The sequence below is a fragment of the Ceratotherium simum genome, chromosome 38 (genome assembly GCF_057802395.1).
Source record: "Ceratotherium simum simum isolate JZ-2026a chromosome 38, ASM5780239v1, whole genome shotgun sequence".
In the NCBI taxonomy this organism is placed as follows: Eukaryota; Metazoa; Chordata; class Mammalia; order Perissodactyla; family Rhinocerotidae; genus Ceratotherium; species Ceratotherium simum.
In genome coordinates, this window is record NC_141937.1 from 17,440,378 (window position 1) to 17,512,466 (window position 72,089).

The 72,089-nt window shown below is 42.3% G+C and overlaps 1 protein-coding gene across 2 annotated transcripts; it reads left to right on the plus strand.

Moving 5' to 3' along the window:
* Positions 1-8,746: 8,746 nt before the first annotated feature.
* On the plus strand, positions 8,747-29,155 carry ABRACL (ABRA C-terminal like). 2 transcript variants are annotated; one of them, XM_004442096.3, is made up of 3 exons: positions 8,747-8,894; positions 20,826-20,892; positions 28,564-29,155. In XM_004442096.3, the coding sequence occupies exons 2-3, from the start codon at positions 20,832-20,834 to the stop codon at positions 28,746-28,748; spliced, it is 246 nt and encodes an 81-aa protein (XP_004442153.1). In that variant the 5' UTR covers positions 8,747-8,894; positions 20,826-20,831; the 3' UTR covers positions 28,749-29,155. The 2 variants fall into 2 exon arrangements, with proteins under 2 accessions (XP_004442153.1, XP_087281289.1); XM_087425163.1 differs by having other exon boundaries at positions 8,777-8,898.
* Positions 29,156-72,089: the final 42,934 nt, after the last annotated feature.

Sequence of the window (72,089 nt, forward strand, 5' to 3'; positions counted from 1 at the left end):
CTGAAAGACCACATCCATTTGGTAACAATGAGCTAAACAAGTAGGGTTGGTACTAAAGACTGTGCCATAGAAAGCCAAAGCCATATGCAACCTGAAGTTATATTGGGGCGGAGACTAGAAACTGTGAAAGGAGGGCAGAGAGAGAGGGAGGAGGGGAAAGGAGAAAGGGAAAAGAAATTGTGTTGTCTCGTGAGTGATGGACATAACACCTGATTATACATAATACCTTTGTTGAAGACATTGTTTCTGATTTGGGTGTTAGAGAAGAGAAAAAAAGAAATAAAGATATGGAGGAAGAAAAAAAGAAAAGAAAGAAAAACACCTTAATGTAAATTCTAGAAATAATGGTGATATCCATTGTCTAATAAGCCAGTTTAGAAGAGATCTGTTCTTCAGTTGATAAAGAACAATTCTCTTTCACATGGGAAGGTGGTTCTCTTTGACCCCTCATTGAGAAAGAGACATATGAGGCTCGGCACATAATGGTTTTCAATAAATATTTGTTGAATGAATGAATAAATGAATGAATGAAGCAGCAATGGGGAAATGCGCACCTTCCTAGAGCAGTCAGATCAATCTTTTTGCTCAACAGGTTTTTTCAGCTAAATGATCTTTATTTGTTCTCTGATTTGGCTTTTAATTATTGTCTATTAGCCTTGTCTTTCCATTGTTTCTGTTTCAGAAGAATCTAAATTGACATATAATTCACATACCACAAAATTCACCATTTTAAAGTGTACAATTCAGTGGTTTTTAGTGTATTCACATGATTATGCAATCTTCACCACTGTCTCATTCCAGAATATTTTTCATCACCAGAAAAGGAATCCCATGCCCATTAGCCCTATTCCCTCCTCCCCTTAGTCTCTAGCAACCATGAATCCATCTGCTTTTCACTGTGAATTTGCCTACTTTAGACATATAACTCTTGGGTATAGAACTAGGAGTGGAATTGCTGAGTCTAAGAATGTAAAATATATGTTTAACTTTTTCAGGAACTGCCAAACTGTTTTCCACAGAGGCTGCACCATTTTACGTTCCCAACGGCACTGTATGAGGGGTCAGTTTTCTTCATATCCTCACTAACACTTGTTGTTTTCCATTATAGCCATCCTAGTGGGTGTAAATGTTATCTTTTTTTTTTTTTTTTGCTTGAAGAAGATTAGCCCTGATCTAACATCTGTGCCAATCTTCCTCTATTTTGTATGTGGGAGCCTCTACAGCATGGCTGATGAGTGGAGTAGGTCCATGCCCAGGATCCAAACCAGCAAACCTGGGCTGCTGAAGCAGAGCACGCAGAACGTTAACCATTTGGCCACAGGGCTGGCCCCTCGTATGTAGCTTTTTTGATTTACATTTCCCTGGTGACAAATGATGTCAAGCACCTTTTCATGTGCTTATTGGCCATTTGTATATCTTCTTTGGAGAAATAAATATTCAAATTCTTTGCTCATTTTTAAATTGGGTTATTTGTCTTTTTATTGTTAAGTTGTAAAAGCTCTTTACACATTCTGGATATGGGAACCTTATCAGATATACGATTTGCAAAAATTTTCTTCCATTCTGTGGGTTGTTTTTCACTCTCTTGATGGTATCTTTTGAAGCACAGACATTTTTAATTTTGAGGAAATCCAGTTTATTTTTTTCTTTAGTTGCTTGTGCTTTTGGTATCATATCTAAGAAAATGTTGCCTAATCCAAGGTCAGAAAGATGATATTTTCTCCTAAGAGTTTTATAGTTTTTGCTCTTAAATTTAGGTTTTTGATCTATTTTAAATTTTTGTATATGGTGTGAGATAGGGATCCAATTAATTCCTTTCCTTCTGGATATCCAGTGTCTCAGCACCATTTGTTGAACGTACCATTCTTTCCCCCATTGAACAGTCTTCGCACCCTTATCAAAAATCAACTGACCATAAATGAATGGGTTTATTACTGGACTGTCAATTTTATTTCATTTTCTATATCCCTATCCTTATGCCAGTAGCACTTACTGTAGCTTTGTAGTAAACTTTGAAATCAGGGAATATGAGTCCTCCAACTTTGTTCTTTTTCAAGATTGTTTTGACTATTCTGGATCCCTTTCATTTCCATATGAATTATAGAATCAGCTTGTGAATTTCTGCAAAAAAGGATGTTAGAATTTTGATAGGGATTGCATTGAACCTGTAGATCATTTGGAGAAGTATTGTCATCTTCACAATATTAAGTCTTCCAATCTATAAACACGGGATATCTTTCGATTTATTTACATTTTTAAAAAAATTTTCTTTCAACAATATTTTGTACAAGTTTACAAGTTTTGCTCTTCTTTAGTTAACCTTATTCCTAAGTATTTTATTCTACTGATGTTATTGTAAACAGAATTGGTTTCTTAGTTTCATTTTCAGATTGTTCATTGCTAGTGTGTAGAAATACAACTGATTTTTATACATTGATATTATATCCTGCAATGTTGCTCAATTGGTTTATTGTCTCTAATAGTTTTTTTGTGGATTCTTTAGCAGACATCCTTGTCTTGTTCCTGATCTTAGGGGAAAAGCCTTCAGTCTTTCTATTAAATATGATGTTAGCTGTGAAGTTTTTGTAGATGCCCTTTATTAGGTTGAGGAAATTCTCTTCTATGCCTAGTTTATTGAGTGTATTCATCAAGAAAGGGTATTGCATTTTGTCAAATGTTTTTTCTGCATCTATTTTGATGATCATGTGCATTTTCACCTTTATTCTATTAAAATACTGTATTATATTGCTTAATTTCCATTTATTGAACCAACTTTTCATTCCTGGAATAAATCCCACTTGCTCATGGTATATAATCCGTTTTCCATTATTTCTTGAGTGCACAGATTTTTTATTTTTTTTGTGAGGAAGATCAGTCCTGAGCTAACATCCATGCTAATCCTTCTCTTTTTGCTGAGGAAGACCAGCTCTGAGCTAACATCTATTGCCAATCCTCCTCCTTTTTTTTTTTCCCCAAAGCTCCAGTAGATAGTTGTATGTCATAGTTGCACATCCTTCTAGTTGCTGTATGTGGGACGCGGCCTTAGCATGGCCGGAGAAGCAGTGCATCGATGCGTGCCCAGGATCCGAACCCGGGCCGCCAGTAGCAGAGCGTTGAGTGCACAGATTTTACTTTTATTTCCTTGTGTCACCCAAAACGCTCAAACAGTGCTACAATTGGATCAAAAATTCATGCCCAAGACATGCCATCATCATTATTATGACTGTCATCATCAACATTAACATGAGCACAAGGTGATGGTAGTCTGAACTAGAATGACAGATCCAAATGAGAAATCTCATTTTAAGGAATAAGATAAAAATTAGAGATTATTGGCCATAGGGGATTATTAAATTTCCTAACGTTGTTGAATAATCCTTACATTCCTGGAATAAGCCTTGCTTGATCAAGATCTTCTGTTCTTTATTTTTCAAAAGATGTTTTATTAAAAAAGAACATAGCCACAGAAAAAAAGTTTATCTTAAGTGTACAGCTTGATGAATTCTCAAAACAAAACACCTGTTTAGCCAGTACACAGATCAAGAAGCATAACATTATCAGCATTCTATAAGTCCACACTTCATGCCCCATCTCAGTCACCACCCCCCACAACCCAACATGGATCAACAGTATCCTAACTTCTAACACCACTGATTAGTTTTGCGTGCTTTGAACATTTCACGTGAAAGGAATAATAGTCTCATTTCACTCAACACTGTCTTTGTGAGATTTACCTATATCATTGTATGTAGTTTGGGGTTGTTCCTTCTGCTTGGTGGATAATTTCCCATTACATAAAGATGCCACAATTTATTAACCATTCTAATGTTATTGGGCATTTGGGTAGCTCTAGTTTAGAAATATTATGAACACTGCTGCTGTGAATACTCCCATGCATGTCTCTGGGTGAATCTATGTATGTTTTGTGTTGAGTATACACTCAGGATAGAATTGCTGTTCTTGAGCTCCTTTACAAAGATTTTTTTCTATTCATTATAATAGAGATAATTATATTTTTAAAGGAATACTTCAATTTTCCATGAATCTCTAAATATACTGTTATAATTTTTCTCATTCCAGGAATATGTAATTTCTTAAGTAAAATTATTTGCATATACCTCATGCTTTATTCTGGAATTGTCTATAGCTACACTGACCATTATGGTAATCACTAGCCATATAAGGGTACGAAGCACCTGAAATGTGCTGTAAGTGTAAAATACTAAGAAGACTTCAAAGACATAGTACAAAACAAAGAATGTATAATATGTCATTAATAATTTTTAAATATCCATTATGGGTTGTAATGATAGTATTTTGGATGTACTGGGTTAAATAAAACATATTTTAAAATTAATATCATGTTTCATTTTTTAGCTGAGGAATTTTTTCCATGAGCTAACGTCCATTGTCAATCTTGCTTTTTTGGTACGTGAGCTGCTGCCACAGCATGGCCACTGACAGACGAATGGTGTAGGTCCGTTCCTGGGAACCAAACCCAGACGGCCGAAGCAGAGTGCACTGAACTTAACCACTAGGCCACCAGGGCTGGCTCTCATGTTTCTTTCTTTAATGCAGCTACTAGAAAATTTTAAATTACATATATGGCTCACAATTATATTTATATTGGACAGTGCTGGTCTATACTATGCAATTAAATCAATGGATAAAGATTGTCTTAATACTTTATATGTATATTACCAAAAGTTCTTTTTGACAAAGATCATGCAGTAGGCTACTTGGTACCCTACAGTACTGGCACATTGTTGCTCTTATTCACTTGATAGTATGAATACTTCTTAACTGTTTGATAAACTTTATTTTTGCTTTTTAGGTTAAGATTCCACATTGTTTAGCGACATGATGATAATATTCCTGCGATAACAAGAAAAGATGGCAAAAGTCTGTAAAGAAACAGAAAGAGTAGCAATTGGGCATGAAAAAATTTAATTGGTAAAATTTTAAATATTTCTTTCATCAAAAACAACTTTCTTGAGTTGTAATTCCTTATAGATTAATACGAAGTTTATCTTATGCTTTGTGCTGCATGATGTATGATAAGAGATTTGCACATATTGAGGTATATGGGGTAACTATTTGGGTTCAAAACTGATTCAGCTTGAACTAAAAAGCCTGACTCATGGCCTATCAAACATACATTGTACATCTGCTTTAACCATTAAAGAATACACTCTCTTAAAATAAGAATGCACACTTCCCCTCCTATGCCCTATTGGTAATGCCGCCTGTATTAGCCCCTTTCCCAACATCAGGGTCATGTTGACCTGCTAATTTGCAACTGAATATCTCTTTGAAACTTTGATGAATATGTGTCCTGGGCATGTTTAATGTATGTTCTTTGTTCTAAAACGGTATAAGACTGTACTGAAAACCATGCTTCTCCACAACACTTTCTTCCTTTTTGGAAAAGGCCTTCCCAGATTATAATCCTCACCTTGGCTCAAGTAAAACTCACCTCTCTCTCTTATCTATTGAATGGTTATTGGTTATTTTGCATCGACGTGTATAAACAAAGTATTTTTAAAGAGTGAATCCATTTTTATATTACAGGGACTTTTACTTCTTTAGGTAAAGTCATCTGTTTTTTTTTTGCCCGTGGTAGAGTACTGTGAAACACTAATTACTTAGTCATAACAGAAGTGGCCACTACAGATGGTTTATTATGTTATCATACCAGGTCCATTTTTGCCCGCCGCCCAGAAAGCCAATCTCCGAGATGACAAGATTGCAGAGAGAGAGTTTATTAATCACAGGGCAGCCAAGTGTGGAAACAGGAGAATGAATCTCAAATCCACTTCCCCGAAAATAGGGACTCAGGGATATCTATGGGGTAGGGGGCAAGGTGGTCTGAAATTATTGGAGGTATGGAGACATGAAGTAATTGATGATCTGCGCAAGCGTAGTCAGGCTTCCTGCCTCTTTGTAGGACGCGTTTTCACAGAATGGCATCGTCAGCTTGCCCTGAGGGTAGAGCTTTAACCTCCTGACATCAAAAGGTTGCTTATCAGACACATATCTGCACGGGCCCAGTTGATGGGTTGGTGGTCTCAATTTGGCCTGAAGTGGACAAGAGGTTCAATTCCTGAAAACAAATAGCTCAAACACCAATTACCGTGGTGACCCAGGCTCCAGGGAGATGTCACCTATAGGAACCTAGTGGGAGTCAGATAGCATATTGCTTAAACAGCACAGTTAACAATAGGCAAGTTTATCATGCAGATTTAAGCCCTCATCTTCTGTTGTGATAAGTTTCTAGGTAAGGCTATCCCCCCCCTTCTTCCTGGTACAAGGAGGAAGATACCTTTACAAATGGAGATTTCCTTTACAAATGTAAATGTCGCTTATAAAGGGCAACCAGAACTAAGAATGGGCTTACAAGGAGCCTCCAGGTACCCGGAGATGTCTATGGTGATAGCCTGTTCCGGGGGCAGGCCTCCCATCCCAAACTCCTTTGGTCAGTTAGTGGGGGTGGGGACCAAAGTGTCTTTCAGGCAGAGACCTATTTTGAGGTGGCCAATTCTGATCCCCCATAGTTACTAGCTGCTTAATCACCAGTGGCTGTTTGCTGGTTTCAATTCCTTTCACTGGTTATCATCTGAATGAAGAATTGTGATCACTGCCACAGGCCACAATGGCCAGGCCCTACTTGGAGGATTGCTAAACCTGATATTGTTCTTGAATTATATACAGTCTCTGCATTAAGTAGATTTTGAAAGACATAAAGAATAACTTCTCAGCTTTCTTTTAGTGAGAAAAAAATAGGCCTCAAAGGATGTTGGAGTCACGTTAAACCTCATCTGACATGAGAACCTACACCGAATCCCACCTTTGTTGAAGAGTCATCTTTTGGTAGTAGGGAACAGAGGCTCATTCAGAGTCACATCCAAAGTGATAGGTGTTTACTTTGAAAGGGTAACTAGAACACAGTTCAAGAAGCGGATGGATCCAGTGCGGCGCTAGGGCCCGGTACACCCATGTCCCCCTGGGGAGCAGGTCTTTGGCTGTTATTCCATCAGCTTCTCTTGGACTCTGCTTCTACCACTTCTGCCTGTGCCCATCTCCTACTTCACGCTCACCATGTCTGCTTACTGAAATGTTTTGCTTTCTGGAGGCCCATTTCTCCAGCTCTGCCTCAAGCCGTCTCTCAGCTTCAGCCTTTCTATCTGATAGCTCATTCTCTGTATTCTCCTCTTTCAATTTCCAAGCTGAGAATTTGATTGGTTTACCTAATTGTCAGAGGTTCTGGGTGGTGAGAACTGTTTGTTCTAGGTCACCTCCTCGGATGACGGCCGGTTTACAGTGTGGGAGATCAAGATTTGGCCACCCTGAAATCTATCACTTTACCTTGATTGTTTTCTCTGAGGGACATTTGACCTCCCCCACTAACTGCTTAAAGAATTTGACATGGTGGCTCCTTCCTAGAACAGATCTATCATGATGGCTGTAAAGATAATGTAAGATAGAGGTTACAATAGAAAAGGCACCAACAAGCCCATCTTATCAAAAGTTCTGTCTCTCTGGCCACATTCTCTGGATGGCCCTGCAAGGAGTTGCCAGACAATCATTTACATTTATAAGGGAAATCTCCATTTGTAAAGGTATCTCCCTCTCTGTTTTGGGAAGGGGGGGGATGGCCTCATTTCTAGAAGCTTATCAATGTGGAAGGTGAGGCCTTAAATCTTCATAATAACCTTACTCTTGTTTACTGTGCTTTAGTGGTAATCTCCTGTAACTGACTCCCCCCACCCCCAAAATCCTCCTTTGTCATTGGCTGAACATGGTATTTAAGACGAGAACTTCTGCTATTGTGTTGAGAAACGCAGTGTCCCTGCTTTCTCCCATGTATACATGTTATTCAACTTGGTATTATTTTCTCCTGCTAACCTGTCTTGTTAATTATTTGGCCAGCCATAAGAACCTTAAGGAAAAGGGCAGAGGGAGATTCTCCCTCTTCCCCCGACAACAGACTGTGTGCTCTTGGGTCACATGATCACTGGATCCAAACAGCTACCGGGGGAGGGGGGCTTTTTGAGTAGTTATTTGTGCAGCTTCTGCCCTGGGACTAGTTTCCGTCGCTTCTCTCCGGAGGTCCCGGGGGCCCTTTCCAAAGGGACTCCAGGTACAGCAAGACTATCACACACACAAACAAATGAAAACAACAGTGACTGAAATAAAAGGAGTATGAATAAATTGATTGAGTTATGCAGTTAAATGTAGGAAATCATGAATGAAAAAGGAAAGAAACCTATATTGACCCAAGATGAAAAACTAGCTTTGTCCAAGTAAAATTTCTCTGTAGTAGAACAAACCTGATGTTCAAGAACGCATTGTGCTTTGCAAATCGAACCATCCTGCTCTCATCGGTGGTGGTTTTCTCGAGACCCCTGCTCCTGGCATGCAGAACCCATGTCGGATTCCTCCTAGGAGACCTCAACATTCAGCACGTTGGGGGCGCTCTCTCTTGTTAGGAGAGAGATTCTGGCAATATATCAACGCCCAGGATCAGATGCGGGGTTGGGGATCCTTGGCTCTGAGGAGCGCCAAAGAAAGGTGGCCAATTGTAGTAGCTCTGGGTCGGTTTTCCTAGAAGCCTCGGGCGCCGCGACACCTGTCTGGAGTCGGCCCCCTGGTGGGGCGTCTCCTCCCCTGAGTCTCCTGCTCATAGGCTTTTCCCTGGAGAGTGGGCGGCCCCTTGCCTGAGCGCAGAAACTCTTCCTACGTCCGCCCCTCCTCCTCCCCCTGCTCACCAGCCCTTCTCTTTGCCTCAGTCACTTCCTTCCTCAGCCTCTTCCTCCCTAGTGCGCTGGAGAGGATAGCCGGGTTGGCACCGACGTGCACCAGTTTTTCATCGGAAAAGAAAAGGAGGCGGAGAAGTGAGTGAGTCCCCGGGGAAGATGTGGCCAGGTGTAAAGGATGGACCTGGGCAGCCGGCGGAGGCGCAGCAGCCGGGGGAATCGCGGGCGGGGGTTGAGGAGCCTCGGCCCGGAGCGCGCTCAGCTCAGCGGAGGTTATCGCCGGCCCGGGGCGGAGCCGGTGCCCGGGGAGCGGCGTGCGCCCCGCGGCCCCACCTCGCCCGCGGACTTCGGCGCTCGGCTCACGTGACCTTTGCCGGCCGGGGGCGGACCGGGAAGCGAGCGGGATGTCACGATTTTTCCCGCCGGGCAGCGTGTCTGCTTGGCACTTGGCTGGGGCTCGGGAGCCGATTCTGCAAACCTGTGCAGGGGAGGGCTGGGGTGAGGGGAGAGCCCCCCGAGGCACTGGGTGGCGCCCTCTCCGGCGCAGGCGGTGGGCGCGGCTCTGTGCGCTCCAGGGTGCATGTGGGGTGGGTGATGGGAGGGGACGGGAGGGGACCCTAGGGGCTCGTGGAGCCCCCGGCCGGGTGTGTTTCTGTGGCCGGTTGGGGCGCTCGTCTGGCGGCGCGGGCGCGGGACTTGTCCAGACAAAGGCTTCCTGGACGCGGGCCTTCCCGGGAGGTCGCCCCGGGCCCGCCGTGCCACCCGGAACGGGGGCCGAGCCCCGCGCTCCCCAGCTCTGCCCCGGGGCCTTGGTGACCCTGAGACGTGCAGGGGATCCGTTCCGGGAAAGCTCCCCAACTTGGAGCCAGAATGACCAAATATGGAGTGTGTGCGCGCCGGCGAGGAAGCAGGAAGGACCGGGCATCCTTTGACCCGCTCCAGCTGCTAGTCAGCGACACGAAGGAGGGCCGGGAAAGGTGGCCGCCCTGGTGGGAGAGCTGGCTCCTGCTCCCGAACGCCCCCACTCCAGTAGGCTTTGTTCTTTGAACATTAGGAACTCTCTATATAATGCCTCCAAACTTGAAAAAAATAACGATAGGGGCGTCCTTAAATCTGTTCTTCAGTGTCTATTGATGGTGGAGCATTTCAGCGCGTTCCGCTTCCTTCGTGCTTCCCACGCGCGGTGCCTAGTCCGTCACAGGCAGAGGGCCCCAGAAGCATCTGCCGGCCCCCCATCGAGCCTCCTGTGGACGAGCTCTTTCTTCCCCTTGGACTTGCTCTGCTTATGGTCTCTCCTCGTTGTTCGTGATGTTGCTGTCACTCCAGTCCCAGGCTTCTGTCCTTGTAAAATGTCCTGGGCCTTCCCATAACAATGAGTATTTTCCCCGTTGTCCCACTAAATAATAGATAAATCATGCCAAATGATCTGTACGTCAGCAATAGTTTCTAAGCCTGTTATTTTCCTACTTGTAGGGGCCTGGGCAGGGAGCCTTTTCGCTTTATAATTGTTCTGCCTTAGTATTCAGGATGTAATATTTCAAACAAACACAACTCACTATTATATTTAGTACAGTTTGTATAATAACCACCAAAAGAAAAAAGAAAAAACAAAGCCAGAATGATGTGGTAGAAACAGCATTTAATTGTGGGAGTCCCTCTGAAGCAGTTTCATAATCCATAGAATGGGGATAAATACTTCGCAAGGTGCTTAGGATTACATGAATTAACATAGATAAGGAATCTCATGTGAAATTAATTATAAAGAAATGCTGGTTGCCTTCCCTTCTTAAAATTGGATGAACATACATCTGCTTAATGTGATGAGGGTAGTCCCCCCTCCATAATAGTGGGATTTCCTATTTGAGTCTCCTTATTAAAGGAAAGCTGTGTCTCAAGTGTGCTGCCGGTGGTAGTTGGAAGGAGTGGAGAGTCATGTTAAAGAGATACATTTTCAGGGTAGGAGGAAATCGGAATCTGAGACTAGGCGAGACCGGAATCCCCTTGGATGTTTCATTCTCCTTCTATCCAGTGTGGGCTAATTTCCTCATCAGCCCTCAGGGATCCGTGCTACTTCTGCGTTAATGCTTCCAGTCACAGGGTGCAAACTTTAGTCATTGTTAGGCAGTTTTGATGGTTAGATAAATTTTTTATTATATGGCTCCCAAATCTGCCTTTCTGTTACGTCTATCCATCCTACCCAATCAAGCAACTCAAAAGGAGACTATTCACATAAGTACAGAAAAGGAGTTTTAATTTTTAAAAAATAGTGCCAGGTCTTCTCTAGGCTAATTATATGGGTCGAGATTCTTTGGAGTGCAGGTGACAGAAATTCAATCAATCCAGCACAAGCAGAGCCAGGAAAGATAGACTGATTCATGGAACTGGAAAGTCTGGGGTCATATACAGTCTCAATCATTGTTATGTGGCTGGACTTTTCTTTGTGTTAGCTTTATTCCTGGCAAGCTCTTTCCATGTGGTAGCCATTTACATCAGGGCTATAAACCTACATCTTAGAACCCAGTAGGAAAGTGTTGTTTTACTAGTAGTTCTGGCAGAATCCCTGGGCTGAACCCATTGTTCAGGATAGGATCACTTCCTTATGCCCCAAACGAGTTCTTCTGGCTCTAAACCATTCTTGGAGTCCAGGGTGAGCCTCTACTCCAGATACATGGGTTTAGAGTGAGGAAGGAAAGGCTGGTGCCAGAATGGGGAAAGGGCTCCGGGCAGGCAAAAATGACACCTGTCCCCCACCCTGCCATTAACAGGTTTTTTCTACCATTATTCTCATGGCATGTTTTTCAGTTGTGTCCTCTGGGTGTATTTTAGCTTTTCAGTGTCTCTTAAACAATGTCTTGAATTGAATATAATATTACAATTTCACCGACACAAGGTTCCTACTAAAAATTTTTTTTTTTTAATTTATTGCAGTAACATTGGTTTATACCATTGTATAAATTTCAGGTGTACATCATTATACTTCTATTTCTGCATAGATTACATCATGTTCACCACCCAAATACTAATTATAACCCATCACCACACACATGTGCTGAATTATCCCTTTCGCCCTCCCCCCTCCCCCCTTCCCCTCTGGTAACCACCAATCCAATCTCTGTCTCTATGTGTTTGTTTATTGTTGTTATTATCTACTACTTAATGAGGGAAATCATACGGTATTTGCCCTTCTCCCTCTGACTTATTTTGCTTTGCATAATACCCTCAATGTCCATCCATGTTGTCACAAATGGCTGGATTTCATCGTTTCTTATGGCTGAGTAGTATTCCATTGTGTATATATACCACATCTTTATCCATTCAGCCCTTGATGGGCACTTAGGTTGCTTCCAAGTCTTGGCTATTGTGAATAACGCTGCAATGAACACAGGGGTGCATGTATCTTTATGCAATGGTGTTTTCAAGTTTTTTGGATAAATACCCAGCAGTGGAATAGCTGGATCATATGGTAGTTCTATCCTTGATTTTTTGAGGAATTTCCATACTGTTTTCCATAGTGGCTGCACCAGTTTGCACTCACACCAGCAGTGTATGAGAGTTCCCTTCTCTCCACATCCTCTCCAACATATGTTGTTTCCTTTCTTGTTAATTATAGCCATTCTGACGGGCGTGAGGTGATATCTCATTGTAGTTTTGATTTGCATTTCCCTGATAGTTAATGATTTTGAACATCTTTTCATGTGTCTGTTGGCCATCTGTATATCTTCTTTGGAGAAATGTCTGTTAGGTCTTTTGCCCATTTTTTAATTGGGTTGTTAGTTTTTTTGGTGTTGCGATGCATGAGTTCTTTATATATTTTGGAGATTAAGCCCTTATCAGATGTATGGTTTGCAAATATCTTCTCCCAATTGTTAGGTTGTCTTTTCGTTTTGTTGATGGTTTCTTTTGCTGTGCAGAAGCTTTTTAGTTTGATGTAGTCCCATTTGTTTATTTTTTCTATTGTTTCTCTTGCCCGGTCAGACATGGTGCTTGAAAATATGTTGCTAAGACCGATGTCGAAGAGCGTACTGCCTATGTTTTCTTCTAGAAGTTTCATAGTTTCAGGTCTTACATTCAAGTCTTTAATCCATTTGGAGTTAATTTTTGTGTATGGTGTAAGGTAAGGGTCTACTTTCATTTTTTTGCATGTGGCTGTCCAGTTTTCCCAGCACCATTTGTTGAAGAGACTTTCTTTTCTCCATTGTATGTTCTTGGCTCGTTTGTCAAAGATTAGCTGTCCATAGATGTGTGGGTTTATTTCTGGGCTTTCGATTCTATTCCATTGATCTGTGTGTCTGTTTTTGTGCCAGTACCATGCTGTTTTGGTTACTATAGCTTTGTAGTATATTTTGAAATCAGGGAGTGTGATACCTCCAGCTTTGTTCTTTTTTCTCAGGATTCCTTTAGCTATTCGGGGTCTTTTGTTGTTCCATATAAATTTTAGGATTCTTTGTTCTATTTCTGTGAAAAATGTTGTTGGAACTTGGATAGGGATTGCATTGAATCTATAGATTGCTTTAGGAAGTATGGACATCTTAACTATGTTAATTCTTCCAATCCAAGAGCACGGAATATCTTTCCATTTCTTTGTGTCGTCTTCAATTTCTTTTAGCATTGTTTTATAGTTTTCGGTGTACACATCTTTCACCGCTTTGGTTAAGTTTATTCCTGGGTATTTTATTCTTTTTTTTGCAGTTGTAAATGGGATGGTATTCTTAATTTCTCTTTCTGCTACTTCATTGTTAGTGTATAGAAATGCAACTGATTTTTGTATGTTGGTTTTGCATCCTGCAACTTTACCATATTCATTTATTACTTCTAAAAGTTTTCTGGTGGATTCCTTAGGGTTTTCTATATATAAAATCATGTCTTCTGCAAATAGTGACAGTTTCACTTCTTCCTTTCCAATTTGGATCCCTTTTATTTCTTTCTCTTGCCTGATTGCTCTGGCTAGGACTTCCAGTACTATGTTAAATAGGAGTGGTGAGAGTGGGCATCCTTGTCTGCTTCCTGTTCTTAAAGGGATAGCTTTCAGTTTTTCACCATTGAGGATGATATTAGCTATGGGTTTCTCATATATGGTCTTTATTATGTTGAGGTACTTTCCTTCTATACCCATTTTATTCAGAGTTTTTATCATAAATGGATGCTGGATCTTGTCAGATGCTTTTTCTGCATCTATTGAGATGACCATGTGATTTTTATTCTTCATTTTATTAATGTGGTGTATCACGTTGATTGATTTGCGAATGTTAAACCATCCCTGCATACCTGGAATAAATCCCACTTGATCATGGTGTATAATCTTTTTAACGTATTGTTGTATGCGATTTGCTAGTATTTTGTTGAGGATATTTGCATCGATGTTCATCAGTGATATTGGCCTGTAGTTTTCTTTTTTTGTGTTGTCCTTGTCTCGTTTTGGTATCAGAGTAATGTTGGCTTCGTAGAATGAGTTAGGGAGCTTCCCCCCCTCCTCAATTTTTTGGAAGAGTTTGAAAAGGATAGGTATTCAGTCTTCTTTGAATGTTTGGTAGAATTCACCAGGGAAGCCGTCTGGTCCTGGACTTTTATTTTTGGGGAGGTTTTTGATTACTGTTTAGATTTCCTTACTGGTGATTGGTCTATTCAGATTCTCTACTTCTTCTTGATCCAGTTTTGGAAGGTTGTATGATTCTAAGAATTTATCCATTTCTTCCAGATTGTCGAATTGGTTGACATATAGCTTTTCATAGTATTCTCTTATAATCTTTTATATCTCTGAGGTGTCTGTTGTAATTTCTCCTCTTTCCTTTCTGATTTTACTTATTTGTGCCTTCTCTCTTTTTTTCTTGGTGAGTCTAGCTAAAGGTTTGTCAATTTTGTTGATCTTTTCAAAGAACCAGCTCTTGGTTTTATTAATTTTTTCTATTGTTTTTTTGGTCTCTATTTCATTTATTTCTGCTCTGATTTTTATGATTTCCCTTGTTCTACTGATTTTGGGCTTTGTTTGTTCTTCATTTTCCAGTTCCTTTAGGTGCATTGTTAGATTGTTTATTTGAGATTTTTCTTGTTTGTTGAGATAGGCCTGTATCGCTATAAACTTCCCTCTTAGAACCGCTTTTGCTGTATCCCATAAATTCTGGCATGTTGTATTTTCATTTTCATTTGTCTCCAGGTATTTTTTGATTTCTTCTTTGATTTCTTCGTTGACCCAGTCATTGTTCAGTAGCATTTTGTTTAATCTCCATGTATTTGTGGCTTTTCCAATTTTCTTCCTATAGTTGATTTCCAGTTTCATACCGTTGTGGTCCGAAAAGATGCTTGGTATTATTTCAGTCTTCTTAAATTTATGGAGACTTGTTTTGTGGCCTAATATGTGATCAATCCTGGAGAATGTTCCATGTGCATTTGAAAGGAACGTGTATTCTTCGGTTTTTGGATGGAATGCTCTGTATATATCTACTAGGTCCATCTGTTCTAGTGTGTCATTTAAGGCCAATGTTTCCTTATTAATCTTCTGTTTGGATGATCTATCCGTTGGTGTAAGTGGAGTGTTAAAGTCCCCTGCTATTACTGTGTTACTGTCTATTTCTGTTTTTATGTCTGTTAATAATTGCTTTATATATTTAGGTGCACCTACATTGGGTGCGTAGATATTTACAAGTGTTATATCCTCTTGTTGGATTGTTCCCTTGATTGTTATGTAATGCCCTTGTCTCTTTTTACAGTTTTTGTTTTAAAGTCTATTTTGTCTGATATGAGTACTGCTACCCCAGCTTTCTTTTCATTGTCATTTGTGTGGAGTATCTTTTTCCATCCCTTCACTTTCAGTTTGTGAGTGTCTTTAGGCCTGAAGTGTGTCTCTTGTATGCAGCATATATATGGGTCTTGGTTTTTTATCCAGTCAGCCACCCTATGCCTTTTAATTGGAGCATTTAGTCCATTGACGTTTAAAGTAGCTATTGATAAGTATGTACTCACTGCCATTTTTTAACTTTTGTTTTTTTTCTCAGTGTTTTAGTAGTCCTTCTCTGTTCCTTTCTCCTTCTATACAGAATTGATAGTCTCTTTAGTTTGACCTCTATCTGAAAGCTCTACTCTAACTCCCCTCCTCCCTCCTTTTATGTTTTTGATATCATATCTAACCTCATTTTTGTGCATTTGTATCCATTACATTCTTATCATGGAAATAGATAATTTTTCCTATTTCTGGTCTTCTCTTTTTCCCTTAAATCAGTCCCTTTAACATTTCTTATAGCACTGGTTTCTTGTTGACGAACTCCTTTAGTTTTTGCTTGTCTGGGAAATTTTTTATCTCTCCTTCCATGTTGAATGATAACCTTGCTGGGTAGAGTATTCTTGGCTGTAAGTTTTTCCCTTTTAGCACTTTAAATATATCATGCCACTCTCTTCTAGCCTGTAAGGTTTCTGCTGAGAAGTCAGCTGATAGCCTTATGGGGTTTCCTTTATATGTAACTTGTCTTTCTCTTGTGGCTTTTAGGATTCTCTCTTTATCTTTAATTCTGGACATTTTGATTATGATGTGTCTTGGTGTGGGCCTCTTTGGGTTTATCTTGTTTGGGGCTCTCTGTCCTTCCTGTACCTGGATATCAGTCTCCTTCCTTAGGTTAGGGAAGTTTTCATCTATTATTTCTTGAAATAGATTCTCTGCCCCTTTGTCTCGCTCTTCTCCTTCCGGGACACCTATAACACGGATGTTAGTGTGCTTGATGTTGTCCCAGAGGTCCCTTAGACTGTCCTCACTCTTTTTAATTCTTTTCTCTTTTACCTGTTCAGCTTGGGTAATTTCTTCTAGTCTTTCGTCCAGCTTGCAGATCCGTTCTTCTGTATCCTCTACTCTGCTTTTGAGTCCCTCTAGTGAATTTTTCATTTCCAGTATTGTATTCTTCATTTCTGATTGGTTCTTTTTTATATCTTCCATTTCTTTCTTGCCATTCTCACTGAGTTCATCTGTTCTTCTCCTCAGATCAGTGAGCATCCTTAACACTCTTTGTTTGAACTCTCTGTCAGGTAGGTTGCTCATTTCTGCTTCACTTAGTTCCTTTTCTGGGGTTTTGTCCTGTTCCCTTACTTGGAATGTATTCCTTTGCCTCCTCATTTTGCCTCTTTCCCTGTGCTTGTGTCTACGTATTAGGTAGGTCAGCTACGTCTCCTGCTCTTGGATAGGTGACCTTATGTAAGTGATGCCTTAGGAGGCTTCCAGTGTGCTTCCCTCAGTTCTCAATGTTCCAGGGGTGGCCCCTATGTGGGCTACGTGTGTCCTTCTATTGTGGCCTATTAGCTCTCCCTATAGGCACCCAGGGAGGCTGAGTTATGCTCCTGGCCAGCTGTTGTAATGCTCAGCTGCTTGTAGTTGTTGTGGGCCCTTCAGTCTCTTTATCAGGTGTGGGGAGCCCCAGCACAGTTGGCTGCAAGTTCTAATACCACATTTGTGTTGCAGTATTTCTTTTAAGTGAGTAGGCCCCCAGCGTGGCAGGTTGTTAGGCTCAGGGCCTTACAATTGCTATAAGTCTCCAGCCTTTAGGTCTCTTGTCAGTTCTCTGAGGATTGCAGCTGGGTGGGGCTGGCCTCAGGCACAGGAGCACCCAATTGTTTCAGGCTTTGGAAGGTGGGGCAAACCCCCTATGTGGGTCTTTGAGAAGCAAAGTCTTCTGCAGCTGACAAGCCTTGCCACTCACAGGTCCACACACACAGTCAACACAGTCCTGCCCCGTGTGCGTGCCCCGACCTCCCGAAGCAGACCCAGTCTCTCCACGGCGGGAGCCCCACACACTCCACCACCACCCCACACTCTCCACCCGCTTCTTGTGCACACCCTGCCCTGCTGAAGTTGGCTCAGTTGCCAGGCTGCAGAGAATCCAGTCACCAATCTATGCAGGCCCACGAGTTGCCCCAGGGCTTGTTGTTGGGTGGGGCCAGTCTCTAGGGTGGGCTGCCTGCCCTGGCTGAGCTGGATTAAATTGGTGCTCTAGCGGGTGGGGCAGACCCTGGGCTAGCAGGCCTCAGGGAGAACTCCTATGGCGTCTGTGTCAGCACGCCCACACCAGGCCACAACAATGGCTGCCACCAATGTCCCAGTCCCTGGAGAGGTCTCACCCCTCACCGAGATGCACTCAGGGCCTATTAGGTGAGTCTCTTTTCACCACAGCACTGTGCACTTTTCTTTCTGGTGATTTTAGGTTGCTTTCTGAAAGGGGTGAGTTTGCACGTGGGCCCTTTAAGAGCCAGTTTTAATTTCTTTGTGAACCAGCTTTTCTGGGGGTATTCCCCAATGTTTTAGTAGCAGGCAAAGTCAGATATTATGCCAATCGTCTCGATTGTGCTGGGTCCACAAAATGCCCCCAGCAGGGGCGCTCCCTGGCTCAGGGCCCCGCGCCTCCAGGGAGGCTGCGTACCTGTGGGCTGCTCCCTGGCGGCCGTGAAGCTGGCGGCTTGTGAAGGCAGCGTTTTTCCTCTCCAGAAGGGAGTTTCTGCCTCTTCCACTTCGATTAGGATTGTCCGTTGTTGCAGGAGTTCCTCTTATCCAGTTTTCAGTTCTGTCTCGGGTAATTTTTCCACCAGTAGTTGTAAATTGGCTGTGTCCACGGGAGGAGGTGAGTTCCGAGTCTGCCTATGCCGCCATCTTGACTTTAATCCCCTACTAAAATTTTTGATATTGTGTTTTATGTAGATGCATTAATCTAAGATGTTGCATTTTATTGCAATACAAGCTTCTTAAATTATAATATTCACACAAATCATGTAGCCGATGGCAGTGGTGGTATTAATTGTTAGCTGATAGAAAATCTGGGGTCCTAATCAATATCATTTAAACAGAGATGTCATTCTTATTTTTAAAAGCTACTAGGAATTAGTTAATATGTCTGAATAAAGTTGTCTCTTCCAAATCATTACCCGAAAGTAAACTGTATACACAACTTCACTTCTTTAGTCCCTTATAGGATTTGGAAAACTTATGATTTGAAAACCGACTGAATTGAAGCACATTCTGCCTAGTTGTTCGTATTTTCTGACCCCCCCCCCCGTTGTTTTCACTGTAAATTACTGCCTTCTTATGGAAATGCTTCTTCCTTTACTTCTTCCACCCAACATGGTTGGGGTTCTCTCATCCACCTCCCCCTGCGCTTTCCTGTTTCTGGCTGGTGTTTCTCTCCTCTCACTTCTGGTGAGTGATTGCCAGGCCCCTTTACCTTCCTTTTTCTGTCTCTGACTCCTCTCTACGCTCCAGTGGCATCAACAGCTCTGCAGCAACTCCCATGGGTGGACTGCACCCCTTCTCATGCCTCTGCTCGTTTTTCAGTCCGTGAAGCCAATATTTATTGAATCTCTATTCTTGGTGCCAGATGTAGTCCAGTAGTGAGAGCATTCCAGTCAGATTCCCGCATAGAAGAGCTCCCTATCTCATGGTGAAAGCTAAGAAATTGGTAATTCCAATCAAGGGAAATGAAGAGGGTGCGCAGTGCTCTGGGAGCCCACAGTGGGGGAGCTCTCCCACTCCAGCATGTCACAGAAGGCTTCCTGGAGGAACTTACATCTAAGCTGGGACTGGATGTGTGGGAATTAGTCTCAAGGAGGAATAGTGATAGTCTGGGTCGAAGACACAGTATGTGTGAAGGCTGGAGGTGAGAAAGCGAGGGGCATTTGAGGAATAAAATGAAGCCCCATGCAGCTGCAGCCTGGAGATCAAGCGGGTAGAGTGGAGGAGGCTGGAACGGTGGGCAGCACCCAGCCCGTGGAGGACCTAGTGAGCAGAGCCGGGTTGTACTGGACACTGTCCAGGGAAGGACACAGTGCCCCTGCAGGAGACCCAGAAGTCATCATTGCACTGACCTGGGGTATTAAAATTCCCTTTGTATGGATCTGCCTTCCCCCCTGGACTGCAGGCTTCCGGACGGGAGGGAGTGGGTCGGTTTATCTTGGTACCCCCAGCTCCTAACTTAGGCCTGCCCCAAGTGTGCTGCACTTGCTCATTTGCTTCTGCATCTGCTCTTCTCCGTGCATAGAACACCCTTTCCCAGCTGTCTCCCTGGTCCTCTCCTCCCCGCTGACCTCCATGAAACCTTCTGTGGCTTCCTCCTTTCTGCTCCCATAAAGCCTTGGACCCACCACTCACAGAGTGCTGTCACATAGCTGTTCATTCCAGGCCTTTCTCTCCTTCTGGACTGTGTGTTCCCTGAGGGCAGGTCCTGTGTCCCTCACCTTTGTATTTTTATTGGTGAGCAGAGCACCATGAAGAGGACAGGCTTAGAATTAAAAGTGGGTGCAAGGAAAAAATGGCTGCATTCTCCCCATTCTGAAACCAAACTCAGTGGGTTCATCTCTTGGTGAGTGCAGAGCGGAAAAGCACAACCAAGGCAGAAGTAGGTGAAGAAACAGGTTTATTGCTTGCTCAAGCAACGGAGAACACCTGGGATATTTCCCAGTGCAGTGTCTCCCTGAGCTCAGTGCAGGGCTCCCCCTCTCGATACACGACGGAGCAGAGGATAACAGGTTTCTTTGTAACAACTGGGCTCATTTCTAGCGCATGCTAGCAGGTAAATATACTACTACATACATCACATGATCTGAAAATGGCTGCTTTGACCCTTCCAGAGGAGGAGAATTTAAGATGCTAATGAGTTTAAGGTAACTTTAGGACGCTTGGAGCTGGAACATTTTGCAGGGGTTTTGCTGCAAATGTGTGAGTTTCTCTACAAAAGAGCAACATTTGCAAAACAGGGATATCAATTTCTGTAAAACAGAACACATAGTTTCTTCTTGTCTGAAAAACATTTGGCAGACCGTGTTAGTTATTGATCAGATCCTCAGTAACCCTTTCTTTGCCTGGCTCACTGGTTATCAATGGTCTCTGTATTGTAAGAGTGAGGTTAGCCCAGAGGGGCAGTTCTAAAGATAGAGGGAAAATAGAGGTACTCTAGTGCCTTGTGCATCACACAAGTATTTTTAGGAAGAGGGGCGTGGTCAATTAATAATGAAAAATGCTACATGAAATAAAGGATTTTGGATTTGTCAAGCTGTGCTTAATGGACTGTAGAAATTGTAATAATACAGACTTATTTTTTCCTCTCTCAGGCAGCAATGAATGTGGATCACGAGGTTAACCTCTTAGTGGAGGAAATTCATCGTCTGGGTTCAAAAAGTAAGTATTATAACACAGATACAGTATTTCTTCTGAGTTTAGCTCAGAGCAGGTAGGATCAACTTCTTTGGGAGAAGCCTGTGAATGGGGTCACCCAGGGCTTCAGGCCACAGTTATGGCAGCTCTGCCCTCGGTCCCAGTCATAACTGCCCTCACCCTTGAAGTGGTATCTGGGGACACAGAGCTATTGGGGTATAATGTTTGATGCAAAGAATGGTTTAGATATTTCATTACTCTTTGAAAGGAAAGAAATTGCTATGCTTCTGTAATCAGGCTGCATTGAAGTCTGGTAATTGAATCATGTTCTAATTTTTATTTGTCACACTATTAAAATTCATTTTTTCTGCTTTATTCTGCCACCATTTTGCAAACTTCCAAATAACTAAGGACTCAGATTGAAATTATACTAAATTGTCTTTATTTGCTCCAAATTTTTAAGTTTTGTATAATCAGGTATTTATGTACCTATAACTAAAAGAAACCATCTTTTAGGTAGTTTTTTTTTAAAGTCAGTTTTTTCTTCAGCAGTGTTTAAGCAGCTACCATGAGATCAGTGACTTGTAAAATTGGTAGTATTAGTGCCCTTTTCCGAAGCGTTCATGAAAGTAACTATTATGCTTGTAGCTTTAGGTGTCTGTACATCTCAGCAAGACATGCAAGAGTTTGGGGAGTATTTTGAAAATTGTAAGAGCAATAGACATATTCAGCAACGGCTAGGGTAATGGAACACAAAAGTTTAAAATTACATCATGTAAGTGAAAAACAGCTTTTAAAAGAACCTCATAAGAGTTGTTTTGTCATTGTAGCTTGATTCTTCTTACTTATAGCTCTGTCTGCTCGTGAATCGCAAATCATTTGAAATAACACTTGAAAATTCCATTAAGCGATTAGTATCAGATGTCCCGTCTATCAGTTTTCTATTGCTGCAGTAACGTTACCACAAACTTAGTGACATAAAACAACACATTTAACATCTTAACAGGATGTAGGGTTGGAGTCTGTCTTGGACCATTTGGACTGCTATAACAAAATACCACAGACTGGGTGGCTTACAGACAGCTGACATTTATTGCTCATAGTTCTGGAGGCTGGAAGCCTGAGATCTAGGTGCCAGCATGGGCAGGTTCAAGTCTTCTTCCGAGTGGCAGACTTTGTATCCTCACATGGTGGAAGGGGCTCTGGAGAGCTTTGCAGCCTCTTTTATAAGGCGTTAATCCTTATGACTCATGACTTTTATGTTCTTACACCTTCGTGACGTTAGCATTTCCCAAAGGCCCTACGTACTAATATTGATACCAAACCAAGTGGGCTCGCCTCTTGCTGAGTTAAATAAGACTCTATACCAGTGGAAGTTGTCTCACAAAGTAAAGTGTATTTGCAGCAAATAGGAGGCCATGAGGAATCACTTCGAAAGTCATGGTGTCCCCGAACAAAGCAGAACAGGGACTTTTATTTGTTTGGGTAATGAATATTCAAAAGGGAGAGGCAAGTATTCACTTGCACAGGCTCAGTTGGAGAACATGCTTCCACATAATGAGGCCTAAGCTCCTCCTGGAGAAATCTGTGCATTAAAAACAAGGCAAAGGTCATGGGCATAGCTCTTGGGGTGAGGCTTGGTCAGTTTCAGGATGGCTGGTGGTTACATCTCCTTAATATACAAAAGGAAAAGAAACAACTTGGAAAAACAGTTAATTACTTCCAAACCCGCCTTAGAGTTTCTCGAGGCCCCTAGTTGGTGACAATATCATCACCTTTCGTGGTTAGGATTTCAACATATGAAGTTGGGGAGGGATACAAACACTCAGACCATAGTAGAGTCTGCTAAGGGTCTCCCGAGGCTAAAATCAAGGTGATGGCAAGGTGCATTCCTTTCTGGAGGCTCTAGAGAATCTGTTTCCTAGCTTTTTTTCTAGCTTCTAGAGGCAACCTGCCTCCCTTGACTCCTGGCCCCTTTCTCCATCAAAGCTGGCGAGAGCTGGTTGAGTGCTCACATTGCATCCCCCTGACCTCCTCCTCTGCCTCCCTCTTCCACTTTTAAGGACACTTGTGATTACATTGGGCTCCCCCAGATAGTCCAGGATAATCTCCCTATTTCAGGGTCCTTAATTTAATCACACCTGCAGAGTCCCATTTGCCTTGTAAGGTAACGTATTCATGGGTCCTGGGGATTAGGACATGAATATCTTTGGGGCCATTATTCTTCCTATAACCTCCCCTTTTTGATTTTCTCTAGTCACTATTTCTACATCAGACTTGAGTCATCATTGCTGAAATATATCAAGAAAAGATAAACCAGGCATAGAAAAGTTGGTGTGGACTCAAGCACCAACTGAGTTTAATCATATGATCAGTTATTGTTTGTTGAGCATCTCTATATGCCAAGCACTATGTAGGGACAAGTGACATCGGGTGTTCCTGTTCCTCAAGGATCTTACTACTTAGTTGAGAAAAATAGATTAAAAATTTAGGAGGCAATTATCAGAAAAAATGTATGCTAAATTGTGAAGTGCTGACATTCAGTTCAGCATGGTCCCAGAGAGACAGATTACTGGAAGCTGTGGTAGTAAAGCCTTGACTATCAGGTAAAACTTGGAAGTGTAGGGCAGGTCAGTTTAGGAGGAAATGCATGAGCTGAATTTGGGAGGTTCGTTGAGAACCCTGAGGAGACAGTAGAGGATGTAATTTACTTAGTGCCCCAGTCAGACCAAGGATCAGTGTTTCCTAACCCCGTTTTTCTCCCACCCACCTCACCACACCCGCTAGATGGAAGTTTGGTGAGTCTTTTTTTTTTTTTTTTTTTGTGAGGAAGATCAGCCCTGAGCTAACATCCATGCCAATCCTCCTCTCTTTGCTGAGGAAGACCGGCTCTGAGCTAACATCTATTGCCAATCCTCCTCCTTTTTTTCCCTTTTTCTCCCCAAAGCCCCAGTAGATAGTTGCATGTCATAGTTGCACATCCTTCTAGTTGCTGTATGTGGGACACGGCCTCAGCATGGCTGGACAAGCAGTGCGTCGGTGCGCGCCCGGGATCCGAACCCCTGGCCACCAGTAGTTGAGGAGCACGAGCACTTAACTGCTAAGCCACGGGGCTGGCCCCCTAGTGAGTCTTGTTTTCAATAGCGCTGCCCCTCCCTGTGTTCATCGTTTCTACGTTCCCAATTTCTCCTGAGCCCTGTGAGGTCCTGTTACTCTTGGGAGTAGTACTCTTGTTTGCATTGTTAAAGGTATTAAAGATGTATTTCCAAAGATTTGTAGGATTTTCTTCTCTCGTAGATCTTTCTCCATGTTAGCTTAGTGTTTCTCGGTCAGATTCAATTGCATTTAAAAGCCTGCCTCTACATCCCCAGCAGTGTTATTATTCTACTAGGGCAGACTGAACCTGTGCTCCAAAATTAGCACCTTTACAAACTGGAAGACTACAAAGTAATGATGATAACTTCTTTAAAGATTTTTTTTTTTTTTTTTTTTTTAATTTATTTTATTTTTTCCCCCCAAAGCCCCAGTAGATAGTTGTATGTCATAGCTGCACATCCTTCTAGTTGCTGTATGTGGGACTCGGCCTCAGGATGGACGGAGAAGTGGTGCCTCGATGCGCACCCGGGATCCGAACCCGGGCCACCAGCATTGCAGCGCGTGCACTTAACCACCAAGCCACAGGGCCGGCCCGATAACTTCTTTAAGGATGAAAATATTCGAACACTGCCTCTTCACCAGGTCTCCCTGACTTACCTGTTTTTGATAATAGGTGACGTAGGAGTTGGAAAGTGTCTCTGGAGATATGTGATCTACTGACGTGTTATGGTTAATTATTTAAGTTGTGTCTGGAATAATTTTAACTAATCTAAGTTAAGATTTAGATTCATCATATTTAGACTAAATATGATGTATTAGCTGAAGTCAGAAATTGATGAATTTACTTTTATCTGTTTTTTTTAAATAAAACTCTTTCAAGTCTCTCATTTTTCATCCAGTGGAAAAAAATTAAGTGGATAAAGATTATTTGGAGACTTAAATTCTTTCATTCAACAAATATCTCTTGAGTGCTTCCTTTGTGCTTAAGAGCTGGAGATGTGAAAATAAACAAAACTCTGTCTCAGCCCTTGTGGGTCTCTCTAGATAGCGGGAAGACAGACAGACAAACTGGAAGCATGTATTGGGAAGTGGCTGAGAGCATGAATCCCAGCTCCTCCACATACTTGCTGTGTGACCTCGGGGACATCACTAAACTTTTCTGTGCCTTGGTTTTCTTATTTGTATAATAATAATACTCTATTTCAATGATTCAAAGACACTTTTTTCACACTTTGAAATCTCTAAAATAAAGATGTATCTCCTAATGATGTGCTGTAGTTAAATTGGCAGTTTAATTGGAACATAAAATAATTGTCCTTCTTGCAATCAATTGTATCTGCTCTTTGATGAAATGAGAATTGAGTTTTATGACTAGAAAGTGCATCGAACCATTCTAGCAACATAGCAAGTACTCAATAAATGTTAACTATTATGACTGTAACTGATGATGAGTGCTTTGATAGCTCTATCTTCAGTTTTATAAGAAGAGCTATTAACTTGACTGAGAGAATCATGGAGGACTTCTCAGAGAAGGTGACATTTGAGTCCATTCTTGAAGGAAAAGAATTTAGCTAGGGAGAGGGGTGTGGGATGCTGGGCAGATGGCTCAACGTGGGCAAAATTACCAAGGCAGGATCTCGTACGTCATCTTGGGACACAGGTTGTTCATTTTGAGTGGTTCAAAAGGTGCATGGAGCGACATGGCAGGAGACAGGTGAGAGATGAGTGCGAGGGCCAGAGGCTGAAGAGTCTTATCACTGAGGCCACAGCCTTCACTTTATTTTGAAGGTGACAATCCCATTGAAAGATTAAAGTAGAAGAATATCAATCAAGTTTGCATCTTAAAAGGTTTCATCCCCATTTTTTATTCTGCACCAACATGGAGGATGTATTGAGGGGTGAGAACGGAGAAAGGGAGGCTTGTACGGAGTCTTGAGAATCAACTCGGGCCTGGACCAAGCACTTAATTGTCCGTGGAGAGGAGAGGCCAGAGCTACAGAAGATACAAAGAAGGTGGGCTCACTCGTGAGACTGAGGGGTGAGTGGGCAGGAGAACTCCAGGAGTTCAAGGGTGCTCCAAATGTAGCGCTCAAGTTTCTGGCGTTGGTGCCTCTAAAGGATTTCACCTGAGCTCAGCATTTCCCATATGCCAGGCGCTCTCTAATTCCTTGACTTATATTCTATCTTTGAATCCTCACAACAACCCCATGAGGAGTGTTTTTACCTTCATTCTAGGGCTGAGGTCATGGCAGCTCAGAGAGCTTGGAGGACCTGCCCTGGGTAACCCAGCAGCTCCGTTTATTTCTGGAATCAGTGAAGGTTTCTTGTTGCAAACAGAGGGGCGTGCTGCTAGGAGTTTAAAAAGTGAAGAGGTCCATCTTTGCTTTCCAGGCCAAGCGTGGTCAGATTCTCTGTTTTCCTTTGCAAACTTATTTCCTTTTTCCTCTCATCTTAGATTGAAGTAAATTGGTCACTCTGGTCACTGCTCCCCCAGACACTGACTTGCTTCCCTGCGCATGAGGCTGGGCACACCCGCATTTCTCTCAGACTGAGCCCGTGATCACTGTGGGCGGGCTCGGCGTGTGCCGGGCACTGCGCCGTGTGCATTACAGCTGTGTCCGCCAACAGCCTTGTGCAGGAGCCATGAAGATCCCCATTTACAGATGAGGAAACTGAGGCTCAGGGAGCTTAAGCACATTGCCCAAGGCCAAACAGCTAGCAGGAGATTTCAGCGGAGGGTTGTCAGGTATTTAACAGGCCCCACGTTACACTCCCCTTGCAAGTCCAGAACAGGTGCCCTCCTTCACCAAGTCTTCCCTTACCCCTCTGGCCACAGTCAGTGCGCCCTACACACTGGAGGACAGGTTGAATTTCCACTCACTTGATGTCCACATACATGCAGCTTTGTGCTGTTGCTTTACTTGCTACGTGTTTATTTCTTATTTCTTCGTGGGGACCGAAGACATTTCTTCGACAGCTAGAAAATGGTTCTGTCATTCCTCTTGTCTTCCTCCAGGGCCAGCACAGTGCTGCCCTCACGTAAGGCTTCCCTCAGCCTCAAGGTGGACATTCTGGTAGGGGCGCACCAGAACTCAAGAACCCTTGGCCAAGGAGTGCTCCCCTCACCGCTGGAGCCCTCTTCTTGACAGTGGGCGCAGCTTTGGGAGGGAAGAACGTGGGGTTCTGCTGAGGACGGGGTCCGGGGCTCAGCCAGGTGGATCAAAGGAATCAGCCATCAATGGAGAGGTGTCCCAGATCACTCTTATCTCCTCATTTCCAGTTGATTGATTTTTAACCAAAGATCCATCTTTTGTTGACCTTACTTGTTTAAAAAACAGACTTTGTTTTTTTTGAGCAGTTTTAGATTTACAATAAAATCGAGAGGAAAGTGCAGAAATTTCCCATATACCTCCTACCGCCCCACATGCATAGCCTCCCCCATTATCAACTCCCCCACCAGAGTGGTACATTTTTTACAACTGACGAACCTACATGGACACATCATCATCACCCACAGTCCACAGTTCCCATTATCGTTCACTCTTGGTGTTGGACGAATTCAGAATGACATGTGTCTACCATTATAGTATCATACAGAGTATTTTCACTGCCCTAAAAATCTGTGCTCTGCCTGTTCATCTCTCTCCCCACCCCAACCACTGCAAGCCGCTGATCTTCTTACTTAGTTTTATCTTTTCCATAGGTTTGCCTTTTCCAGAATATTCTATAGTTGGAATCATACAGCATGTAGCTTTTTCAGTTTGCCTTCTTTCACTTAATATGTATTTAAGGTACCTTCATGTATTGTCGTGGCTCGATAGCTGGTTTCTTTTTAGTGTTTACCTCAGTTTTTATTTATTTATTTTTTTTTTAAGATTTTATTTATTCATTTTTTCCCCCCAAAGCCCCAGTAGATAGTTGTATGTCGTAGGTTCACATCCTTCTAGTTGCTGTACGCGGGACTCAGCCTCGGGTTGGACGGAGATGTGGTGCCTCGGGGCGCGCCCGGGATCCAAACCCGGGCTGCCAGCATCAGAGCGCACGCACTTAACCGCCAAGCCACGGAGCCGGCCCCTTACCTCAGTTTTTAACATCCATGTTAAAAACTTGCCTCCAAACTAGATAATCTAAGGATCTTGGTGAATACAGATTTCTCCATTTGTAAGGTCACCACTCCCTCCCTGGGGGTTCTGAGTGCATTCTGAACACACACTAGAGAAACGCTGCCCTTGACCCAGGGTTTCTCTTGCATTTGTTATTTTTGTTAATTCAACAACTAACATAACAATTAAAAAAGTCAAAATTCAGACAGAGAGGAACTGGTTCACAATGGTAGCACTGAAACACATTCACTTTTTGTAAATTTCTTGGTTCTCTTCCACACTTACTCCGGGTGATACTAAGGCTGGGAGGTGCATAATACATTGTATTTATTCCATCACTTTTTGGAGCTGGCAGGAGGTTACATTGAATTTATGACTATTAAATTGTAATCTTGGTTCACCTAGTTAGATGTTTATTGAAGATGATGTAAATCTGCCATACATGGGGGCGAGAAACAGACTTTGCATTGGCTAACATTGTATTTTCTCAAATTAGATGCTGATGGGAAGTTAAGTGTGAAATTTGGGGTCCTCTTCCAAGACGACAAATGTGCCAACCTCTTTGAAGCATTGGTAGGAACTCTCAAAGCTGCAAAACGAAGGAAGATTGTCACATACCCAGGAGAGCTACTTCTACAAGGTGTTCATGATGATGTTGACATTATATTGCTGCAAGATTAATGTGGTTTGCATATCTTTGTTTATTGTTATTTTTTGTTGCTGGTAAACTGGAATATTAAGTCAAAGGGCAAACATATGAACATACTTTATGTATTTTTATAGAACTTTGTAAACAAAAGGAGACTCATTTCAGAAGTCTGTCCTTTTTTATATCTTGAAAGAGAATTTATGTATGACACTGTAAAATAAATATAACCTATCATTTTTCTCAGGAATCTGGTTGGAAAATATAGGCACTGAGGCTTTTTTTAGTGTGGGTGCAAGAGTGCTTGTTTCATAAATCATTCTTAGACAATTTCTACACATACTTGACATTCTGTGAAAGCAAGAAGTAAACTGAAGACCAGCTCCCACAAGGAACGTTATAACGTTTACGTAATAAAAACATGTAACTGTCTTAAAATTGCCTTATTGCCTTATTTTGTCATTTAAGATTTATGTGCCTCTCAGAATCCAGTGTTTGCATCAAGATTAGGTAACTGCAGTAAAATTTATCACAATTTGAAGAAAAATTCTCTTCAAACTACAGAATCAAAAAGTCGGCCAGCTTAGTGGCATGGTGGTTAAGTTCGTGCGCTCTGCTTCGGTGGCCCAGGGTTCGCAGGTTTGAATCCCGGGCACAGACTGATGCATCACTCATCAAGCCATGCTGTGGCAGCATCCCACATACAAAATGGAGGAAGGTGGGCACAGATGTTAGCTCAGAACCAGTCTAACTCACACACAAAAAAAAGTAAGGATGGTTAGTGTTATGATTGGGCCCCATAAAAAGTGATGATTTTGATACCTATTATGTGCTTACCACTGAGTTAGGGGACATGCAAAAAAAGTAACCTAAAAACTTCACTTTGCAGTTGGATTGATTAGACCCACCTGAAATGGTACAGGATTGTCTCTAATTGCATGTTGCAGCCTACAGTACAGAACTGAAAATGGTACAGAATCTCAAGGAGGGTAAGATCCGGGAAAGCCATGATGGTTGGAAAAGGTACCATAGAGGCGACCGAATTTGCATGGCTGGAGCTGGTTACCCAGAGGGAAAAAGATGGGACCAGGGAGGGTGATGACAGATGATGGGACAGGTAATGGTAAGGCAGAGGGACATGGATTAGCAAGGCCTGACCTTGTGAAAGGGAGGGTGTCAGGTTGACGGGAATGTTAGAGAGAGCCAGGATTCTGATTGGATAGTTAAGGTAGAACCTGGGGAGCCAGGGAGAGGATTTGGAACAGAAATAGGAGCAGGGACGTTCCCTGAGGACAGTCATGTGGAGTGAAGGTAGCTCTAGCCCTAGTAACTAGGGTGGACCATAGAGAGTAAGCTGCAGTCAGACAAGCCAGCTGGAACGTTGCCCCAGAATCTCAGGGGTGGCGATAATGGAAAGGCACTCCAAGCATATGTTTAAGGAAACTGAATCTCTGTCATCTGTACCCTTTCTATTGTGACAGGACCCCTGTTCAAGCTAGACTAAACAACAGAATTCACTGGCACTTCCTAGTCATTGCTAAGAGGTATTGAGCACTTACTATGCTAATTGTCATATAACCCTGTGAGGTTGGTATTAATAATTATGTCCCATTTTGTAGATGAGGTAGGAGAGGCGCAGAAAAGCTGAGTAGCTTGTTCAGTTTCACCCAGCTAGAAAGTGGGCTAGTCAGGATTTTGAAGTCTGACTCATCTAACCGGCAGTTCCAGGGACGGGGTGGACTTCAGGCATGGCTGGCTCCAGAGACTCAAACAATGTTGTCAAAACTCTCTGCCTTTCCATATTGGCTCTGATGCCTTCTTTGGTTTAAACTCATTCTCTTTCTACACTAAATAGGTTTCCTGCGTATAGCTGGAAAGATACCTACGGGTAGTTGTAAACTCACCTACTCCTAGATTAGCAACCCTAGTGGAGAATTTATTATATCTAATTATGAAATCTAAGAAAGGAACTCTGATTGGCTCCACTTGCAGTGTAAACCTCCCTCTTTGATTAATAACATTTGCCAGAGGATGAGATACCTTGAGTTGACAGGCCCGGGTCATGTGTTCGTTTCTGAATGAGGACGGGGTGAGACACTGCTCCACAGCCTCACAGCAAATAGGAGAGGGAGAGTTCCCCAAAGGAGAGGATGCTGGGTACATGGGGACAACATAGGTTGACTATAGATACAAGAGACCTTGTGAAGGATGGTCCATAGGACTATGTATGTCTCAGGAAACAAGATAAATGAGGAGCAGCGATCAAATGCCACCCCCATGTGTGGCTCAGTGACAGAAAATAACTCGTTAACAGAGACGGAAATTGAGTGGAGCAGGAGGGCTAATCTTAGGGAGAGTTTCATTTGGGCACGGTGAACGTGAGGTGGTTGGAGTGGACATGTGTAGTAAGCAGGTGAAGATTTGGTTCTGGAACTCGGGATGGCTCAGGAGTATAGAGAGAGACTTGAGAATTACAGTTTGAGATTGATTTTCATCTCAATTTCGGTATATATGGATAATCATCATTTTGCCTCTTATTATCTTTAAGTTGAAATTTTAATTATCAGACACTTAGAAAACACAAAAGACACACAATCTACAGGCTCTGTAAAAGCCCGGGCTGAGAAACTGAAGCACCTTTAGAGGGAAGCAGTCAGGGAAACTCATATATATCTGATGGAATTTTTTTGAGACAAGACTGACCTAATCAGAGACTTCCTTAAGAAATCTACAGAAGTAAGTTGAAATGGTTACTCACTTTGTCACTTTGTTTAGTGTCGTCTTGGTGAGTATCAAATGAAGTTTCAAAGTTTCAAACCCATAATGATTCAGAATTTGAGAATTATCTTCCAGAAAAGATATATCCATGGGATTGTTGAGTTATTTTGAGAAAATTAACAGAATGGCATTCCTATGTACCATGACATCCATGATACAGTTTTAGATATTTTCCTTAAGATTCAAGATGGTCAATTCCTATGTAACAACTTAATGTATGAATAGTTCTTATTTGGATCATGATCTTAAAATTCAAAATCATAAATTTGACTACTTCTGAGCCAGACTCACAGTGAAAATAATCTTTCTTGGCCATAAACTGTATTCTAGTTAAGCATCTCAGTAATGGGTGCCATTGGCTAGCGGCAGGTGGGAATTAGAAATTATGAACAGTTGTACACAAACATGTCTTCATTCATGCCGCAAAAATGTATAGCATCTAATTTGCTCAAGTCACCACGCTAGGCATTAGGGATTATTAAAGCAAAGCAAAATAAGATTAAATAAAATCCAATTCCAGGCCTCAAAGAGAAACAATTTGCACAATATATGTTAAATATAGAAGCAGCTTTGGGTAAATGATGTTCCAGGGGGAGGACTGGGATGAAGTTTGTCTTAAAGAAACAGAGCAATTGGGAAGGACTTTACTGGTGGAGTCGTTACTGCCTACAAGGTAGAGAAAGCCTATTAACTTAAAGTAAGGAGGAAAGAGGAGTCTTGAGAGCTGAGGCTGGGGAAGGTCAGAACGTTATTTGAAGTCTTAAGATAGAAGAAACAATTCTAAGTGTAAGTCTTAATGGTGAATTACAAAGAACTGTAAAAAGCTTACATGAAATAGGGCTGGCCCGGTGGTGTTGGTTGGGTTCGCACGCTCTGCTTTCACAGCTTGGGGTTCACAGGTTCAGATCCCGGGTGCAGACTGATGCACCGCTTATCAAGCCATGCTGTGGCAGCGTCCCACATATAAAGTAGGGGAAGATGGGCACAGATGTTAGCCCAGAGCCAATCTTCCTCAGCAAAAAGGAGGATTGGCAACAGATGTCAGCACAGGGCTAATCCTCCTCACAAAAAAAAAAAAAAACAAACACACACTTACATGAAATAATTTGATAAGTACCACTAATTAGGAAGTAACTTTAATTTGTAAGTTCCATGACAGAGCTATTTTGTATATTAGGATGATATAAAACAAACTCTAAGTATAGTTTATCACCTTCATAGTGAATGACTGTTAATTGAAAAATTGATTAAAGTTACCACTTTGGCATACTCAAATATCCTTAAGTTCCCATCACAGAAAATCCAGGCACTCTTTTGTGTCCTGGAGGCACAATTTAAAAATAAATTACACAAATGTTGATTTGAGGAATTTATCTTAATTGAACACTAACATCCCAGATTTCCCTGGTGTCTGAGCTGCTTCCTACTGTTCCAGACAATAAAGAGAAAAAGGCCTCTGGGATGATAGACAAAACACAAAGTGATGACAAAGGAACAAGCCTGCCTTTCTGTGTGGCATGTGGCCTTGGACTCATTAATTTATAGCCTCATATCTAGAAAAAGTCAAGAGAAGGGCAAGTACCTTTAATTTATTTATAGTCAAATAATCTTGGCGTTTCCTCTTCCTTAACAAAAGATATAAATAAGTCTTCAAAGAAAACTTGCTCCTCAGGAGACTTTTATGATGAGAAATCAGACACAAGACTGTATTTTTCAGGAAGATGATTCCATATAAAAATCACTTTCTCGTAGTTTTTGTTCATCTCTAGCAGCCTCAACAAAAAGTTTCTTTAAAAATTTTTTTTTCTGTAATTCCCCTTTTAGTGAAGACATTTTTGGTTATGAAGGGCAGGAAGACTATCCTCTACCTACTCTGGGTCCTTTCTGGCTGGGCTACAAATTAAATTGACATGAGACCGAATAGCAGGAGAAAATCAAACAAAGCTTTATAATATGTATATAACATGTATATAACATGTGGGAGAAATAAGGGAAACTGAGTAACTCGACAAAATGGTGAAGGTTCTCATCTTAAACACCATCTTCAGCTAAAGACAAAGGAGGATGTTGGGGGTGGGGAGAGTCAGCTATGGGAGATTTACCAGAAAAGCACAGCAAACAAGAGTAAGGTTATTATGCAGATTTAAGGCCTCACCTTCCACATTGATAAGCTTCTAGAGAGGAGGCCTTGCCCCCTTCTTCCGGTACAGAGAGGGAGATACCTTTACCAATGGCGATTTCTCTTAGAAATGTAAATGTTTGGTAAACAGAACTTTGATAAGAATGGGCTTAGCAAGGACCCTCCCAGTCTATCCATACCCAGAGTTATCTATGGTGATGGCCTGTCCTGGGGACAGGCCTTCTATCTTAAATCCATTTAGGCAGTTAGTGAGGGGGGAGGTCAAATTTTCTTTCAGAGTCTTCTGAGCCATTATTCTCTTCAGCTTGAAATAATCCACATACCAGAGTGGCACATCTTGGGGCGGCCTGCCCTGAACCCCATCAGTTAGAAGGAATGGAGACTCTCTTAGCTAAGTAACATGGATTAACTATCAGGATGTATAGGGGGCAGTTAGGAAGATAAGGCAGGTAACTCACTGAAATCCAAGACAGGCACCTGTGCCACGGCGGGGCTTCTGGAGACGAGGGAATCCTAACCAGACAGCGTCAGAATGGCTTTTGTAGCTTTTGCAATATCTGACCACTCCGTAGAGTCTGACCGAATGTGTCTGGGTGGGGCCCAGCATTTCCAGGAGGAAGCACATCCCAGGCGGATTCTGAGGGCAGCCCCGGGAAGAACCTCTCCTTGCTGCACCCCAGCTGCCCATTAACACCACCTACCTGTTTGCATGGATCCAATTCTTTCTATCTGCTTCTCCTGCTTCTAATTAGCTTCCTCATCCTCTATCTTTTGTCTAATTCATAGCTTCTACTGAGGCTTTAGTTTGCTCCCTTGTTACTTTGATTTATGTGTCACTTCTTGCTGTTAGCTGTCTCAGACGCTGTAGGTCTGTACGTCGACATTAAAATACCTAATATAATGAGTCTGAGGAGCTCAGCTTTGTCCTTAGCTGACAGAAATCTTTGTGCTAGGTCACCCCAACGGTCATTGGCCAGCTTAAGCATCGATTTGGTCAGCTGCCCACCCCGGTGCAATCAGTTATGGCTGCAAATGGGGGCAGGGAAGGCATGTGGCCTGGAGCCACTGTGACAGCATCTGTGAGCAGCTGCCTCCGCCAGGCCTGTGGATCTGGTAGGCTGCAGGACTGCACGCTACCCTGACTTTCCTCAGAGATCCTCTGTGATTCCCAGTAGAATAGGAAGACAGTCACTGTCAATTTGGAGGATATCACCACATTTTTAAGCATAAAAACTATTTCCTCCACAAATTAGTTGTACTTTTAGTATCCATGATTAAGAAAATACATAATACAAAACACATGACTTCAGCAAAGGTTTTGAATGAGTTTGCATTTTATTAATCCTAAGAGCAGCACTCACATAGTAGTACATTTATTTATGAATACAAGGCACAGCATTAAGCCAGAGAAAATGGTGCACATATGGTTTCCTGGACTCCTTGAAATAACTTTGTAGCTCCTTACGGGCACTCTGCCCACAGGTTAGGAATGATTTTGTGGTACAGTAAGCACATATCCTGTATTGGGAAAGCCTGCACTGGAGCCTCAGGGTCTACTACTCACTAACTTCATTTCTGGCAGTCAGTGATAGTTCAATATTTCCTCCCCTTGAATCTAGGCAGGCTTGTGACTGCTTCAGCAAATAGAATACAGTGAAAGTGATGCTAATGATACTGAGGCTGGGTCATAAAAGGCCAAAGAGCAACTACCTGGCACATGTAATGGAATGTTGAGAGAGGCAGGGCTTCAGGGGTGGCTTGATCTAGCAACTCAACGATGGCACCAAGATCCTGGTTTTTTTTCTGTTTCTCCTTTCTGCCTTCTGTGATGTCAGTTCCATTTATTTCATTCTAAGTCTGACTTTCTTCCTGGTCAAAAAATAGCTGCGAACAACTCCTGGGGTGACATGGCTCCTTGGAGCAAGAGGATGACAGAAAGACAGAGAGAGACAGATCTGAGAATGAGAGAGAGGAGCTCCAAGGTGGAAAAAGTGGCATCAGTAGATTGCAAACTAGCTTCCAGTTCTGCTGTTGAGAAGTCAGTTGACATTCTAATTTCTTATCATTTATTTTTCTTTTTTCTCCCCAAAGCCCCAGTACATAGTTGTATATCCTAGTTGTAGGTCCTTCTAGTTCTTCCATGTGGGACGCTGCCTCAGCATGGCTAGACAAGCGGTGAGTAGGTCCATGCCCAGGATCCAAACCAGCAAACCCAGGGCCGCTGAAGTGGCATGTGTAAACTTACCGCTATGCCACCAGGCCGGCCCCATCCTTATCATTTTCATGTGACTTTTTTTTTATCATGAAAACTTTTAGGATCTTTTTATCCCTAATGTTCTGAAGTTTTGTTGTGTTGTACCTTGGTATGGATAATATTTTTTTACCTTTTATTTTGGGCATTGGACTGACTTTTTCAATCTGACAACTTACATTCTTTAGTTTGGGGAAGGTTTCTTGTGTTACCACTTTGATAATTTCTTTCCTGCCATTTTCTCTGTGTCTTTTTTTTCTTTCTGTAACTCTTGTTAGTTGAATGTTGGCACTTCTTCTGAATTAATACTCTAATTTTCTAATTTTTCCCTTCTCTCTTTTGTATCTTTTCATTCTCTTACTAAGAGATTTACTTTGCTATGTTGTTTAAAATTAATAGTTAAAATTCTATTTTCATTATTTCAATTTCCAATACTTTTATTCAAGGATAGCATTCTGTTCCTGTTTCATGGATATAATATCTTGTCTTATCTCTCTAAGTCTATCAGTTATGGTTTCATGGATGTTTTCTTCTACTTTCTGTATTGTCTCTTTCAACTGAGATCCTTTCTTTAACTCGTTTGTATCTCTTTTTTTGTGTGTTTTGCTAGAGTGATTCCTCAAATACCTAGACATCTTTAGCTCTCCGTTAATATTGAATAGTGAGTCACTGAAAACTGGTGGGAGGCTCTGGGTTGAGGAGTTTGCCAACTCCTACTAGAAAGCTTTGCTTTACGGTAATCAGACGATAGGCAAGCTTTTTGTCGTGAAGATCCCAAGCATCAACATTGTAGGTTTTTATTTTATTTTTTTTCCTCTGAAGCCATTCATTTTCCCTTGAGAAGAATTCAGCTATTTTCTGCCTGGGTGCTGGCACTCTGGAGGCAGAATAGAGGAAGAGGCTGGGGTCACGCTCTTCCCTCCACTCCTCTGTTCTCAGCTCTCCTTGTCACTTTTGCTCTCAACCAGACCTGGGGTTCTCTGGTGTGGAACTACTTCCTTTCCACTTCCCCAGAGACCTTGGTCTTTGTAGTGGGGAGGAGGGGGAGTTGTCTGGATTCATGGGAAGGGAGATGGACCACCAGCTCAGTGTACAGACGATCAAGCAATCCCCCTGATTTCAATCACATACCTCATTCCTGCCTTAAATGTTGCCTGGAGGTCCAGGGTTCTGAGCCTCCCTGGGGCTCTGAGGGGGTGGGTTGGCTCTGTTCTTGCTGGTATCCCTGTCTGTAGGTCCCGAGGCGGTAGCTTTCTCAAGTCTGGTATTATTCTTCCGTCTGCTTTCTAACTTCTAAAGAGTATGGACGTTGCTCGTCAGCTATTGTCTTCTCTCTCATTGTTTGTCCTTGCAAATTTGTGACTTTCTTCATTTACTTGAGTAAAAGAATATTAAAAAGCTTACCAATGGGGCTGGCCTGGTGGCGCAGGTGGTTAAGCGTGTGCTCTGCTGCGGTGGCCTGGGGTTTGCAGGTTCGGATCCCGGGTGCACACCGAGGCACCGTTTGCCAAGCCATGCTGTGGTGGTGTCCCATATAAAGTGGAGGAAGATGGGCACGGATGTTAGCCCGGGGCCAGTCTTCCTCAGCAAAAAAAGAGGAGGATTGGCAGATGTTAGGGCTGATCTCCTCAAACACACACACACACAAAAAGCTTATTGATTTACCATAGTATCTATCTGGAAAATCTCTCCATTTTTCTTATTCCTAAACAGTTATCTCTCATCTTTTTGCTGTGAGACTCCCAGATCTCAAATGCAGAAAATTCAGAGTTCATTTTTAGCTCTGCCTTGTCATCACCTGTGTCGAGGTCACTGTCATGCTGGTCCCCAGCATGTGATATATTTGCAGCCCTCATGAAGCAGGCTTTGCCTGATTCTTGCTGTCTCTGAATCCGTCAGCCTCCAGGGCACCTATGCGCAGATGAGGATCAGGAAAGTAGGTGTGGCATGCCAGGGGAAGCCCAGAAAGATCGCATCCCTGGGGAACGTGGCATTTAAGCCATTGGGGAATACAATCCAGGCTCATTATATTTTCTCTCGCATGAGTGTGTTCTGAAGAAACAGAAGAGGAGGAAGTGGGAGAAGAAATAGCACATGGTGTCAGGAAATGGCAGATCCTGCAAAATTAAAAAATGGGAGTAGAAAGCATAAGATAATTATTTGGGGGCTGATTACAGAATTTATTGGAACAACCTTATCTAATTGCCGTGCAATTCAATAACAATTACATGTCTCATTAAATAGGTTCAAATTAACTTCATGGAATGCACTATTTGATTAGAATAGTAAACAGCCTACACATATATTCAATATTTATTGTGTGCTGATGTTGTAATCAGCAGAGGAGCCTGCTTGACAGCTGGCTGCAGAGAGAAGCAAAGGATGTTAGCACCAAGAGCCCATGATAAAGGTAGGTATTTTTGGAGCTGGAGTCAACCACAGAGGTCAGGACTCTGCCCTTGCAGCCAGGAAGCATTCAGCAAATCAAAGAACTGGATCCTTGACTTGAGTGATGAGCAAATCTAATAACTTCTAAGTCTTGGTCTCTCCTCATCTGTAAAATGGGGCAAACAATAATAATACCTATGTTTTAAGATTACTGTAAGAATTCAATGTCTGAAATACAGTAATTGCTCAGTAAATGGTAGTGATTACTATCGTTTGATTTGGCAGGGTCATTGTGGGTGGAGTTGTAACTGTTTTTGTTACTTATTTCATGCAGTACTGAAAGTAACCTTTGCATCAAGGATGAGACGGCAGAGGAAGTGGTCACAGGTGAGGTTTCATGTATCAGACTTCAGGGGGAGGAACCAGGCTTACTGAAAGTCAGAGGACTCGAATCCAAAGACAGATTTACAAAAAATAGTTTTATTTTGGTGGACTTTTCTTTGAAGGCCAAATCTCCACCTCCCATAACTCACCATACCTTTGTCCATCCTATTGAGACGGTGTCTTTCTGTTCACTGATGAAGCTCCAGTATCTAGAACAGTGCTGGCACAAAACAGGTGCTTAATAAATAGTTGCTGAATGACTGGATGAATGAAAGGATGGATGGATGCATGGACAGATGGATGGATGGGTGGATGGACGAATTTAGTAGAAGAGCCTAGTCGTCGTTCTGAGCATCAGGAGCATGCTCATGTATCATGGTCACGTACAGCTTAAAATAATAAGAAAGAATACGGGTTGGCAGTTACAGTGCTTCATTTTGGCGGTGTGCTATGGTTTTTTTAAATCATGGTTTTGAAGGCTTTTATTATACAGTGTTTGGATGATAGATGAGTGCTTTCTTACAGAAAGGTAACACATGGCTCCTTATTTTATGAAATAACAAACTCTTCATTTCATTGCCAGATTTTTAGAATACATTTCATAATTAGAGAAATAAAAAAGAGGCTTTGCAAGGCTGTGCCAAAATTGAAAAGTTTTGGAACGAATCCAGAACAATCTAGTCTTCGGTTTGTGCATATTTGGGAACTGGAGCCCTACATACACAGGAGCTTGTGGTGCAGGGGGAGAGAGGATGGCAGCTGCCTTCTCAGCGTTATGGACAATAGAAGTGTCCACTATAAAGAGTCCTGGCTGATGAGACTGTTGTTGAGGAGAACATTGGTAAGGTATTTAAAGAATAAGCATAGGGAATGGCAGGTTTGGATAAAGGTTTGAAGAATCTTTATTTTGGAATGACAATAGGTTTGGAAGTTTGGAGAGGCCTCAAATTCTGAGTTGAGAGAGAGAATGACCAAGATCAGAGTAGAGAGTAGAATAAAGAAAAGGGAGCTTACGTGGTGGACAAGGGCAGAGAAGCCAATAGAGGAGGAACAGGGCAGCAAATGGCCTCAAGGAACAGTCGTTTTTGCATATTTGCAGAAGTTAGCATCATGGTTTTCAAAATGAGTTCCATTGCAGAGTTCTCTTGAGGAGCCCCAAACTGATCTAAACCTGCCAGGTACTTCTTTGGTGCCTTGGGGCAAGTGACTTTCATTTTACATAGCGCTAAGAGATGCTTGCTAGTAACCTACTAAGAAAGCTAAGGGTTGTTAATTGAGCTATTTGTGAGCTAAAATTAACATACTATCAGAGTGACAAAGCTCCTCATTCAGTAGCCTGCTAACAAGTCTTGTTGGTCCTGCAGTGTTGTAGGGCTCCTCCTGCATATGCACGTTATGATGGTTGGAATTTCTAGACTTTTTCCAAGGGGTGCTTTATTAATGGTATATCATCAGTGTTTTATCAAGTTGATCATGATTTCCAATTGCTACCATTCTGGCTACTTAATGACTGTGAATTTAGCTTCATTATTATAAATTTGTTGGTTGTTCGATTAGAACATTTGTAAATGGTGACACATATTGAAAGCAATGATATTTTTGGCCTGTAATTTTTCCTAAAACTAGACTTTGAGATATGAATAATCCATACTCTATTGCTAGAGAAGAGGTATACATAAAGCCTACAATATATGCTTATAGAGCAATAGTTTATTTTTATCACTCACTTCTTTCTCCTGCTGGAAAATGAGACTATTTGGTGGCACTTAGGTTTGTTTTTCTTACCTAAATGGACTATGGTCCAAAACGTTTGAGATACAATGTTCAAACAAATAGCTTGATGAAACTTTTAACAAAGGGCTGCTACTTGTTATATGTTGGTGACATTAAGGAAAATGTCCTAAAAAGCTGAAATTCCCGTGAAAATTATTAGGTTGTGGTAATACCTTGGGTTCATTTCTGTTACCAAATACTCAGAAGTCTAGGTGTCGTGATTCAGTAAGACTTGATTGCAAAGCATGCTGACCGACCAGTGTCAGGCAGAAGGGAAAAGGAGTAAGCCAGGAGCTGGTAAGCCTGGGGCTAAGGGAGCAAATACCTCTGTTTCTAAGAAGTGGTCATGATATCTGGGAATGTGGAGAATTCCATGCTGAACCAGTTACATTGAAGGTATTGTAGGGGGAAGAGGGAGAATCTCCCTCTGCCCTTTCCCTTAAGCTTCTTCTGGCTGGCCAAATAATCAACAAGACAGGTTAGCAGGAGAAAATAATACCAAGTTTAATAACATGTATACATGGGAGAAACTCAGAAATGAGCAACTCGTCCCTCTGTCTAAGCTGCTTGCTTAAGTATTGCAGCTAAAGGCGAAGGAACGTGTTGGGGGTGGGTAGTGGCCTGGGACTTCAGAGGGCAGAAGGACAATTCTTTTCAGGGTCATCTATTGATAATTTGGTCAGGGAGAGATAGAGTTTTTTGATAAAAGGGGCTTGGTGCCCCTCCCATTGCAACATCTATTTTACATTATCTTTATAGCCATCATGATAGAAGATCTGTTCCAGGAATGAGCCACCATGCCAGATTCTCTAGGCAGTTAGTGGGGGAGGTCAAATATCCTTATTGTCTTCAGCTCAAAATAATCCGCGTACCAGAGTGGTGCTTCCTGAGGCAGCTTGCCCTGAGCACCGTCAGTATCAACCCCTATAATTCAGAGATGCTGATATTGGGGGCTACTTGAATCCAGAATTCTAGTCCAGAATCTCACTTCTTCAACTAGGCAAAAACACAGATGCTCTGGATTATTTATATCCCTGCTGTGTTAGAAGGTCTACAGGGCTCAACTCAACTCAAATCTAGATGGGCAACATGAGAAGGGAGGGTCGAGAAGGCTGACAATGGAGGTCTGAGGCCCAGAACGACTTTCTGAATGGGTTCAGGTGTTTTCAGTGGCTTTTGATGCAATGACTCGTGTAGTGGAAGAAACAGGAGAAAGGGAAAAAATAGAAAAAGGCTCCCCAAAGCAACTTCCTAGCCTCTCTTTTGGGATCTGCCAACATTCAGATGACTCTCCGTTGTGGGCTAGATTATGGGTTTCTTTTAAGTACGCTAAGACAAACACTGAAGAACACCAAGAGGCGGAGAGCTGTGAAAGGGTCTCTTCTCCTTTTATTCCCCATCAAAGCAAATGCTAAATGTTCACGTTGAACCCGCACTGCTTTCAGCCCTCGGCCCAAAGCGGAGGCTTTGCGAGGCCTGAGCCCCAGAGCTGTTGTGGCTCATTTAGAGAGGGGTGGACGCAGGCTAGTTCTGCCCACCTGGGCGACTGACCCAGCAATGAGGGGAGGATTATGACCCCTGCTGTCACTTTCCCTGGAGCAGAAGCAGGGACCCATGTGACATCCCATCATAATTTTTCTTTATTTGAGATATAAATAGAGATGTTTCTTCCCAATTTATTTATAGAGGCACAAATAGCAAAAGAACAAGGAATTCTTTAAAGAGAGCTTTTGAGCAGGAGATTCGCAGGTGCTACCTCTTCTCTGCCGTTGGTGCGCTGTCTCCAGGGAGAGTGTGAGAGGTCTCGCACGCCCGTTGACTGACAGTGGTCTCGGCCCATCTGGGAGGGAGAGTCTGTACATGCGGCTGCCGGATACCCCAGGACTCGGGTAGACTTTCCTGGGAATCTTCCCCATCCTTCTCCGAGGGTCTTTCTTAACCTTCTCCCCTGCTACACAGTCACCACCCTTCACACTAGGACAGAAACCCCAACAAGGCAGAGATTTCTAAATCCGTTTTGTGCACAGTTGTGTCCTCAGTGCTTAAAACAATACCCAGCATGCAGTAGGCGCTCACTAAACATCGGTTGACCGAATGAGCAAGTGTCCTTCACCTCGTCACTGTGGACGAAGGTGAGAGTAATGGCTGACGTTGGCTAGTCTTTTAGTGTATATTTAGCAATGCACTAAGCACTTTACATACCTTATTTTATTTAATCTTTACAACACCATGGAGTAGGTATCAATAATAATACCATTGTAATTATTATCTCTGCTTTATACCTGAGGCTAAGGGAATCTAGTAACTTCCCCAAGTTAGTCAGCTAGGACGCAGCCTAACTGGAGCCTGAGCTCTCTGTCCCTCTTCCACACTGTCCTCAAGAAGATCATAATCCAGTAAGGAAGACGAAATAGATGCACGTGAAGCAATGAGTCTTATTGTTGTCTCTACCAGCACTTCTGTTTTCCATCCGGGGCCTGTGAATCCCCTGGAGATCGTGTTAAAATGCAGATGTGCTTCAGCAGGTCTGGAGGGAGGCACAAGATCCTAGGTGTCTGATAAGCTCTGGGTGATGCCAGTACTCCCGCCCCAGACTGCGCTTTGAGAAACAAGAATCCATCTGCCTTCCCCTCCCCACGCACTGCTGTGGGGAGAGCCTGCTGTGGTGCAGGGCAGCATTTCTCAGGTATCTTTTATGAAGTGACTCTCACCTTCCCGGTTCTTACAATATCTGGGGAACACTGGAATCACTCTTAATTTAGAATTGTTGATTAAATAGATTCACTTTTTAAAAATGGAGATACATTTATTTATTTTAAATTTTATTGATTTTTCTAGAATATATGATAGTGGGTACAGCTCCATGAATTTCTACACACACACACACACACACACACACACACACAAACACACAGATGTCTACCACCCATGTCAACATGTAAGATGTTTCCAGCAGCCAGCCCCAGTGGTCTAGTGGTTAAGATCCCCGGCTCTCACTGTCTCGGCCCAGGTTCGATTCCTGGTCAGGGAACCATACCACCCGTCTGTCGGTTGTCATACTCTGGCAGCTGCATGTTGCCATGATGCTGAAAGCTATGCCACTGGGATTTCAAATACAGCAGGGTCACCCATGGTGGACAGGTTTCAGCAGAGCTTCCAGACTAAGGGGCTGGCCCAGTGGCATAGTGGTTAAGTTCGTGTGCTCCGCTCCGGTGGCCTGGGGTTCCCAGGTTTGGATCCCGGGCTTGGACCCACACACTGCTTACCAAGCCATGCTGCGGCAGGTATCCCACATATAAAGTAGAGGAAGATGGGCACGGATGTTAGCTCAGAGCTGATCTTCCTCACCAAAAGAAATAAAAAGATGTTTCCAGCCCCAGAAGCCTCCCTTATGCCCTTTCCCAGTGAATGTCTCTCCCTCAAGTGACCACTCTTGTGACACCAGTCACCATAGATTAGTCTTGCCTGCTCTTGAACTTCATAAAAACAGAATTGCAGAGCATGCATTCTTTTGTGTCTGTCATCTTTGCTCATCACGTCTGAGATTCATTCATGTTGTATGTAGCGTTAGTTCTTTTTTTAATCGGTGTGTAGCATTTCGTTATATGAATATCCCATGAATTATTTATCCATTTCACTGTTGATGGAAATGTGGGCTGTTTACAGTTTGACTGTGAAGAATTAACCTTGTCCTTACTCTTGTCTTTGGTGGGTACAAACACAGGAGGAGAATGCTGGGTCACAGAGCAGGCACTGGTCTCGCTTTTGAACCGCATCCATTTGTAAAAAGGATCTTCTGTTATGGGCTTGATGTGCTAGTTATTTTTTCCTAATATACATTAAAATAAAAGCATAACTATTAATATTCACCCATGTGCCATCTAAAATTATTTCACATATGCTACTTGAGAAAACATTGGTGCAGCAGAAAAAAGGCATGGACTTTATAATGAGACACTCATGGGTTGGATTCTTGGCCCTGCTGCTTGCTATAGCTGTGAAACCAGCAAACAGCCACTGATGATTAAGCAGCTAGTAATGACGGGGGATCAGAATTGGCCACCTCAAAATATGTCTCTTCCTGAAAGACACTTTGGCCCCCACCCCCACTAACTAACCAAAAGAGTTTGGGATGGGAGGCCTGTCCTGGGGGCAGGACATCATCATAGACATCTCTGGGTACCTGGAGGGTCCTTGCTAAGCCCATTCTTAGTTCTGGTTACCCTTTGTAAGAGACATTTACATTTGTAAAGGAGATCTACTCTTGTAAAGGTATCTTCTTCCCTGCACCAGGAAGAAGGGGGGGATGGCCTTACCTAGAAACTTATCAGAATGGAAGGGGAGGACTTAAATCTGCATGATAAACTTACCCATTGTTAACTGTGCTGTTTAGGCAATGTGCTATCTGACTCCCACTAGGTTCCTGTAGATGACATCTCCCTGGAGCCTGGGTCACCATGGCAATGGGTGTTTGAGCTATTTTTTCAGGAATTGGAACCCTTTGTCCACTTCAGGCCGCTTGAGACCACCAACCCATCAACTGGGCCCACGCAGACATGTGTCCAATAAGCGACCTTTTCACGGCAAGAGGTTGGAACTCCACCCTCAGGGCATGCTAATGCCACCATTCTGTGAACATGCGTCCTATGAAGAGGCATGAAACCTGATTACGCTTGCGCAGATCATCAATGACCTCATCTCTCCTCACCTCCAATCATTTCAGACCACCTTGCCCCCTTCCCCATAAATATCCCTGAGTCCCTATTTTTGAGGAAGTGGATTTGAGATTCATTCTCCCATTTCCTCACTTGGCTGCCTTGTGATTATTAAACCCTCTCTCTCTGCTGCAATCTCGTCATCTCGGAGATTGGCTTTCTGAGCGGTGGGCAAAAATGGACCTGGTGCAGTAACAGGTGTGTGATCTTGGTCACATAAATTGTATGATTTCAGTGATGGTTTACAATCTCTGAGTCTCATATTAATGAACTGTAACTTTATGTTAACAACATGGATGAATCTTACAAAGATAAAGCTTGAAGGAAAGAAGCTGGATGCAAGAACACACTGGATGATTATTTATAGAGAACACGGAAACAAGGAAAACGAATCTTTGTTGTTGGAGTCAGGACACTGGTTACCTTTGGGAGGGAGTGAGTGGAAGAGGGCTCAAGGGGAGCCTGCTGGGGTGCTGGACATGGTTTATATCTTGACCTGGGTAGTGGTTACATACACACATACGTACGCATATATACATTCATATATGTACATATTTATACACACATGTATACAACATAGTACTTGGGGGTGCTTTTGGGGTGCTGGTCACGTCCCGTTTCTTGACCTAGGTGCTGGCTACACAAGTGTGATCAGATAATGAAAATTAATCAAGCCGTACATCTATGATATGCTCTCTAGAGATGCTTTCCTTCTCTTTAAAAATGGGGATACTAATAAAAATAATGCCTACTTGAAAAGTTTGTTTAATGACATATACAAAGTGTCTGCTCAGTAAATATTAGCTCCTTAGCTCTTATTTCGCTGTGGACTAAGAGGTGCAGCCTAAGGTTGAGCTAGAACTTGTGATGCAACATGAAAGCAGCCAGGTTACAAAGCAGTAACTTTGTATATTCACATTTTAAGCCTTACACTAAAGAAATAATGCTTTAAGGTAGAACTGATGAACAAGTGAGAGAGAGTGACTGGAAGAAGGGGAATTTCCAGACTCCTAGGTGGTCATCTTATCACTCAGGTTCTCTTGAGAGAAAGAACTAATAGTATATATAAACATGTATATATAGAGTCATGTATTTTAACAAATTGGCTTATGCTATTTTGGAGGCTGGAAAGTTTGAAATCTGTAGGGCAGGTGGGCAGGCTGAAAACTCAGGTAGAATTTCTATGTTACAGTCCTGAGGCAGAATTTCTTCTTCTCTAGGAAACACCAGTTTTGGCTCTTAATACCTTCAACTAATTAGATGAGGCCCACCCACATTATGGAGGGTAAGCTCTTTTACTTAAAATCAACTGATTATAAATGTTAATTACATCTAAAAAATACCTTAACAGCAACACCTAAAGCCTAGCTAACTTGACATAAAATTAACCATCACAGCATATACAGATCCTGTTTAAAGTCAAGATAGTTATCTACTTTACTTAAATGGCTCTGACTATATATTTAGTCAGAGCACATTAATCTTCTGATAGATATTTATATCCTGTTCCGAGTGATATATGATCTTATGGTTTAGTGCTGCACAGGCCACAGGCAGTGGCGCTAATCTTGGCCTGGGGTGTCTTAGACATAAAGAAGATTAGATGCCTATGTTATATCAAGAACACCAGCTAGCTAGCTAAATCTTTAGGAATTCTCCAAAATCTCATTAGATCATATCTCATAGAAAACCCTCTCCCACTGAAATACTGGATATATGGCACACTTCAACCAGTGAACGGGCTGAGTTCCAAAATCTTGTTTCTTTTTGTTGTTGTTGGAACTTGTTTTTCCCCAAAATAATGTCATAAATGGTGGCTATTGTGTTCCCAGGTGCCCAGAAAAACCTAGATAAGTAGTATCTCCCTTTGTGTAATTTTAAAAAATTCTTTAGGTAGGTAGTTTTGCAATTAATTTCCACACTGCCCACTCCCCTTTCTCAGACCTCCTGAAAATATCAGAAATGAATGATCAGGGGCTTTTGCCACAAAGTTGCATGGAGAAGTTTAAGGAACAGAAAAAAAAAGTTTAACCAACAGGTGGACCTATGGATTACATCTGGCCCACAAGTATTTCATGTCGATCCTTATGTTTAAAAACAATTAGAATTATTTGTTGACATTTAAAAATCAAGAGATTCCTCAAAAAACACAGATTCCTGGATTCTCTTGAAAAATGCAGCAGGAGATCTGGTAATCCTAGGCCAAAATTATGACGTGGTAAATATTGGTGGCAGCAAAATTATGGTAGCCCCTGGCTTGTGTTCCCAGGTCACCAGGGCCACCCCCGGCTGGCTTCACTGTTATGTCAACATGTGGCCCTGTGGGCATTTGAGCTGTGACCTCTGTCAGAGACACTCTGTGGCACCTTGCTGGGGGCTCTGTCACAGACACAGCCTCTGTCAGTGGGCTTTAAGGCCTTTCTTTCTTTCTTCCTGCCTGCCAAGAAGCTACAGCCCACCCAGCATGGCCCTGCTGCAAGGGACTCACACTGCCCGGAACATTGGTTCCCAAATCCTTCCTCCCGCGGCTGGAGGAAGAAGGCTGAAATCCTTAAACCCCCGGGGAGGGGGCGTGTGAGAAGGGGACCCAACTGCCTGCTTTTCTTTCTTGTCTCCATTTCTTCCTTCTAATACCGAGCAATGGGCTCTTTCTGCTTGCCACGATCTGAGCCAATTAATCACAAGTTAGAGATCGAGAAACGAAGTTTAATTAGATTAGCCGGCAAATTGGAAGGCAGGTGACTAATGTCTCAAAGACCCATCTTCAAGGATTACAGAATTTTGAGGTAGGTATATAGGAAAAATGGGCAGTGAAGAGGGGGTTCAGAAATGTACATGATGGACTCCAGGATCTCTCATTGTTCTTTTCTTCTGTCGATGATGATGAATATTCTACAGGTGCTCTTTCTCCCTGGAGGCCTTCTTATTCCTTGGGAAAATTCATTAAAATTGTTAAGAACAAAGGTATCAGAGGACCTCAGCAGGAGTAGGCGCACAGGATCAGGGCCAGAAAATCACAAGAGCATGTAGCAGTTTATAATGATCACATGCTAGAAAGGTTTCAACTGAGAAAGGGTTATTTAGTGTAACAAGATGGCCTCACTTACGCTCACTTACACTTCTCCCTTTCTTCTTCTCTCCCTCTCTTGCTCACTCCTTCCTTCTTTCCTCCTTCCTTCCTTTCTTCCCTTTTCTTTCTTTGTTTCCTTTCTGTTTCTCTCCTCTCTCTCTCTCTCTCCCCCTCTCTGTCAACCTGGCAGCGAGTTTTTGCACCAACCACTCAGGGAGAGAGGTCTTCCCTGCCTCCGGTCTCCTGCTCAGGGCTTACAAGCCTGGGACTGGGGTGGGCGGGAGGTGTGTGAGACTCCTGATGCTGAGGTTGAGCAAGGCTGGGCTGGCTCCGGGGTCCTGCACACAGGGACCCTGGGATGCAGGCCTGAAGGCCGTCGTGGAGGAGGGCAGCCTGGGCCCGCACCCCTCCCTTTCTGTCCCCTTCTCTTTGGGAGTCTCTTCTCTTCATAAAGAGGGTGAGTGGGGAAGAGGGATTTAGTGAGAAGAGGATTCTCTCCCTGAACTCCTTCCTGACCCCTCCTCCTGCCCTCTCAATTTCTCTCTCCTGTTTCCCCCACTTACAAACAATGCTACACATCTCGCCCCCAGGAAAGCACTTGATCTGGATTAAAAGCAGGGACTGTGTTTGCCGGGGAGAATGAGAAGTGCAAAGAGACACACTGAGCTGTGGCTGTCTTTGGAAGGGAGAAGACGGATGGGGACATTCTCTGTGACGCTGGAAGGGAGAGCCTTTTCAGAAGCAACTTCACTAAACTCGGTTTCACAGTCACAGGGCGTGTGCTGAGGGCAAAGGCAGACGCCTTTACTACATATATTTTATGTCACATCCTGGGCATTGTGCTGTCCCATTGTGCAGGTGTGTTTCAATTAAGTATATTATATGATCATTAAAAATAAATGCCCAACAAAGCTAAGGAAATAGGTTCTCAAGTCCAGTCTTCTTTCTTTCTTGTGTATATCACACCATGTATATTATACCAGGGTTTCTAGCATCATAGGAAGGGCCCTTAAAAATAGTTACTAATCACTCCATGTTATAGGGAAACAAAGACTGACCAGATGTTTCCAACACAGTGTTTATTTTAACACAGTCAAACATAAATCTGGGCATCATTTTCTCGTCTCAACTTTCAGTACATAATCAACAGCTACAGCGTGATGGTGCCTGTGTTATGATGATTAAATGGACAATTCACATTGTTCGTATTCAATTATCATCCCCAAATATTTATTAAATGCTGACATGTTGATGGAGATGTGATTAGCCCCTACATAAAACAAATTAATCAGTCAGGTAACCACCCAGGCACCATTCACTATTCAAAATAAACAACAATAATGAGACATACAAAATCATGACACTAGTCTGATAGACATGGTATTTTTAGAAATTACTGGGCTTTTTATCACTAGCTTCTGTGAAGATATTAACTTCAGCAAAGCTATGAAATCCATAAACAATTATGTCAGCTATAACAGGATTAATTAGGATATAGTTTGTGATAAAATTAATATATACGAAATATGAAATATATAATTTTTTACATATATAATATATATTTAAAGCAATTTTTCTACATTCATGTAGAGATGTCACCAACTAGGTGCCTCGAGGAACTCAAGGGTGGTTTTGGAAGCATTTAACGGTTTTTCCAAATTGTTTTTTTCCCCCTTTTGTTATGTTATGTGAGACGCAACCACCAACCATCCTGAAACTGACCAAGCCTCACCACAAGAGCTGCGCCCATGACCTTTGCCTTGTTTTTCGTGCTAAGATCTCTCCAGGAGGAGCTTAGGCCTTGTTACTGAAACCTGCAGTGTACGTGGAAACATGTTTTCCAACTGAGCCTGCACAAGCAAATACCCACCTCTCCCTTTCGAATATTCATTCCCCATCCCAAATAAAGGTCCCTGCTTCCCTTTGTTCAGGGACGCCATGACTTTGGAAGTGATTCCTCCTCGTGGTCTCCTATTTGCTGCAAATACACTTTACTTTGTGAGACAACTTCCACGGGTGTAGAGTCTTGTTTAACTCACCAGGAGGCCAGCCCACTTGGTTTTGTAACAGAGATTGTAGCATTTTAAATTTCAGGAAAGGATAAAATGATTATTAAATCAAGTCTTATTAATCCCCTAATTCTCTTTCTTTACATGTGTCAGCAATGGAGGGGTGGAATCAGGAAAGCCTTTAAGAGTGACATAAGTCGAGTATTATAAAAAGAGTAGATGTGGGGCTGGCCCAGTGGCACAGCGGTTAAGTGCATGTGCTCCACTGTGGTGGCCTGGGGTTTGCGGGTTTGGATCCCGGGCATGCACAGACACACTGCTTGTCGAGCCACACTGTGGTGGTGTCCCACATAAAGTAGAGGAAGACAGGCACGAATGTTAGCCCAGGGCCAATCTTCCTCAGCAAAAAAAGGAGGATTGGCATTGGATGTTAGCTCAGGGCTGATCTTCCTCACACACACAAAAAAGAGTAGATGTCTGCTGATAGGGTTCAGGGCAGGCTGCCCCAAGATGTGCCACTCTGGTATGTGGATTATTTTGAGCTAAAGACAATAAAGGCTCAGAAGAATCATGAAGGACATTTGACCTTCCCTCAAACTGTCTAAAAGAATTTAAGATAAGAGGGCTGTCCCTAGGACAGGCCATCACTATAGACAACTCTGGGTATCGATAGATTGGGAGGGTCCTTGCTAAGCCCATTCCCAGTAAAGTAGAAGTTTTCCTTTGTAAGAGATATTTACATTTGTAAGGGAAATCTCCATTTGTAAAGGTATCTCCCTCTCTGTACTGGGAAGAAGGGGGGATGACCTCATCTCTAGAAACTTATCAATGTGGAAGGCAAAGCTGCATAATAACCTTACTGTGCTCTTATGGTAATCTCTCATAACTGACTCTCCTCACCCCCAACATCCTCTTTTGTCTTTACTAAATCTATTTAAGAAGAGAACCTCTGCCATTTTGTCTAGATACTCAGTTTCCCAGGTCTCTCCCACATATACATGCTATAAAGCTTTGTTTGATTTTCTTCTGCTATTCAGTGTCATGTCAATTTATTTTGTAGCCCAGCCAGAAAAGACTCAGAGTGGATAGAGGATAGTCTTCCTCCCCTTCACTGCCATGATGACATGAGGGATGAAGGCTATTTTAGGAGAAAGAGGAGAGAGGAAAATGGTCTAAAACCCACAGACAACTCAGTGTAGCTCGGTTTGTGTGGCATGAAGGATGGAGAAGAAGGGTCAGAAGTTAAGCAGCTTGGAAAACAAGAGTCGGATCACACACTAGGATCCAGTGTTTCATTTAAAGAAGTTGGTGCTTCACTCTACAGCCAACAGAGGCCATTTAAAGCTCTGAGTCTGATAAGAAAACACTGCCAGCAGAGAAGTGGGAAAACCAAAGTCTCAATGTTAGGCGGCGGTTGTCGGGACAGAGACAATGGGAAGATGGACATGTGGGGGAGATAAAATAATCAGGCTTGGACACTAGGTGGACATGGAGAGCGAGGGAAAAGGAGCCTTGGAGAATGGTCCAGGTTTTTGGATTGGTTAGGATACCAGGATTGTGTTTGGCTAAGAAAGCTGGCAATCCAGCCTGCTGCTGTTCTGCAGATTGTGATGTGGGCGGGGGGAAAGCTCCTCCTAGCTTTCCACTCAGCCTTTTTTAGCATGGGCCTTCATCCTCATGTTGTCCTCTTGTTGTTGCTACTTCCAGCATCACATCTGTGGTCCAGGCTGGGTGAAGAAGAAGAGTGAAGGACAAAGGTCTGAGTCTGCCCCTTTTAAAAGAGCTTCCCTGAATGTCCCATCCCTGTCACTATAATACTCATTAGCCAGAACTAGTTAGTATAGCTACCTCAGTTGCAAGGGAGTTTTTCAGCCGAGTATATTGCCTCTCTGAACTAAATAGCGGTTCTGTGAGTGAAGAGTGGATCTTGGGTGGACAACAGAAGCGTTTCCACAGGTGATTAGGCGGATATTGGTTAATGCTCTGAGACAGGACACATAGGATGAGTGGCAGGCCTCAGTGGAAGGACAATGAGCTCAGTTAGGGTTGGGCTGTGTTTGGGGTAACTGAGGGTCATCCAGCCGTGATAGTCAGCTGGTACCTGAAAACCATGAGGAAGCACGACTGATGATGATTTGGGAGTGCTTGGCCTATAAATGGCGCTTGACCTTTCTCAACATAATAATAATTGTTACTGATTCTATGCCTGGTTCCTTTAGGTGTCAAAGCAGATTGGTTATTTTGGTTCTTAATAGCAGTAGTCTTCAAACTGGGGTACTCCTGGGTGAAGAAGACTTTCCAAGGAGCATGCGAGCATAGATCATTTAAGGGAATCAATTTCTAGGTTCTCAATTCCCATACAGATTGTTACTTGGAATTGATCTGCCTGAGAACTGGCTGGAATGTTTATGAAGCTTCTTCATTCTGACATCCCCTTTCCAGATGTCCCCCTTTAAAGAGAAAGACATGCTTCTGTTCAGCTAGAATTTTATATTTCATCACTTAATTGCAGATTTGTTATGAGAAATAGCATTATTTTCTTGTTTTATAATTTATTGTAAAAATGAGAAAGTTAATTCCACTACCTCTACATAATTTTAATCTCTACTTTACGACTTTTAGCAATTTATTTCATAAGATGTGCTTCATAATTTATTTCTCGAGTTTTCGCAATATTCCTTAAAATCCATGTTAATTTATTTACTTGAATTGAAAACTGAAGTCAGAGTTTTTCTGAAGAAAGTAATTGTGATATGACTGACTTTGCCAATTAGGTTAGATGTGAACACTTTCCACAAATTGAGTGAGCTAAATTTGTTGTTTTAGCTCATCAAACTTTTGACAAAAATATATTTAAAACATGTGATAAGATCAAAATAATTTTATTAAAAATTATGACTATGCAAAGATATATTAAAGAATTTTTATTTTCCCAACCCCTTTGAATATATCTTATTTTAGAAAGTATCTCTAAGTCAAAAGTAACATATACAATTAAGAGTCATTTGACAAGTCTTGGCAAAGCTTGGTGAAAGACCTAATAAGTGGATGAAAATTCGGTTGCAAGCCAGGTTGTTTCCAACTCTTTTCTTCCAAGAACACTGAATACAAGCCTAATCAAGCTGTCATTTGAGAATATGAAAAATAATTTTATGACAAATCGCTAGGTGATTTTTGACGTAAAACTTAGAAGGAGTTCCAAGAATTGAGTGACTTTATTTCAGCAAAACCTTTTCTATCCCCATATGCTTATTTATCTAAACAAAATTTCATAGTCCTTACATTTATACAAATAAAAAATAGGAAAGAAAAACCCAAATCTTTCTCATATTAGTAATAATAATATTCACGGATGGATCTATGAACTAATTTTTAAAATGCAGCCTCATTCATCTCATTAAGAGATGCATTCCCAACAAAAAATTTCTGCTATATTTAATAATTCTCTATCAAAACTGTCAGCATACTGATGTTGTTTTGATCAACTGTGTACTAGTAGTTATAATGATAGAAAATTTTAAGATTTAGAGAATTATGGGCACATAAAGTAAAAAAGTTTCAACTTATATACACATTTGTGTTGCAGATAATATAATATGGTGATCTAGAAAAGACTTTCAAGTATAGAATGATATAACATTTGAATAAATTTATGTGGAGGAGGGAAAAGGGAGTTAGCAAAGAACAAAGTAAAATCTGCCTGCTAAAAGGAACTTCTTATTCAGATCTTTTAAAAACAGGTTCTTGTGGATATCAAATTGCTAGGATATTTAGATTCCACTGGCTACTTTTAAAAGAGTGATGTAACAGTTGTGACAATGCATCAATATTTGAGGCACACTGGAAATTATAGTCTTTGCAACTATTAAATCTTATGATAACAAGTACTCTTGGAATCAGGTTTAAAATGTGTGAAGGAGTAGATAGTTTTACAGAATATTTATGTCAATGTGTAATGGTTTTTATGTTGTGGGGCAAAATGCAGTTTGAAGACCAAGACTATATCCCACTGTCATTCATGGAAGCTGGTCCTTCAGACCCTTTGGGGCTCCAGGCCCCACTTCCGCTCGCCACACACAACACACATCCGTCTCTTGAGCCCATCCCTCCCCCAGAACCGGAGTTAGCACCCGGGCACCAAGCTTTCCCTGGGAGGGGGTGTTATTGTGGTGAGCTCTTTTGGGGTTTCTTGAGAGCTGCTCCCGAAGGTGTTGTGAGGAATAAACAGAGTGGCTAGAGAAGAGAATCCAGGATCAGCCCGGACGCCGCCCCACAGTAGAGACTAGAGATCTAAGTCTGGTGAAATTGACGACTGTGTGTGACACTCAAGAGCAGGAGAACCGGTAAGAAAGAGTTTGTACAGGTGTCCACGGAAGGAAGGCAGGGACTCTGAAAATGAAAACTGGCAGCCACCCCTTGAGTCTTCGAGGTCTGAATAAGGACAGAAACACTGTTTGGGAAAACTGATTTCTTTAAAAGGAGAAAGAAATAAATGCTTTTAATGTACAAGAAAATATGGAGACTGTTATGAGAAGTGTTCGTGTTCAATTCACCAAAATTTAACATTATCATTTTGCTATATTTGCTTCAGCTCTTTCCCAATTAATTTCTACCTCTGTCAGCAATATATCAGAAGTTTTTTAGCTTAGGAAATCTTGGTACTTTGATGTGAAATAGATTTTTAAAAAGAAATACGTGGGTTGTTCATTGTATCCTTGAAACTTAACTTTTTACAGTGAGTTTCTAGTCCTTGGTTGTGTGCGTTTCATAATAATATACGACTGAGGCTTCTATTTTCATATTAAGACTAAGTTGATCCTTGAAGACCTTCAAGTATAATCAGTATGCTCAAGAAACTCCTTTCTAGGTTACTGGTTCAAATCCAACTTAAGATCAATAGAGTGGCTGCAAAATAGTTACTATTCATGATGTTCACTGACACATTATAAAGATCATCATTAAAGTAATTTGAAACATTGTCTGATTCTAAAATTTTATGATGAGCTTCACTCACTGGTCAGACAGCCACAAATCTGTTGTTGAATAAGAGTGAGAGTGGGTGGTACATTGAGTGTTTGTTCTGGGCTCTGCATCGCTCAGTTCTCTTCTCTACTTTGCATCCTGTCAGGACTTGTGTGTTCAGTATGTGTTTGGTGGTTTGCCAGTGTTGTGATAAGGGGATGCCACGCCCCCGTCAACTAGAATCACAGATTTTCATATTTGTGATCATGACCCACAGGAAGAAATACATTTTTCTTGACCCAGTACACACACATGCACATGCATACACAAATATGTATGTTTCCTGCTGGGTTGAATAGTGTCCCCCCTAAATTCATGTTCACCTGGAATTTCAAAATGTGACCTGATTTGGAAATAGGGTTGTTGCAGATGTAATAAGTTGGGATGATGTCATACTGGACTAGGCTAGGCCCTTAGTCTAATGTGACTGGTGTCCTTATAAGAAGAGAAGAGACACAGGTGGATATACAGGGAAGAAGGCTGTGTGAAGATGGGGACAAAGATTGGAGATATACTGAAACAAGTCAAGGAAGATCAAAGATTGCTGGTAACTACCAGAAGCTAAGAAGAGGCAAGGAAGGATTTTCCCCTAGAGCCTTCAGAGAGAGCGTGGCTGTGCCAATACCACCCCGTTTGTGGTGCTTTGTTGTACTAGGAAACTAACTCCCTCTCTCTCTCTCTATCTGTATTCCATCTATAGATGATAGATAGATAGATGTACATATACCAATACAATATTTTCACAAAATAATGCCTACCTATATTGTGTGCAATGTGCTCTGATATTTTATTTTTTGGTAAAGTCTATTATATTTTGTTTATTTTTTTTTGTTAAGATTGGGCTATGATTACATTGAGTTCATTAGGATGCCATGCTCCCTTCAATAAATCTGCAGGATGGAAGCACTGAACTAGGTACTTCTAAAGGAAAGAAAATACATAATATATTGGAAAATACCTAGAATATTTAATAATTAATGCAGGGAAAAAAAGCCACCATAGACATTTGCATTATATTGGCATAATTATTACATTAATTAAAAGCCCTCCAAGGAATTAAAAGTGTTAATGTACTTCCAGAACTGTGTGAACATTTCTGTGCCATGATTCAGTGGCTCCACACAGAACACAAATAGAAAACCCACTTTTCCATCCAACTCAGAGACACCTGAAACTACGCTAATAAATCTGTATATAACTGTACACCTTTAAGTTTTAAAGTGAGAGGGACTGATTTTCAGCCAGGTCCCACCAGTTACTACATAAGTGACTTCAGGAGAAGTTAATAAATACCTCTGAACTGCACTTTCTCATCTGAGAAATAATGATGATAATGCTGTCCACCTCACCTCATATATAGTGTTAGGCACAGAGAAAGTGCTCAGTATATGTGAGTTATCTTCTATTCATTTAAACTAACGGGTTCAGAGAAGGGGTCAATGAGAAGATCATGAGGACCCCAGAATCTGAAAAGACAGAGGAGGAGATGGAAATAAAGAGGCCTTAGGGATCACCATAGATGCCACAGAAATGTAAGGTCCGAGGGATTGTAATGGTAACAACTGGTAATTATTATATGTGGTTCTAATGTTTATTTCTAGTTTGGCGAGATTTTGCCACTGGTTTAGCTAGTCATTAACTTTTGTATCTGTTTATGGGTTAGTATAGCAAACCACAAATATCAGAGTCCGAGATGAGCTTTTGTAACAAAGCAACCCAAATATACAGCTGTTTGAACAAGACAACAGTATAATTCTGCACATAGCAGTCCAGAATTAATCAGGTTAGGGCCAGTGGGAGGCTCTGTCATCCTCAATAAGTGTCTTCTCCTTCCCAAAGCTCCTCATCTCCACATAGCAGAAAGGGGACAGAGCAGGAGGGCACACATGCCTTTCTTTGGGGGCGGGGATCATTCTGAAGAGGAAGAAATCACTTGTATTCACATCCCATTGGCCAGAATTTAGTAATAGGCTGAATCAAACTATAAGGGCTGCTGAGAGATGTATTTTATGCCTAGGCAGTCATAGAACCCCTAGAACTTGCGAGTTCTGTCATTAAGGGGAAAAATGGGTTTTGTGGACAGTTGGTCTCTGCCATAGTTCTCTTCTCTTGCCTTCCAAATATACATAATCTTCTTCTCACACACTGAATGCATTCCCTCCTTCCCTAAAGGAGACAATCAAACTCCCTCCGTTACTACAACCAGCTCAAAGTCCAACATCTTTAGGTGGTTCCAGCCCAGCTGGAAGTGGATCATTTGGTTTGTTGGCCCATAAATGAACAGAAAAGTCTTCTGCCCTCCACCTATACCAAAAGACAATAAGGGAGAAACAGGGTAACTTCAATAAATATTCTCATTTGGAAAAGAGAAAGACAGGAAGCAGCTTGTGGTCATTGGTCAATGGGAATTATGAGTTGCGGCTAGGCGGGAGTTGTGAAAAGTTGGGTCTTGGCAGTGAAGTGAGGTCCTTCATTAGACCCTGGATCTGCTCCCTGGGAGGAGCACCCTGTCCCGTTTGCCCTCCACGGCCCCTGGCTTTGTCCTCTTGGTCCATTAGCCTCACTGGCTGCATCTGAGGCGGGCACTGGAGAGTGTGCCTTCCCTATGGCAGATGGCTTTCACAACTGTATCTCTTGGTGCAGGATTGAAAGCCTGGGTTGCTTTAAGGGCCCAAGAATGATATGGATCTGGTGCCCAGGGGAGGTACTCTGCCTGAGTCTGTCTCTAGAACCATGAGTTCAAGAACACAGCTGTGCCACTGTGTTCCAGCAGCCAGGAAGCTGAAATCAAGACGTCATCTTTGCTGCTTCCACTGCTCTCAACACTCAGGAATCTGAGAACAGGCCCTGGAGCAGAGCTGTGGAAAAAAACCTACCCAAACAAGGCAGGAATATGGCCTCTGCCTCATTTCTGCCTTCTACTGCTCACAAGATCTCATGCATTTGGCAGCATACAGCTCATATCCAGAACCCTAGCTGGAGGGAGTTTTGGAATGATCAGTTTTAGATTCCCAATCTTTCCACTAGAAGGAGCTGTGTGTTGAGCCAGCCAACCTGCAGGATCCATCACAAGGTTTATAAAAATGTATTTGCCTTGATGAGGAAGGTCAGTGTGAGTCTCAATGACATTAATTTAGGAGATCTTGGTGCAGAGTTAGAAGCCTTAAGCCCTGTAACTTGAGGGGTGTGTGTGTGTGTGTGTGTGTGTTTGGGAAATTCCAGAGCCCTTTTATGCAGTGGAAGGGAATTTTTGTGAATGTCAGCGTGCAGCTGTAGGTGCCCTCAAGACCTCTGTCAAAGGCAGGCAATACAAACTGTGCCAACACAGTTCTCGAGGGTCAGCATTGGATGGGCAAAATGGGAGAAGGACTAAAGAAGCCCCAGCTCTTTACTATCAGTCGAGGGACAAATTAGGGCTTCCTGGACCCACTCTGCTACTGAACAGGAGTCATCTGCTTCTTTCCAGATAAATGACAAAATGACGAGATGGATGTGCCATGTTCTGGCTTTGTAGCCTTAATAACACCATCTCCGTGTAATAAATGTAGTATCAAGATTGCTGTTGCTGTTGCTGCTGCCACAATTACTCACTGCCAATGCTATTATTAACACTACAGCTCTCTTCACAATGAGATCTGGGGAGAGTGGCTGCCTGTTTGTCACTCTGAATTGGCAATACACCAAATAGTAATTTTGTAGACTGAAAGGTGGAAAAACTTAATTCAGCTTCCTGGGCACCTTCCCATGAACACAGGATTCGGACTTAAGGGATGATCAGGCTCATTCATTGTTTGTTTCTTATGGACCACATTTAAATAATCAAAACAGATCTGATCATTAGTATTATGTCTTCAGGAATTTTCTTATAACTTTGTAAAACTATGTAAATGATAGGTTATATATAACAGCGTAGTTTTAGGCCTGCTCTGTCGTAACCAACACAATAGCACAGTAGAAAACCATGCACACTTTTCATACGTTGAGGACTGTCGGTAAATTTGAATCTGATTGTATTTGTGGTCTGAAAACACAGGTCATGAGTAAAGGAAGTTTTTATTTTTTTATTTTGTTTATTTTGTTTATTTATTTTTCCCCCAAAGCCCCAGTAGATAGTTGTAGGTCACAGCCGCACATCCTTCTAGTTGCTGTATGTGGGATGCGGCCTCAGCATGGCCGGAGAAGCGGTGCATCGGTGCGCGCCCGGGATCCGAACCTGGGCCGCCAGTAGCGGAGCGCTCGCACTTAACCGCTAAGCCACAGGGCCGGCCCCAAGGAAGTTTTGAAGAGACTATTGCAAAGAGAACAAAAGACAAGTCCCCTCTAGGGGGCAGAAAAGAGAAAAGAAATGTGTCTTCTATTGTCAAGTAAATGGAATGTTCTCAGTCTTACCAATAGTGACATTGTCGTTCACAGGAGAGGACTACAGAGGGGAATCTTATTGGGGTAGGAGGGTGCTCAGGTGAAGAAGGTCGTTTTACTCTTTCTATTTCTCTCTCTCTCTCTCTCACACACACACACACACACTTATCTTTACCTAGTTTGGGTGGTAATGTCACTTAACAGTTAAGATTTGGATTTTAGAGTCAAGCTCCACTGTGGCCTTGTTCTGAGACTCTGATAAAGCTATTTAACTCCTCTGAGCTTCCATTAGCTCACTGGAAATTGTTATTATCATACCAACCTCTTAGAATTGTTGAGGGACTAAATGAGAGAATGTCTATAAAGTGCTCAGTGCAGAACATGGCACATAGTAAATTTTTGTTAAATCTAACCTATTTCTTTTATTCTCAGAGAATGATTACAAACCACATGGTGAAATTTTAATGGATAGGAATTGTGTTTAAATTTTTAAAAGAGGGGCTGTCCCCGTGGCTTAGCGGTTGGGTGCTCGTCCTCCTCTACTGGTGGCCCGGGTTCAGATCCTGGGTGCGCACCGACACACCGCTTGTCCTGCCATGCTGAGGCGGCATTCCACATACAGCAACTAGAAGGATACAACTATCTACTGGAGGTTTGGGGAGAAAAAGGGGGAAAAAAGGAGGAGGATTGGCATGGATGTTGGCTCAGGACTGATCTTCCTCACACACACGCAAAAAAATTTTTAAAAGCCTCCTTTTTGGAGGAAATAGCATTAAGAATAAGCATACACTGATATGTTATTATCAGAGCACTTATAAATATCTCATAATAAAATAACAAGAAAATGGTGCTTACTATCAGCCCCAAATTTCAAGTCTATATTTTGTAGTTAACTTGATACTTAAAGAGCAGCACCAACTCTTTTAATACGCTATAATTATCTATATTAAAAGATACACTAAATGGTTTATAAAGTTGTGGTAAAAATGTAAAACCCATATGCGAGGGGGCAGAGCATGAAAAAGTAAAATAATTTTTTAAGTATCGAAAAGGGCTCTCTGCAGGAACAGCAGTGGGAAGGCTGGTTGTGAGGTCTGCATATTAAGTAAAGGTCTTTTTGTCCCTTGCCCTTAAGCTGTGGAAGAAGAGAGATCTTTTCAAAGCAGATCCAGGAAGCAATTATAAGAAAGGAGTCATCTATTCCCAAGGAACTTAATCCTCCCCACCAAAAACCACAGAGGTGGTAGAAATAGCTCTACCCAGGATGGTGTGAGCAGAGACCCAAGATTCTGGAAGACAACAGGAGCAGTGAGAGCTGGGAAGTCACGTGAGCCATGGTGACACCCAGGAAAGGATCCCACGCCCACCGAGTCTGATGATAAGAATGGACCAGAGGGTGAAGAGGGCTGGAAAGAGGTTGCTGATCTTATGGTCCTGGAGCCAAGGTGTGTTCCTTTGGGAGATTGTCTTGGCACCTGGTGAGCAGAGAGAAATCACAGTTTTGAGAAATTGGAGCAAAAGACAAAGAATCCCAGATCAGACCAGGAGTCCTATCTTTGGGACCTCACAGAGAGGGCCTGCACTCAGTGATGGGTTTAGTGTTGGGTGTGAATGGACATGAATCCCAACAGCGATAGGAGTACAGATAAAAGCATTGGAGTAACCGAGGTTGCCTGAGGAAAGGCAACACGCCTAAGGAAATTTGGGGAGAGTCTTGCAAAGACATGACCACTACAAAAGACAGAGTAATCTGGCCAGGTCAGGCCTAGAGTCCAGGGTGGAGCAAGGCTGAGGACTGAAACCAGCAAACAGTTAGCCATTGATGATTAAGCAGCTTGTAACTATGGGGGATTGGAATTGGCCACCTCAAAATATGTCTCTGCCTGAAAGACACTTTGACCCCCACCACCACTAAATGACCAAAAGAGTTTGGGATGGGAGACTTGCCCCCAGAACAGGACATCACCATAGACATCTCTGGGTATCTGGGAGGGTCTGTGCTAAGCCCCTTCTTAGTTCTGTGTACTCTTTACAAGAGACATCTACATTTGTAAAGGAGATCTACACTTGTAAAGGTATCTTCTTCCCTGCACCAGGAAGAAGGGGGGGATGGCCTTACCTAGAAACTTATCAGAATGGAAAGGGAGGACTTAAATCTGCATGATAAACTTACCCATTGTTAACTGTGCTGTTTAGGCAATGTGCCATCTGACTCCCACTAGGTTCCTGTAGAGGACATCCCCCTGGAAGCCTGGATCACCATGGTAATGGGTGTTTGAGCTATTTTTTTCAGGAATTGGAACCCCTTGTCCACTTTAGGTTGATTGAGCCCATTAACCCATCAACTGGGTCCATGCAGACATGTGTCTGATAAGCGCCCTTTTGACGTCAGAAGGTTGAAACTCCACCCTCAGGGCATGCTAATGGCGCCATTCTGTGAGCATGCGGCCTAAGAAGAGGTATGAAGCCTGACTATGCTTGCGCAGATCGTCAATTACGTCATATCTCCTCACCTCCAATCATTTCAAATCATCTTGCCTCCTACCCCATGAATATCCCTGAGTCCCTATTTTCAAGGAAGCGGATTTGAGATTCATTCTCCCGTTTCCTCACTTGGATGCCTTGTGATTATTAAACCCTCTCTCTCTGCTGCAATCTTGTCACCTCAGTATTTGACTTTTTGCGTGGTGGGCAAAAATGGACCTGGTGCTTTAACAGGACTGTAATGAGGACTGAGGCTGTGCCCCCACTCATCTGCGCTGGAAACACTCACCAGCGTGTTGGAGAGAAACCATATGGGGACTGTGTGGAAACCACTCTGGTGTATTACTCCGTATTGATAGCAGGACACAAATATATGCCCAAGTTAAAAGCTTGGCAAATCCATAGTGTAGCCTGGACTCCTCTCAATTAATCTCTCTCTATTCTCAATTCCCAAGATAAAGAATCCTATTCACATGTTTCAAAAACAACGGATGTTTCAATAACATCAGTTTCATTCAGAGGAAACTGAATGAAGGTAAACAACTAAACCTCAATTGATCCAGATGACCATCTGCTTGGAAAACTAGCCTGGTGCAACTGTAATCACAATAAGACCGTGTATTTTGGGGTCAGCCCGATCCAGGTCGGAGAGCCGTCTCTAGCACTAGTTAGAGCTGTGGGCACACTTTCAGCCCATACTGGCGTTAACTTCTCATGTGTAAAAGGGTGACACTGATGGCAACCTTCCAGGGCTGTTTCTTTGTTTTTTTTTTTTTTTTTACAGTTGAATGATCTTACACACGAAAAGTATTTGGAATGAGGTAGGTGCTCAGTAAGTGTTAATCCCTTTTCTCATGATTTTGAGGTTGGCAAGAAACACAGACCCAAATACAGGTCTGACGGGCACCCCGACAGGTGTGACCCGTGGCCTAAATATTGCCAAGTTGTGCAGGCTTCCACAGGGGCCACTAAGGTCTCCAGAGTCAGACAGCCCAGGCTCAGAACCGCTCAGTAGTGTATGACCTTGGAGAAGTTACGGGTCCTCTCTGTGACCTGGATTTCTCACCTATCAATGAAGATGGCAAAACCTACCTTGTTACCGCACGAGGTCCGGTTTTTCCCACCGCCCAGAACGCCAAACACCGAGACGAAGAGATTGCAGCAGAGAGAGGGTTTATTAATCACAAGGCAACCAAGTGAAGAAACGGGAGACTGAATCTCAAATCCATTTCCCTGAAAATAGAGACTCAGGGATATTTATGGGGTGGGGGCAAGGTGGTCTGAAATGATTGGAGGTGACGAGAGATGAGGTCATTGATGATCTGCGCAAGCGTAGTCGGGCTTCATGCCTCTTTGTAGGACACACGTTCACAGAATGGTGGCATTAGCATGCCCTGAGGGTGGCGTTCTAACCTCTTGCCGTCAAAAGTTCGCTTATGGGACACATGTCCGTGTGGGCCCAGTTAATAGGTTGGTGGTCTTAATCTGGCCTAAAGTGGACAAGGGGTTCCAATTCCTGAAAAAAATAGCTCAAACACCTATTACCATGGTGACCCAGGCTCCAGAGAGATGTTATCTATAGGAACCTAGTGGGAGTCAGATAGCACATTGCCTAAACAGCACAGTTAACAATGGGTGAGTTTATCATGCAGATTTAAGTCCTCCCTTTCCATTCTGATAAGTTTCTAGGTAAGGCCATCCCCCGCTTCTTCCTGGTGCAGGGAAGAAGATACCTTTACAAGTGGAAATTTCCTTTACATATGTAAATGTCTCTTGCAAAGGGTAACCAGAACTAAGAATGGGCTTAGCACGGACACACCCAGATGCCCAGAGATGTCTATGGTGGTGGCCTGTTCTGGGGGCAGACCTCCCATCCCAAACTCTTTTGGTCATTTAGTGGTGGTGGGGGTCAAAGTGTCTTTCAGGCAGAGACATATTTTGAGGTGGCCAATTCCAATCCCCCATAGTTACAAGCTGCTTAATCATCAATGGTTAACAGTTTGCCAGTTTCAACCTCACAGGGTTGTTTTCTAAATAAAACAGTGCTAAATAAAATGATTCACATAAGACACTTGGAATGATCTGAGAAAGACAGAACTGAGATGAAGTGCAGGGAGACAGAGGTTCCAGAATGTCAAGATCTGACATAGCAATCTCTGGAGTTGCCTAGTTAGGCCTTGGCCAAAAGTAGCACTGGAGGGTAGTGCTCCTTGCTTCATTGCAAGGCCTCTGCTAGTCCATGTGGATGATCCTAAATAGGCCATAGTAGCCCTCCAGAGAGACACGGCATAGGTACAGAACCTGGGAATGGCCTCTTCTGCTTGAATACAATGCCATCCAACCTGGTGGAGCCAATCTCTGTGGCACTCTGTTCCTCCAGGGCCAACTTTGGCTGGGCAACCTTTACTTAAAATTCTACTCTATGTTTATTTTCTTACTTGATTGTTTTCTCTTCTCCTCCCTAAAATGTAAGCCTTCTGAGAGCAGGGACATTGAATTATGCACTCTGTGTCCCCAGTGCCTAGAACAGAACCTGGCACAAAGTAGACGGGTGGATGCTCCATAATACTTGCTGAATGAATGTATAAGTATTCCTCTGCTGCTCACAATAGATTATTTCTGATCCTTGTATCCAAGGTGTGGTAACGACTTGGGTCTCTTTTGGTGAAAGTGACAGAAACCCAAAACTAAATAGTTGAAGTAAAAAAGGAAATTTATTGGCTCATGTAACCAAGAAGTCCAAGGGCTGGATCCATACCCTCAAACAAGGTCATCAGGATTCTATAATACTGCTTTCCTCTGTGTTGGTATCAGGTTTGAGATAAAGATTTGTATGCAGGAAGTTTATTGGGGAGTGTTCTTGGTATAACATGTGTGAGCAGAGTGAAGAAAGTAGGATTTGGCAGAGGGAGGCAGCTGATTCTGGGGGGGACCTGCAGCTGGATAACCCTTTAGAGTTGTTCTGCCTGGAGGGAAGAGGGCTGGGCCTTTATAAGCCCACACGGCCTCATCAATCAGTCATTGGGCCAGGTGGCTCTGCTTAGCTGAGGGCAGTGCATGGAGAGCAACTCAGCTGAAAGCCATCAGCTGCCAAAATTCCAAGCAGCTAGGAAAATGAGTGCTCCAGTTCTGAAGGAGGAATCTGGGCAGTGTGCCATGCAACCAGTTGGTGAACTTCATCCTCAGGCACTGCCTTTCCCTATGCCACCAAAGATGGCCATCAGCAGCTAGGCTCACACGAGCCTTAGCACCTGCCATCTTTCCTGGTCATTACAGCAAGGACTTTGATTGGCTTGATTTGAGTCATGTGCTCATCTCTAGACCAATCGTAATGCCAGGGCAATGTGCTTTTCTGACTATTGGAGTCTAGATTATACGCCTCCTCCTGGAAGTAGTGGTGATTACCGAAAAAGGTTACTGAGAAGAGGATTTCAGTTCAAGGAGACAGGCAAAACGAACAGTTGCCTATCGCAGGTTGAATGGTGTCCCCCCTCAAAATTCGTATGATGTCCTAACCCCCAGTCTCTCAGAATGGGATCCTATTTTGAGATAGGGTTTTTATAGAGGTAATTAAGTTCAGATGAGGTCACTGGGTGGGCACTAATCCAACATGACTGGTGTCCTTATAAAGAGGTGAAATTTGAACACAGGGAGCCGTATGGGGAGAACTGCATGTGGACATGAAGACAGCCGTCCACAAGCCCAGGAGAGAGTCCTGGAATCTCCCCTTCCCTCACAGCCCTCAGAAGGAACCAACCCTGCCAATGTCTGATTTCAGACTTCTAGCCTCCAACATCATGAGATGATAAATTTCTGTTGTTTAAATCACCCAGTTTGTGGTACTTTGTTATGGCAACTCTAGCAAACTAATATAAACCTCGGCCATTAAACTTTTTAGGCCACAAGATTTCCTGAAGTCATAAGCCAGATGATAGAATAGGTTATTTGTCCTGTAATTTTGACTCTCCAGTAGTTAGTGGATTGAAATATCAAATTGCTCAAAGAAAGTAGCCCATTTTGTTTGGTATAAGGGTGGTTTATTTTAGCTATTCTCTCTAGCCTCTCTCAACTAAGATTTCATGAAAGGATTAAGCTTTAAAGCATTCAATGAATATAATGAATTAACTTCTGTCCTCTGTGTCTGTAATGCACTAGTAATGTATCATCTGAGGGATAGTTGAGAAAATAGTCATTCCAGTAATTTTCTGGAAGGCCTCACTTTCTCACAGAACCCCTATTAAGAAAGGCGTCTAGACTATGGTGGTCCTAGTGTTCTGTTTTGTGCTCCCAAACTCATCTAAGTAATACATCTGTACTTTGATTGACACCAGTTCTCATTTATGCACATGGCAGTTGTCTTGGCCTGACAAGCCAAAGTCACTGAGAAGAAGCAATGGGAAGGGTGGCCACTGCCTCTGTCTTCTATGGCACTAAGGTCCTCTTCTCACTTTGGGAGCATCCATTCTGAGGGTCTAGAGTTGCATCTAGTCAGAGAAAGCCAGGATCCAGTAGGGGCAAAAGTGAGCAAAATATTCAAAGCCTTGACGTCCTTCTACTTCTAGAATGGGTCATTTTGGTAAAGTTAAACCAGGAGTAGAAAATGCGCAAGTTAAAGCTATGACAACCCTGAGTGGAGATATTATCAGATTCAGTATTGGCTTAGGAATCTGAATTTTAATGTCCAAATAAGGCCAAAGGTATTTTTCGCTCTTTATTTTGTACATGGATCTGTCATTTTGTAAGGAGTAACTTCTCACACATTTCTTCCTCTAGATAAAAACCCCAACAAACCCCAAGAATTGCTGACGTCCTTTATTGTCCTTAGAGGCTCTCCAACTAGGGTTTTGATGCAGTTTCTGGCATCACAAAATACTTTTTTTACTTCTTTGAGTTTATACAATTTCATATTTAGCTTTTTTTTTTTGTGAGGAAGATCAGCCCTGAGCTAACATCCATGCCAATCCTCCTCTTTTTGCTGAGGAAGACTGGCCCTGGGCTAACGTCCGTCCCCATCTTCCTTCACTTTATATGAGACACCACCACAGCATGGCCTGACAAGCGGTGCATCGGTGCATGCCCGGGATCCAAACCTGGGCCACCAGCAGTGGAGCGTGTGCACTTAACCGCTATGCCACCGGGCTGGCCCCTGTAAACATCATTTTTAATAGTTTAATAGCGTACATTCTGTGACTATACCAAGAGTTATTTAAAATAATTTTTCCATAATTGGACTTTTAAGTTATATTCAATTTTTTATGCTTATAAATAAATAACACTATAATAACTTTTTGTGCATGTCTGTTTGCATTTCAGATTATTTCTTAGGATAGATTTCTACCAGTAAAATAACTGGATCATAGAATATGAACATTTTTGTCCTCGTTATTTTTTAAAAATTGAAAATATAATAATTGCTTATTATAAAATATTCATGAAGAAGATTTAGCTTATACTTTTCTATTAAGAAGTAATTAATATAGTACATAACCTCCCTCCTAAACAAATAAAACCATAGCTTATTGAAATCATCTGGACTTTTATTTCCTGGTGATCAGTGTTATGCTTCTATCATCTTAGAAATTCTTTCTTAGTAATTACATTGAAACTTGAAGTCACATTATGGACAATCATTTCAACTTAACTCTAAGTTTTACAAATTTCTTTGCACCCACTCTTTTACTTCTTGCTTGCATGGAAACATCTTTTTTTATATATACAGCTGATTGTTATTTTATTTTTTTATTGAGGTCACATTGGTTTATAACATAATATAAATTTCAGGTGTACATCATTGTATTTCACCTTCTGTATAGACTACATCGTATTCACCACTAAAAGTCTAGTTTTTATCCGCCACTGTACATATGTGTCCCTTTACCCCTGTCACCCTCCCCCCACCACTTCCTTCCCCTCTAGTAACCACTAATCTGTTCTCCCTATCCATGTGTTTGTTTATCGTCCATATATGAGTGAAATCGTATGGTGTCTTTCTTTCTCTTTGGACTTATTTCACTTAGCATAATACCTTCAAGGTCCATCCATGTTGTTGCAAATGGCAAGATTTCATCTTTTTTTATCCCTGAGTAGTGGGAATGTCTCTTCTTTATTTGCTGAATGCACAAGGTCACAGTGGGAGCAGCCATGTTCCTATACATGACTTTGTCTCTCAAGCTACAGCTGATTGTGTCAGGGGTGGACCTCTGACCCAAAGTAGGATATGAGTGCCATTCCCTGGGAAAGTTAAAATTGAATCAGGAGAGCCAAGCCTCAGTTTGGCTATTTGGCTTCTCTCTTGAGTGAATGGATTATAAATTCATTTCTCACCATGAGGAATGTATTCAGATAAATAAAATTTTTAATGCTTTCTTGTGTTCACAAGTAAGATGGAGAAATTCCTAAACGCCAAAGACTGAGACTAGTAAAAGCAGGAGCAGAAACCATGAGAGCTCCAGACTGAGGTATTGTCAGTTCAGGATCAGCTTAACTACTTGAATTTTTATGTCTACATAATAAGCAGAGACGTTCTTGACAAACTACTTTGTACGTTGATCTCTCATGATCTGTTTATTCTTGTGCCAAGCCAAGTATAACTAGACATATTTTAGTAGCTGGAAAGTCTAGTTTCTTCATATTACCCTTGATTTTCATTTTTAAAAATTAATCTAACTTTTTTCTCTAGCTAAAAATCAGAATTGTTTTAAGATCCTACTCCAAATTCCATTACAGTGGAGATTGGGATTGCACTAAATCTATAATTTGAAATTATTGACATCTTTATAATAGTTGGGATTCCTACCTATTTATATGATGTGTCCCTTCTAGTTATTTGTTTGTTTCATTTTTTTTGAAACGTAGGTTCAGAGAGTTGAATTAAACATGCCCCTGGTCATCTTTGGCTTGTCAAGGCTATTCTCTTCTATATTTCTTTCTTTCTTTCTTTTTTGGTGAGGAAGATTAGTCCTGAGCTAACATTTGTTGCCAATGCTCCTCTTTTTGCTGAGGAAGATTGGCCCTGGGGTAACATCCGTGCCCATCTTCCTCTACTTTGTACGTAGGATGGCTGCCACAGCATGGCTTGATATGTGGTGTGTAGGTCCATGCCTGGTATCTGAACCTGTGAACCCTTGGCCGCCAAAGCAGAGGGTGCAAACTTAACCACTATGCCACCGGGCTGGCCCCTCTTGTGTATTTTTAATCAGTCTTCATTTCTGACACAGTGGGTCTGGGGCCACAGAGAAGGAAGCTGACCTACAGAGAGAAGCATGAAGAGAAATGGACACAAAGACAGCTGTACTCTGCCTGGGTCCCAGTCACCGTTTTTAGTCTATTGTGGAGGCCCAGCCACGTTCCTACTCCCGGACTCTGTATCAGACAACCTCTAAAGCACATTCAGATCCTTTCAGCCCTGCGTATCTCCTGAGTCTTGGGCCAGTTGTTATTCCAACCAACAAGTGAGCAGCTCTGGGTGGGTCCTGACTTCATGTGGGCACCACGAGGCAGGGCCTGCTGTGTGCCTACACTGCTTGACTCTCACTTCCCTCCTCTCGCCTTCTTCCTGGGGCTTCTGTTTTGCTCCTGAAGTGTGAGAAATTTCAGGATCTATGTGGTGCCCATTTATGACGGTACAACTGGGAAGTACAGAGAAGCCAGCTCCTTGTGGGGCAAACCATTGTGCACTGGAGTCAGGCTCTTTGGGACAGACTGTCCTGATAGTCATCATTCACACAGCCTCCTGGAGAATAGACACCCCCGTCAGATCCCTCTTTGGATACCAAGTGACGGGCAGCTTGGTAACTGCTCTTGTGTTGGCTCTCCTTCCTTGCCTTCTCGGCTTCCTTTTCCCTCACTCCCCCGTAGGCTTGCATGCTCTAATTAAATAGCAGCACATAAGCTTTTGCTCCAGGCTTTGGTTTCTAGAAGACTCAATCTAAGATAGCTTTTGTAAAATAGCTTTTCATCCTTATAATACCTCACACTTTTGCCTAAGCTGTTTACCTAGATTCCTGTTACTTGCAAACAAAATAGATTTAAGTAATAATACCCTTCCATTATTATTTATTTCAAATTTCCTCTGGCGAAAAATTTTTAAGAATTTTTTTCAAAAAGTGTACGTGGCAGGCAAGGTCTTTGATTTCATGTATGAGCATCATTTTTCCCTTTGAACCATATAGTTTAAATGTAGAACTATGATATAGTAACAAAATCTGTTATTCTTAAAAGTTTGTGGAAATTGGTTTATTATTTCAATACCCTGTCTAGCAGCTGATAAGAATGATGCCAATATGATTTTCATTCTTCTGTTTTCTAGTATGTTTTTAGAATTAAAAAAAATAAATGAGGATCAGTAATTTCATGATCCTATGTATAGCTGTGTCAGTGTGTCTTCTGAGAAGGTGTGTTGAGTATAATATTAGGGTGTAATGCTTGGGAAAAATAAAATGAGGAGGAAGAAGGATTGGTTAGGGAGAGCATTTGAATCATGATACAGATCTGCTACCAGGAAATGAAAGAGGTGAGGCTGTGTCTGACAGATCTGACCAAGTCTTGGTCAACCCAACAAAAGTTGCCCGTTAGAGGAATCCCACACTGGGCAGACATGGCTAGTTCTAGTACCTGCCCTGCTCAGCCATTGGCTGGAGACTAAGTGGAAGAGAAAGGGCTCTGCTCAAAAGCTGAGGTAGAGCCCAAAGGCAACAACAGCTGCAGGCTCTCAGCTAACTGCACTCCACGCGGCTGAACAGAAAGTTCCTTCTTGAGGAAGAACGGAGCAGGTGGCTACCTCCACCCGTCTTTCATTCATCCTGCCTGACACTCAGCGGGCCTTTTTGATACGATGATTTAATATTTCAGTTCAGGGAAATCATTTTATATTATTTATTTTATTACACACTTCTTTTTATTCTTAATGTTTATTACTTCTGGAACGCCTCTTACTCTGTTAGGTGTATTATCTATGTTTATCTTTCTATCATTTGCATAAATCTTTTAAATCTATATTTAAAAAGATGTCCTCAACCTTATTTTTTTTCCTGTATGACCTGTGGTTCTTCTGCGATAAGCTTTCTTTCTTCATTTTGACCTATCCTTTACATGCCTCAAATGTCAGGTGATCTTTGAGAATCTAGTTATGTTTATAAACAGGAAACATGGCTGATCACTCAGAGTGTCTCCTTGGGTTTGCCTGGCAATTGTGAATGTCTGTTTCCATAACAGGAAACAGTCCTGCATAGAAAGGCTGATTTTAGGGCTCTCTGTAGGTTATACCAACCCTAGCCTTCTCTTCCTGAATCATGGAGAGCTTTGGGGGTGCAGGGGAGCAGACAGTCAGGCTTAGAAGAACATCAGGTGTCAAACGAAGCAGATTTAATTTAGGGGCCAGCTTAGGGTGGGAAGTGTTCAGTGGATTTCTCTCTTGGTGTGAAAGTCTTCCGTGTGAGTTACATGGGTTCAGAGCAGACCCGTTCCCTCTTTCTCTTTGGTGAATGAGACAAAACACGACTTAACTTTGATAGCTATTCTAGGGCAAGTATCTCAGGGAAGAGGATTAAGAGAGGAAGAGAGATACACGTACTGGAGACTGGCCTAGACCTTCTCAGTTTTTGTTTAATTGCCATGATGATTGCCCCAAGATTTGCTCTAACTCACTACCTCTTCTTCCTCCAAGCTTGGAGTTTTACTCGTTTTGCACAAGGTTTTTATAGAGTAGCAGACTTCTCCAATCCAACTTCTGTTTTGTGTTGCATGTCCTTATTCTAGTTTCTTTGTCAATTTGATCTTATCTGCTCTCTTTCTTCCAGAAATTCTTTAAAATTTCTGGTTAGCTAATGGCACTCTTTCTTTCATGTATTCTTTTCCACATATCTGTTCCGTATATCTTCCATATATCTTCTATAGAATTCAGTGGGATATGGGATCAAATGGTGATAAACGTGCAGTCTGCCATCTTAACCTAGAAGAATTTAAAAACCTTCTGAGTTTGTGTGTGTGCATGAATATATATAAT

Bases quoted from the DNA above. Each gene is read 5' to 3' on its own strand.
- ABRACL (XM_004442096.3), top strand. From the start codon at position 20,832: ATGAATGTGGATCACGAGGTTAACCTCTTAGTGGAGGAAATTCATCGT. The intron at 20,893-28,563 runs GTAAGTATTATA...TTCTCAAATTAG, and splicing joins TCATCGTCTGGGTTCAAAAA to ATGCTGATGGGAAGTTAAGT.